Source organism: Canis lupus, chromosome 33 (assembly GCF_048164855.1).
Source record: "Canis lupus baileyi chromosome 33, mCanLup2.hap1, whole genome shotgun sequence".
In the NCBI taxonomy this organism is placed as follows: Eukaryota; Metazoa; Chordata; class Mammalia; order Carnivora; family Canidae; genus Canis; species Canis lupus.
In genome coordinates this window covers 36,776,527-36,848,615 of record NC_132870.1, presented here as the reverse complement: position 1 = coordinate 36,848,615, position 72,089 = coordinate 36,776,527, and the positions used below count along the sequence as shown (strand labels likewise).

The window sequence follows — 72,089 nt, the reverse complement described above, 5'->3', positions numbered from 1 at the left end:
TCCTCATTTCCTTCTGTAGTAGCTCTTGTTCCCTTTATCAATGTAACATTAAAAGGTTTTCTCTGGTCTGCAGTGGAAGGAAAATAGACTTCCACCTTAAGACTGAGTCCACACTGGCAGCTTGAAGTTTTTACCATTTCCAACTAGGTCCTTTGTTTTGCAATTTCAGCAAGATATTTTTTTTCTCCTTTTGATATGGACAGACAGCCTTTAACCTACCCTTGGTATTACTTACATTTCCATTATGCAAATACAACATAATATGGTAGGACAATATAAAGCCACAGTAGTTGACTGTAATAATTCATTGTACAGAGGTATTGTTATATATCACAAGTTTAACTCTATGATACTTCCAAAGAGGCTATGTGGACTAACTTAGTAATTCCTGTAAGATAAGTGCACTACTAATTCAAATATTCAAGATATGTTCAATAGTCCTGAGAGATTCAACACTTATATTTTAAGGTAAATGACAAAAAGGACATGGTATGTGTTTGAAATGGTGGAAAGAAAGGCTACTTGTTTAGACCTTTGTTTAAACCAGTAAAAAGTTTAAGCTACTTTCCCCAGGAATTTAGCTAATTAACATTGGCACAGTTGGTAGGTTTGAATATTGACTATAGATTACTGTTTTGTATCAATATTAAATTTATTACTTTGATAATTTAATACAGTTCAGTAGGGGAACATCCTTTTGTGGGGGGAACATTGACATATTTGCAGGTAAAAGGGCATCATGTTTTCAATTACTGTAAAATGGTTCAACAAATACACTAAATTTCTAGATAATGATAAAGTTTGCATATTTCACTTCTATTTTATTTTTTATATAGAAATTATAGATCTCCAAGTTTATGACAAATAAGATACAGAAACCAAGGAGTACTTTACTGAATGCTTATAATTTTATGTCATAATCTTTGTCGTTGATAATATGTATTAAGTATCTGAAAATGCTGATATGGGAAAGAAACACATGTCTGACTTATAACCCTCTAATTATTCTCTTTCTTCTAGATTGTATCCAGTTATTATCTTTAATGAACATACCTACATATACATATATATGTGTAAAATATTAATTTAAAATGATTGCATATACACATACTCATAACAAAATTTAAAAAAAATGTAGAGATCTTTAAAAATATGGAATATTTTATAATAAACATCTAATAACATTTTATTTTATTATTTTGGACTTTTAGATAGCTAGAAATATGGAAAGTTCTAATAATATGCTTACAGATTACTTCTGAAATCCTCAAATGACATTGGTATTTTTGATTAATTTAAAAATGTAATATTACTTCATATTTCTTAATATATTTTATCTTTAGGGGCTCAGAATATTATTTGATGTTTTCAAAATTGGAAAGTCAATCTTAAATATTTTGTAATAGTATTTAATGAATTACATTAGAATGAGATCAGTTTTATTTTTTATTTTTTTATTTTTTTTTAATTTTTATTTATTTATGATAGTCACACAGAGAGAAAGAGAGAGAGGCAGAGACACAGGCAGAGGGAGAAGCAGGCTCCATGCACCGGGTGCCCGACGTGGGATTCGATCCCGGGTCTCCAGGATCGCGCCCTGGGCCAAAGGCAGGCGCCAAACCGCTGCGCCACCCAGGGATCCCTGAGATCAGTTTTAAACTGTAAAATATTCCGTATTATAATTTGTAAAATATTAGGCAAATGAAAAAAAATGAGATCCATATTGAATGTATATTTTGAACTTTAAATTTCATCATCTGGAAATTTGGGATGGTTTTGAAAATTAGTTTTAATATTATATAATTAAAAAATGTGTTTTATAATGTTTAAACAAGGGAAAAAACTCAAAAAAATTTTTTACAAAAGGACAACATAATAAGAGACTCTTAATTATGGGAAACAAACTTGAGTTTGCTGAAGGGAAGATGGATGGGGGGATGGGGTAACTGGGTTATAGGTATTATAAAGGAGGGCATATGATATAATGAACATTGGGTGTTATATATAATTGATGAATAACTAAACACTACATCTTAAACTAATGATATGCTAATGTTAATTAACTGAATTTAAAATAAGAAAACATTTAAAAGTTACTGTATTTGGAAATAATTTTAAACTTAAAAAACCACACATAGTAATTATATGTTTAAGTTTTGAGGAATTATCATACTGTTTTCCACATTGGCTGTACCTGTTTATATTCCCATACCAGTGTACAAAAGTTTCAATTTCCCTACATCCTAATACTTATTATTTTCAGTGTTTTGTATTATTTTCAATAATTTTACTATTTTATATATCTGTATGCCAATGCCACTATATTTATTATGATGGCTTTGCAGTAGGAAATTTCCTTTAGGGATCCCTGGGTGGCGCAGCGGTTTGGCGCCTGCCTTTGGCCCAGGGCGCGATCCTGGAGACCCGGGATCGAATCCCACGTCAGGCTCCCGGTGCATGGAGCCTGCTTCTCCCTCTGCCTGTGTCTCTGCCTCTCTCTCTCTCTCTCTCTCTGTGACTATCATGCATAAATAAATAAAATCTTTAAAAAAAAAAAAAAAAAAAAAAAAAAGGAAATTTCCTTTATAATCAAAAAATTGAGGCTTTGAATTTTTAATATTCTTTTTCTAGATTGATATGGCGATTCAGGTTCTTTTGAGAGTTCATATGAATTTTAGAATGGAATTTTCTACTTCTGTAAAAATGTTGAGTGTTTTTTTATAGGATTGCATTGAACCTATAGGTCATTTTGAGTAATGTTGACATTTTAAGTCTCCCAATCCATGAATGACCTATGTCTTTCCATTATGTTTTTTAATTTCCTTCAATAAGATTGTGTAGATTTTAATATACAAATCTTTTGCCTCCTTGGTAAAGTTTGTTCTTAAGTATTTTATTCTTTTTAATGATATTGTAAACTTCCCAGACATTCTTATATATTCCTTTTATTCTTAATCTAATGAGATATATTTCCAGAAGTAATTTTTTTTATTATGAGGTCCATGCTTTTCAAATTTAAAAGAAAAGTGAATTTCTAAAACTTTCATAAGAGTTTGCATCTATCCTAAGAATATATGATGATGTATCTCTGTCATTATTCTCACCAAGTTGGAATATTATAGTTTTAGGTATCCAAATTTAATATATTTAAAATTATTATTAGTATTTTAACTTATTGTACCTGGTTTTTGGACTTTAGATATATGTTTGCATATTTAAAGGGAATTCAAACATAATATTCAGTAAACCCCACATATATTGGGAGATTGTTGGTTATTTTATCATTTATCTTTGTATACTATTTATATTTATTTATATATATTATTTTGTATATAAGAGAGCTCTTTGTATTTTATATATGAACTTTAAAAAATCCTCAGTATATCTTGCTTTATTATGGTAACTGTCTATATTCAAATATTTCATTTTTATATAACAAAATATTTTCTTTATATAGTCAGTAAATTTTATAATCAGTCTTTATCTCCTTCTGAATTAAAATATAACTTTTGTTGAATATATACTTTTAGCCATTGCAGGGTAACTAGAGTCGGTAACTTGTCTTTTCACCATAACCAACCATAAAAGTGGATCATATATACAGCAGCAGTTTTAAGCTACTAGCCAGCAGCCATGAGAGAAGAAATACACAAGAGGGGGTTCTCACTTATATTCTGTCTTTCTGCCTTGAGAACTCTAGAGCAAGAGGCCCAGTAAAATAGAAGGCAATAAAAAGAAGAACAAAAAAAAAAATCAACTTTTAAATAGTTAGCTGTAGATAATCTATTTCAAAGAAAAAAAAATAAAAGAAGTGTTCAAATATAGAACTGAAGAAAGCTTCTGAACTGAATAAGTCCTGCAACAGAAGGGGGAAAAAACAATCAGACAAGGTAAACAGAAATCTAATGCACTAAAATAGTTGTTTTTCACTTCCCAAAAAAGTAATGGACTAAGATTGACTAGTTGCTTTTCATCATTCAAGCAACAGAAAGATCTGATTATATATATAACATTCAGAAATAACATCAACCATGCATTATTCCTCAAGAAATTTGGAAAGCTATTTTGCAACCATTCAAGAAATAATTTCAGTCATTCAAAATCTTATATTAATTTTCTCTTTTTGCCTGGCACTGGACTTGGACCAAGTACATACTAAAAAGAACGGGAGATACTATCACAAATACCTCTCATCATAAGATAGTTATACAATGAATGGGTAGACGGTAAATGTTGAAAACATTTAAATACACACTAAAATACTTTATTAGAAAATACTCAGAATAGGAACGCCTGGGTGGCTCAGCAGTTGAGCGTTTGCCTTTTGCTGACTGCGTGATCCCAGAGTCCCAGATCAAGTCCCACTTCAGGCTCCCAGCATGGAGCCTGCTTTTCCCTCTGCCTGTGTGTCTGCCTCTCTCTCTCTCTCTCTCTCTCTCTCTCTCTCTGTCTCTCACGAATAAACAAATCAAATCTTTTTAAAAAAGAAAATACTCAGAATAGAATGACATAATCAAAGTATGCTTTCTCATCATCAGTTATTTCAATAAAAAGTAATCTAACTATAATTTTTTACACATAAGTTTAAACTCATAAAATGAAATCATGTTGAAATATGGTTGCAGCCTACGGCCATACCACCCTGAACGCGCCCGATCTCGTCTGAAATATGGTTGCTGGGTGGGTAGTCATTTAGGTATCTTTAATAAAAACTTTATTTTATCATGTGTACCTTTTGGTTTGCAAAATTCAAATTCACACTTAGAAAACTTAGTATTTACCACATGTCATGCAACTGTGGAAATATGTTAAATATGGAACTACCAAAGCAATATTGTATTTATTAATTTTTTTTTTTTATGATAGTCACAGAGAGAGGGAGAGAAAGAGAGACAGGCAGAGGGAGAAGCAGGCTCCATGCACCGGGAGCCCGATGTGGGATTCGATCCCGGGTCTCCAGGATCACGCCCTGGGCCAAAGGCAGGCGCCAAACCGCTGCGCCACCCAGGGATCCCAATATTGTATTTATTAATGAATATAAAATCTGTTGTGAATATAAAATCATTTTGATATTATTTGAAATAATATATATGTTTAAAAATGTTTAACCTATATATTTACCAATGCCACTATTATTTCTATGTCCGAATACTGAAATGCTAAAGTCATACATACTATTTGTACTAGTCTTAATGTTGGTAGTAGGGGTTAGTGTAGGATTTTTTTAAGTGGTTACACAAACCTCTTTTTTCTAATTATTAAAATGTTCAAATAAACTAAGCCAAAATACAAATTAAAGAACTAAATCAAAACACAATTAAAGCCCATGTATATAGACTTAAAATAAATCCTTAAAGGAAATAATAGCATAAATTGTTCTGAACTGGTATCAGTACTGCAGTGTTATTGCCCCCATGTTACTTATCAAGTGAAAAAGAGTGCACAAGTTTTAGCAATATATAAAGGAAAAAAAAAATGAGAAGAGGAACAGAGAAAGAAATGCAAGAAAATCATGCATAAAAAAATAGGCGTTCTTGAAACAAAGTTAAAACAATTTGCCTTAAGAAAATATAAAATTTATTCTAAAATTTTATATATCTTTGTATATAAAACAGAGGGAAGTTCTTTAAAAAGCTTACAGGAGAAACAATTAAAAAATCTTATAATTAAATGTACTTTTATTTAATGAAAATACAATTGTCATGATTAAATTCCCATTTTTCTGCTTTATTGATTCTTTTTTTCTTGGTAACTGCTATCGATTCATTTTTAGTTTGCAGTTACAACTATTAAATTACTAAATAGTACTAGAAATTATTTTAAAAGTATCTACTAAAATTTAATATAATTGCATTTTTAAAACATAAAGTATACTATTCCCTTTGAATATACTTCACTAAATATAGAATGTTTAAAAAAGTGGTCATTGTATATGCAAATACCTAATTTTCTGGCATGTGAGTTATTCAACAATAAATCATTACTATTAAAAATGTATTGTTTTAAAATTTAGTGTACAGTCAAAATAACATAAGAACTATATTTTTTTGTTAAATAAGAAAAGTGATACTCTAATTTTCTTAGTTGAAATTAAATAATGTTTCATGTTAAGATACAGTTTATATTTTATGGAGAGGCAACTGGTCATAAGGAAACAATATAGTTCTTCATTAGAATATTGATTATATAATTTGGTAGCTGGTTAACTTTAGTATTTGCTTAATAATTCTGTGTATCACTGCTTGTTTCTGATTGTCTTAATTTGTATCCCTAAACTACCTTACAGGTTTTTGGTGAATATTAATGGTATAATTAATGTCTATAAAGCACCAAGTAGTATCTGACACACAATATTAAAATTAAAATTCACATTTTGGTGTCATTAAAAGATCCTCTTACCTTTTACTTATCTTACTGATTTCACTGATTGATGTTCTCAGTTCCTTGTTTAAAAAAAAAAACTGAAAATAAGTCAAATATTTTGGAAATAATTATAGCGTTATGTATAGACATAAGAATGTTAAAAAACTGTAAAATATTTTCAAATTTATTATATACTTGTATTGATTAGTAGCTTGATTTAATTTCTTGAACAAATTGAAATCAACTGTAATGGAAAATTATAGATGATGTGTTATTGTAAAGGTGAAGCTAGAATTTCTATTAATAAACCCATATTTAAGCAAAAAGCCATGACCCTCCTATGAAACAATGGTAAAAACAAAAAATAGAAGAATGACATTAGCAAGATAGCCTGGTACACAGCCTCAGACCTTCTTTTCTCCACAAACATACAAATTTAGCATCAATTTATGGACAAATTCCATTTTTGAAAAATCAGAAGCTAATTCAAAGTATGCTAATTCTTGCATACATCAGGAGAATGCAAAACCAGACTCATAAAAGCAAATAGGGAAATTCAGGGCACCTTCTGGTTGGAAACTCTGTCCCTGGTATGGTGCTTTAATTGGGAAGAGATTCCTTATCTCTCTATTTCATTCAGAAAGAGAAAGGTTTGGTTCACGCATGTAGGACCTCAGCTTTTCAAGGGAGCACCTCAAAGATCTGGTATCTGTCTTGCTGGTCTCGGAACTTGATGGTTCTCATAGAATATAGCTTCCCAGGGATGAAGGGAGGTGATAGCTTTGGCTGATAGACACTGTTTGGCTCAGCACAGAGTAAGTAGGAAATGTTAGTTTTTATCTTCTCCCTGGAGAAGAAAAAGTGGATATTTGTATCAGCATCCAAACTTTCTTAGGGTTGCTCAAAAAACTGGAGTCTCTCTCCTCAGTTTTGAAACTTTGAAGTCCAGCACATCTATTGGTCAGAGGAGAAACAAAGGCAGTAGAGTTTGGGATGGAAGATGTCATAGTTCCTCACACCCCACTTAAGTCAGCAAACAAACATCACAGTTGCCCACTTTTCCCTGACCGGGAAAGATTTGGTAGAGATTCCTAGAATCTCTGTCCAGACTGATTGGCAGAGATGGTCTCCTGTATAAAACCAGTCAGTAGGGATGCCTGGGCGGCTCAGCAGCTGAGCATCTGCCTTTGGCTCAGGGCGTGATCCCGGAGTTCTGGGATTGACTCCCACATCGGGCTCTCTGCATGGAGGCTGCTTCTCTTCCCTCTTCCTATGTCTCTGCCTCTCTCTTTGTGTCTCTCATGAATAAATAAATAAAATCTTAAAAAAACCCAAACCTCAGTCTGTGGAAACTGAGAATGGTATCTTTTTGTCTAATGCACACACAGTAACAGAGAGTCAAACAAAATAAAAAATCAAGCAAAGATGTTCCATAGAAAGAAACAAGATACATATTTAAAAATGGACTCTAATGTAACAGTTATATGATTTGACAGATAATTAAAAATAACTTTCATGAAAAAAAATAACTTTCATGAAGATGCTCACCAAAGACAAGAAAACAATGCATGAAAAAAGTGAGAGTTTCAACAAAGGGATGGAAAATATTAAAAAGTACCAAACAGTAATCATGGAGCTAAAGAACACAATAATTTAACTAAAAATAATTCACTGAAGATTGTAACACCAGACTAAATCAGCAGAAGAAAGAATCAGTAAATTGCAAGATGAGTCAGTAGAAATAATTCAGTTAGACAAGCAAAAAGAAAAAAAATGAAAAAGAATGAAGAAATTTTAGGGGATTTAAGGACATCTTCGAGGAAGTAATCATAAGAATCATAGGAATCCCAGAAGAATAGAAAAATGACCAGAAAGCTATTTCGAAAACATAATAACTGAAAATTTTCCAATCTGAAAATGGACATCCAGATTCAAGCAGGTGACAGACACCCAAATGATACGAACCCAAAGAAATCCACAAAGTTGAATTTTTAATGAAATAAGCCAAAGACATACTGAATTTTTTTTTAAAGATTATATTTATTTACTCATGAGAGACACACAGAAAGAGAGAGCCAGAGACACAGGCAGAGGGAGAAGCAGGCTCTATGCAGGGGGCCTGATGTGAGACTTGATCCCAGGTCTCCAGGATCACACCCTGGGCTGAAGGTGGCACTAAACCATTGAACCACCCGGGCTGCCCAACAGACTGAATTTTGAAGACAAGAAATGGAAAGCAATTTGTCACAAAGAAACCTCCATATCATCATGAGGAAACTTTTCAGCAGAAACCTATAGGCTGAAAGGGAATTATATATTCAAAGGCTGAAACAACAACAACAACAAAAACAAACAAACAAAAAGAAATAAAAAAAAAAGAAAAGAAACAACTGCCAACTAAGATTATGATATCTAGCAAACTCTCAAAAGAAAAAAAAAAAAAAAAGATATGACAGACTTTCCCAGACAAACAAAAGCTGAAGGAATTCGGCACCACTGGAGAAGCTGGTTAAGGAATATTGCAGAACACTATATACTGAAATGGTTATGGATAAATAACTTTAAATAATTTTAGTATAAATGTAAAAAGACAAAAGTGTTAAAATAACTATAACTAAAAATATATTAAAGATTTATAATTTAAATAGATGCAAATTGTGATAATACCTAAAATATGAGTGGAGAAATGAACATATAGAGTTTTTGTCTGCAATGGAACTTATGTTATCAGCTTAAAATAGATTGTTATAACTATGTGATACTTTATATAAGCCCCAAGGTAACTACACATGTACAAAATATCTAAAGAAGTTACACATACAGAAAAGAGAAGTCAAAGCTTATCAATATAAAAAATACAAAGGAAGATAGCAAGAGAGGAAAAGGTCAAAGGACTCTGAGACCAACAGAAAACAACAAAATGACAATAGAAGTTCCTTCACTATTAATGACTTTACAAGTAAGCAGACTAAACTCCCCAATCAAATTACATAGAGAGGCTAAATGAATAAAAAAGAAAACTAACTATATGCTGTGTATGGAAAATTCAATTTAGATTCAAGGACACAAAAAGGCTGAAAGTGAAATGATGGAAAAAGATATTCTATGCAAATGGTAACCAAAAGAGAGTAGGGATGGCTACACTGAAATAAAATTGACTTTAAGTTGAAAAAAAAAAATCTAGCACAAGAGACAAAGAATATTACATAATTTTAAAAGGTTCATATCATAAGGAAAATATAACAGTTATAAATATATGTGGACTCAACATGTTTACATGTTAGGTACATCTATATTTATATATAGATTTATTTATATATGTATTCCAAAACATATATAATAGTCATATATACTCATATAACTATATTATATATTTATAAATATGCCATTTTTATATAAATATATATTATATGCATATGTATGCATTTATTATATATTGCAAACATTGACAGAACTGAATGAGAAATAGCAGTACAATAATAGTAGATCTTTTTTTAAGATTTTATTTATTTATTCATGAGAGACGCAGAAGGAAGGCATAGATACAGGCAGAGGGAGAAGCAGTTTCCTTGCAGGGAACCCAATGTGGGACTCCATCTCAGAACTCCAGGATCATGCTCTGAGTTGAAGGAAGACACTCAACCACTGAGCCACCCAGGCAACCCAATAGTAGTCTTTAATATGCCATTATCAGTAATGGATAGAGCATTCAGAGAGAAACTCAATGAGAAAATATATGACCTGAATAGTACTATAGATCAAATGAATCTAACAGACATATACAAACATTCCACCTTACAGCAGCAGAATACACATTTTTTTTCTCAAGTGCACATGTATATCAGATATTTCTGCAGGGTGGGTTACAAGTCAGGTCACAAAATAAGTCAACAAACTTAAGAAGACTTGAAGTCATACCAGGTATCTCTTCTGACTATAGTGGAATGAAACTAAATAGCGGAAAGAAAACTGGAAAATTCACAAATATGTGAAAATTAAGAACATTCTTCAACACCATTGTGTCAAAGAAGATATCAAAAGTGAAATTTAATAATTCTTTAGATAAATAAAAATGAAAATACAATATACCAAAATTTATAGACTGTAGCAAAAAGTACTTTAAGAGGGAATTTCATAGCAATAAATGCCTACATTTAAAAAGAAGGCTTCCGGCCTGAGATAGTGATGTAGGAAGACCTTGAACTCCCCTCCTCCACAGACACACTAATTCTATACCTATCCATAGAGAAATGCCTCCTGAACCGTACAGAGGGCTGACTTAACAGCTTCTGCACAACACAGGTAACCAAAAGACACCCCCCCCCCCCCGCCGCCCCCAACCCTGACACTGCAAACTGCAGGAGGTCAGATAATACTTAAGGACTGTGAGCAGATTTGTCTGCTCTGGGGCACAGAAGAAAAACTGTTTTAAAAGAGCAACTACAGGGCAGCCCGGGTGGCTCAGCGGTTTGGCGCCACCTTCCGCCCAGGGAGTGATCCTGGAGACCTGGGATCGAGTCCTGCTGGGCTCCCTGCATGAAGCCTGCTTCTCCCTCTGCCTGTGTCTCTGCCTCTCTCTCTCTGCGTATCTCTCATGAATATATAAATAAAATCTTAAATAAATAAAAGAGCAACTACAATATGAAGAATTAAGTCCTAAAACTCGTTTTTTTTTTGAAAGATTTTATTTATTTATTCATGAGAGACAGAAAGATGCAGAGAGGTAGGCAGAGGGGAGGAACAGGATCCATGCAGGGAGTCTGATGTGGGACTTGATCCTGAGACTGCAGGATCATGCCCTGAGCCAAAGGCAGACTCTCAAGTGCTGAGCTACCCCGGCGTCCCCTAAAACTCTTCCAAATGGCAGTAGAGTTAGTGGAATTCTCTCCAGCTGGATTGCCTTGAGAGCATCATGGCTTACATTCATCATCCCCTTGACAGAAAAATGGGAGCAGGGTTTGGGCGCTGTATTTGGTTTACCTCCTGAGTCCCAGGCTCCCATCCCACATCAGTGTGTCCATGCTGTATCCAGCATGGTACATACCGAGAACACCACTGGCTGTGCTCACTACAGCTCCAGCCATCTTGCCCAGGAACAAAGCACCCATGAATACTTCAGGTCCACACTATTTCATTGTTAGACAACTTTATAGTGCACCCTGGGCCAAGAATAGTCTGGGACTCCTGGCTTATGCCCACATTGGTTCAAGCCATACTCAGAGTTTGCCCTGTGTGAACTGTTCCAGGAACACTAACCCTAAGAATACCTTGACTCCAGCTGCCCTGTTAGGGCATCTCCTGCATGGAGTACCCTGGGACAGCCTGACCCATGCTGACTTTGGTCTATCAAGGTGCCCTCTGTGCTAAACAACCCAGATACCTTAGCTTGAACCAGCTTAATCTGTGGCTGTCCTGTAAGAACATCTTCTATGCAGACAGCATCAGGTCCTCCTGGCTTATGCTCACATTGGCTTCTATTGTTCTGCTATGTGCCCTTTGCACTGAAAAGTCCAAGATCACCCCAGGCCACAGTGACTTTAACTTTAGCTCTCCTTCCAGGGCACCCTCTATAGAGTACCTTGGGATCTCCAGCCCACACCAACCATAGCTCCAAAAGCCAGCCAAAGTCACCAGGTACTCAGTCTACACAGGTGGTGACTATACATGATACAATTCTGTCAAATGAAGAGAAGTAGCTGTTCTGTCTAATTCATAAAAGCAAATCACAGAATCTCAATCAAAATGAGTACCTTAGAAGAAATGAATAAATTTTGGGGGACATATAATCTTCTAAAACTAAATCAAGAAGAAATAGAAAAACTGAGCTGACTGATTACTAGAAATCAATTTGAAATAAAAAACTTGTCAACAAAGTTTGGGACCAAATGTCTTCACAGTTTGAATTCTACTACATATTTAAGGAATAGCTAATAACTATTATGAAACTAGACCAAAATATAAAACAGGAGGTTAACAAAATGAAGGGTAAAAATCATATGATCATCTGGACAGATGCAGAAAAAGATTTGACAAAATTCCACATCAATTCATGATTAAAAAGCCTTCACAAAGTGGATTTAGAGGGAACATACTTTAACATAATAAAGGTCATATATGAAAAACTCACCACTAACATCATACTAAATGGTGAAAAGTGAAGAGCTTTTCTTCTAGGAAAAACAAAAGGAACAAAAGAAGGATGGCCACTCTCACCATTTTTATTCAACATAGTACTGGAAATCTTCCCCATAAATATCATAAAAGAAAAAGAATTAAAATGCATTCATCCAAATTGGTAAAGAAAAAGTAAAACTATCACTATTTGCAGATAAAATGTTACACGTATAAAGTATTCACCAAAAAATATTAGAATAAATTCAGTAAATTTGAAGATACAAAATTAATATACAGCAATCTGTTGCATTTCTATACACATATTGGATTGGAAAAACAAATATTGTTAAAATGACCATATAACTCAAAGCAATCCACAAATTTAGTGTAATTCTATCCGAATACCAATAGCATTTTCACAGAACTAGAACAAATAATCCTAAAATTTGTATGGAACTACAAAACAGCTAAAGGAATCTTGAGAAAGAAGAATAAACCTGAAAGCATCACAATCCCAGATTTCAAACTATATTATAAAGCTCTAAGAATGAAAACAATGTAGTACTGTCACAAAAATAGGCATGCTGATCAATAGAACATTAAAAGAGAACCCAGAAATAAATCCACACTTTTATGGTCAATTAGTCTACAACACAGGAAGCAAGAATATGCAATGAAGAAGACAGGCTCTTCAATAAATGGTGCTGGGAGAGCTGGAGTGCAACACACACAAGAATAAAACTGGACCGCTCTCTTACACCATACACAGGGAAATAAATTAAGTATGAATTAAAGACCTAAATATTAGACATGAAACTATAAAATTCCCAGAAGAGTGGTGTTTGCCTTTAGCTCAGATCTTGACCCCAGGATCCTGGGATTAAGTCCTCCATCAAGTTCCCTAGTGGGAGCCTGCTTCTCCCTCTGCCTATCTTTCTGCCTCTCTCTCTCTCAATCTGTCTCTCATGAATAAATAAATAAATTCTTTAAAAAAGACATTATGAATAATTATATAAAACAAATTAAATAACCTAGTAGAAATAAATTTTCAGAAACGTATAATCTACCAAGACTGTATTATGAAGAAATAGAGTCTAAACTGATTTGTAATGGGTATAGTGATTGAATCAGTAATCAGAAACCTTCTACCAAAGAAAAGCCCAGAACCAAAGAAAAGATTCACTGGTGAATTTTACCAAACACTTAGAGATTATTAATACCAATTCTTCTCAAGCTCTTCTAAAAAATAAAATATAATGGATCTTTTTAAACTCATTTTACATAGTCGATGTTATCCTGAAGCCAAATCCACAAAAAATGAAAGAAAATTACATCCTAATATTTCTGATGAAAATAAAAGAATAAAATATTAACAAACCTAATCTACAGCATGGAATCACATTCCATGACTAAGTGGAATTTATCTCTAGATGCAGATGTTCAACATGTAAAAAACCAATTAATGTGAGATACATTAACAGAATGAAGAATAAAAAGCACATGATTATCTCAGTGTAGAAAAATTTCACAAAATTCAATAATTTTTCATGATAAAAAGTCTCATCAATTTAGGCTGAGCACAGAAGAACAGAAGGAATAAGTACTGTATATGAAAAGCCCACAGCTAACACCATACTCAACAGTGAAAAACCAAAAACTTTTCACTAAGATCAAGAACAAGGCAAGTATGCCAAAACTTGTCATTTCTATTTAACATGATACTGTAAGTCCTAGGAAGAGCAATTAAGCAAGATAAAGAAAGAACATCCAAAGTGGAAAGGATAAAGTAAAATTGTCCCTATTTGCAGATGATATAGCTTATATGTAGAAAATTCTGAAGACTTCATAAGAAAACTATTATAAGTAATAGACAAATCTAGTAAAGTTGCAGAATTCAAAATCAACATGAAATAGGCCAGAAGGGAAAGAGTAATACAATATGGTATCACTTATATGTGGAATCTAGACATAAGTATGTAAGTAAATAAATAAACGGTTTTATAAAAACAGGAAATTGAATGATGGTCAAGGTGTTGGGAGAAAGAAATAAATGTAAGTGAAAGGGTAGAAACTGCAGTTAGAAGAGTTAGTTCTGAAGATCTAACTATAGATATCACACTGTAGCATAATGTCTATGGTTAATAATTTGGTATTTTATACTTGAAAGTTGTTGAGAGTAGACCTTAAGCTTTCTCACCAGACACACAAAAAAAGGGTCAACTATGTGAGGTAATGGATGTGTTAATTGCCTTGGTCTTGGTAATCACTCCTCATTGTACACCTCTATCAAATAATGCTGTACACTTTAAGTGTACATATAATTATATTTCTCAACTCTTCCTTGATAAATTTGGAGGAAAAATCAGTTGTATTTCTATGTACTTAAAACAGACTATCTGAAAAAAATAGAAAAAATAATACCATTTATAATAATGCCAAAAAGAATAAAATACTTAGGAATAAACTTACCTAAGGAGCTAAAAGACTTACAGACTAAAAGCTATAAAACATTGATGAAAGAAATTAGAGACAAATGGAATGTGTTCATTAATTGGAAGACTAATATTGTTAAAATGTCTATATAAATTCCCAAATCAATCTACAGATTTGATGCAATTCCTACAAAAATTCCAGTATCATGTACAGAAAAAAAATCCTTAAAATCATACAAAACCACAAAACAGCATGAATAGCTAAATATATATTGAGAAGAATAAAAATGGACGTATCTCACTTCCTGATTTCAAAATATTTTACAAGTCCTCAGTAATCAAAGGTATGGTCATGGCACAAAAACAGACGTATCTAACAACAGAAGAGAATAGAGATTCTAGGAATGAGTCCACATATATACAGTGCATTGATCTTCAACAAGGATGTTGAGAATATACAATAGGAAAAGAATAGTCACTTTGACAAATGGTTTTGGAAAAACTATCATCTCCATGAGCAGAATAATGTAATTGGAGCCTCTTCTTAAACCATTTTCAAACATTAATTCAAAATGAATTAAAGACTTAAAAGTAAGAACTGAAACTCTAAAACTATCAGGCTAATAAAAGGAAAAAAAAAACTTTCTGACATTGGTCATGGCGGTGATTTTATTGATATGACACAAAAAGCATAGGCAACAAAACAAAAAATAAAGAAGTAGAACTAAAAACTATACAATAAAAGAATCAATCAATAGAGTGAAAAGACAACATAAAAATTTGGAGAAAATGTTTGCAAACAATACATTTGCTAAGTGGTTAGTCTCTAAAATATATAGGGAATTCTTATAACTCAATAATTAAAAAAACTATTAAAAAATAGGCAGAAGACTTAAATAGACATTTCTCTAAAGAAGACATACAAATGGCCAAAAGGTATATAAAAAAGTGCTCAACTAATTATCAGAGATAAGAAAATCAACATCACAATGAGATCACCTCACACATGTCAGTGTGGCTGTTATCACAAAAGCAAAACACAAGTATTAATGAGATATCCAAAAACATCAAATTCATAGTTAAAGAGTGGAATGGTGGTTGCTAGGGTTAGGGGGTAGGCAAAAATGGGGAGTTATTAACCAATAGGCATAAAGTTTTAGTCAAGCCGGATGAATAAACTCTAGAGATCTTTTCTACAATATTGTACCTATAGTCAACAATAGAATATATATTTAAATACTTGTTAAGGACATAGATCTTTGTTGTAATTTTGCCTATAAAACAAGTTTTTATAAAGAAGACAATTTTTACTATCACTTTTGAATAATTTTTTATATTTGACCTCTTGAGTATATGTGCTGCCAAAGAGAGCACTGTATTTGTCCTCTTGAATGTGACACTCTTGCCCTAACCTTTTTAAAAACTTCTTTCATTTCTTTGTCTCTATCTTCATAGTATATTTCTATGGCTTTTCCACACTGTCTTTTAACCATGTTCTGGGGACTATCTGTAGTCCTGACCCTATGTGACTCACATTCATATACCATCTTCCTACTTGGCATCTTTGCTTGAATATATTTAAATGTCTCTATTGAAAAAAAATAAAATGTACTGAAGACAATAGATGATATTTGAGAGATGATGTGAAATTAGGCTATTCTTACTTTTAAATTTTAATTATTTTTATTTTAAATTTTATCATTTCACATCAGATCCAGAAAAATACTCTTAAAACATTTATAGTGTTATTTCATGAAAAATAATACTATAAAGTTATACAGTTTTTGTCAAATACAATGAGAATGAAATCTAAGAAAGACTATTTTTTCGTTTTTTTAAGACTTTATTTATTTATTTTAAAGAGAGAGAGATAGAGAAAAGAGAGAGTGAGCTGGATTTACAAAGAGCTGGACCCTGAAAGCTAGCCCCAGCTCTTGTATGAGCTCATTTTCCCTTGAGTTTATCCAATGGGTAGCCATGGTGAGAGAGTTGAAGAAAAGGGAAAGGAAAAAGCATATTTTCTGTTTCCAGTGGTGCATGCCATGGGATCTGATTGTCTTCAGGGGCTTTAGATGTCATCCACAGACCTGCCATAACTGCAGCTTCTACAAATGAGGCTAGCTTCAGATACCCTTCCTCCTCTCATTTGTCCTTATGGGTGGAACAATTTCCTGCTCTTGATCAGTTCCAGGTAGCCTCATCTGGCAAATTCTATGACTATAAATCTCACAGTTGTTATAGTGAGCCATCATTTATAATTCTTTGTTCCCAAATAATTAATTGTATTAAATATTTTTAAAATAGTATTTTTCATGTATTAAGTACCATTTGACCTTTTTATTTCTCATTTGCATGACTTTTTTTTTTTTAAACGTAATCCTTAGGATTTTAGAGTTTATAACTCCTTTCCATTCTTCTTTGGTTAAATGACGGGGCAGTTTCTCAAATAAACAAATTTCCCCATTCTTTATACTTCTATCTTTAATCATAATTTATCATTACCTGCTATTTCAATGCATTTACTTTTTTTTCATTAGCAAATCCAAAAATACAATATTAACTAAGTTATAATACTGTTTACGTAATCAACCTAATTGGTTGATATTGCAAATTTGGAATTTGAAATTTCAAAACCAGTGGTTTCTGGGAATTTCAGGCTAAAATACTTATTTTATTGTATGGAGAATTGCTTCTACTTCACAATATACTTGAATTAGATTGGCCAAAATGAGCTAAACTAAATGCCATACCTAATTCCTGAATAATTAAATGCCCCATCTATATTTATAAGATATGATTTAATTAGTACTTGCCTTCTTTGTTTGCTAGGCTAAAGATAATATGTACATCAGTGCAGAAATGTGATATGAGAAAGATAAAAATAATTTTTAAAATGGATAGGAGCTACAGAGAAAATGACAGAATAGGAGGACCCTAAGTTCACCTAGTTCCACAGATACAACTAGATAACACTCACATTGCTTAAATTATCCAGACAGCCTGAAGACCCTCAGAATGAGCTCCATAACTAAAGGTAGAGAAGATGCCAAGTCAGAGGAAGGTAGGAAAGGCAGAAACATGATTTGAGACCTAAAGGGACAATGGCCATCAGTGGGCAGGGAAAGCTGGGAGCATAGAGAAGGTGAGAGATAATCATGCCAGGGACCCTACAGCAGGAAGATGAACCCTCATGACATTTAGTTTTGAAAGCTAGAGGTGCCAAATTTCAGAAGTTCTTATGAACAGTTAAACCTAAAGCCTCCCTACTGGGAGAGCCCTAAGGGTATTTAGAAGCTGAGTTTCTGACCTTTTTTTTTTTTTTTTTGTAATAATAAATTTATTTTTTAATGGTGTTCAATTTGCCAACATACAGAATAACACCCAGTGCTCATCCCGTCAAGTGCCCCCCTCAAGCCCACCACCCAGTCACCCCGAACCCCTGCCCTCCACCCCTTCCACCACCCCTAGTTCGTTTCCCAGAGTTATGAGTCTTTCATATTCTGTCTCCCTTTCTGATATTTCCCACTCATTTTTTCTCCTTTCCCCTTTATTCCCTTTCACTATATTTTATATTCCCCCAATGAATGAGACCATATAATGTTTGTTCTTCTCTGATTGACTTACTTCACTCAGCATAATACCCTCCAGTTCCATCCACGTTGAAGCAAATGGTGGGTATTTGTCATTTCTAATGGCTGAGGAATATTCCATTGTATACATAAACCACATCTTCGTTATCCATTCATCTTTTGATGGACACCGAAGCTCCTTCCACAATTTGGCTATTGTGGACATTGCTGCTAGAAACATTGGGGTGCAGGTGTCCTGGCATTTCATTGCCTTTGGGGTAAATCTCCAACAGTGCAATTGCTGGGTCTTAGGGCAGATCTATTTTTAACTCTTTGAGGAACCTCCACACAGTTTTCCAGAGTGGCTGCACCATTTCACATTCCCACCAACAGTCCAAGATTCCCTTTTCTCCGCATCCTCTCCAATATTTGTGGTTTCCTGCCTTGTTAATTTTCCCCATTCTCACTGGTGTGAGGTGGGATCTCATTGTGGTTTTGATTTGTATTTCCCTGATGGCAAGTGATGCAGAGCATTTTCTCATGTGCTTGTTGGCCATGTCTATGTCTTCCTCTGTGAGATTTCTGTTCATGTCTTTTGCCTACTTCATGATTGGATTGTTTGTTTCCTTGCTCTTGAGTTTAATAAGTTCTTTATAGATCTTGGAAACTAGCCATTTATCTGATACGTCATTTGCAAATATCTTCTCCCATTCTGTAGGTTGTCTTTGAGTTTTGTTGACTGTATCCTTTGCTGTGCAAAAGCTTCTTATCTTGATGAAGTCCCAATAGTTCATTTTTGCTTTTGTTTCTTTTGCCTTCGTGGATGTATCTTGCAAGAAGTTTCTGTGGCCGAGTTCAAAAAGGGTGTTGCCTGTGTTCTCCTCTAGGATTTTGATGGAATCTTGTCTCACATTTAGATCTTTCATCCATTTTGAGTTTATCTTTGTGTATGGTGAAAGAGAGTGGTCTAGTTTTATTCTTCTGCATGTGGATGTCCAATTTTCCCAGCACCATTTATTGAAGAGACTGTCTTTCTTCCAATGGATAGTCTTTCGTCCTTTATCGAATATTAGTTGACCATAAAGTTCAAGGTCCACTTCTGGGTTCTCTATTCTGTTCCATTGATCTATGTGTCTGTTTTTGTGCCAGTACCACACTGTCTTGATGACCACAGCTTTGTAGTACAACCTGAAATCTGGCATTGTGATGCCCCCAGATATGGTTTTCTTTTTTAAAATTCCCCTGGCTATTCGGGGTCTTTTCTGATTCCACACAAATCTTAAAATAATTTGTTCCAACTCTCTGAAGAAAGTCCATGGTATTTTGATAGGGATTGCATTAAATGTGTAAATTGCCCTGGGTAACATTGACATTTTCACAATATTAATTCTGCCAATCCATGAGCATGGAATATTTTTCCATCTCTTTGTGTCTTCCTCAATTTCTTTCAGAAGAGTTCTATAGTTTTTAGGGTATAGATCCTTTACCTCTTTGGTTAAGTTTATTCCTAAGTATCTTAGCCTTTTGGGTGCAATTGTAAATGGGATTGACTCCTTAATTTCTCTTTCTTCAGTCTCATTGTTAGTGTATAGAAATGCCACTGACTTCTGGGCATTGATTTTGTATCCTGCCACACTGCCAAACTGCTGTATGAGTTCTAGCAATCTTGGGGTGGAGACTTTTGGGTTTTCTACGTAGAGTATCATGTCATCGGCGAAGAGGGAGAGTTTGACTTCTTCTTTGCCAATTTGAATGGCTTTAATGTCTTCTTGTTGTCTGATTGCTGAGGCTAGGACTTCCAGTACTATGTTGAATAGCAGTGGTGAGAGTAGACATCCCTGTCTTGTTCCTGATCTTAGGGGAAAGGCTCCCAGTGCTTCCCTATTGAGAATTATATTTGCTGTGGGTTTTTCGTAGATGGCTTTTAAGATGTTGCCCTGCCTGTAAGCAGCCTGAGAGGATACAGCATAGAACCAGCAATTTGAAAAATGCCAGGCACATACAGGAGGGATTAACTCATCCTATAATGTGGCCCCATGAGATAGGAATCTCAGAAAGGCCCATCCAGGAATAAAGGAGCCAGCAGATGCCATTTGCTTCCCCCATCCCCCAGCATAAACACATGGCCACCTGTGGGAACCTATACTAGCTACCCAAAGGCTTGCACTAAGCCTCACCCTCTTTGCTTCCAAGGATAGACTACCCTTTCCTATTACACATGCCTCAATCCCAGTGCTGCAGGGCCCTTCCGTCCCCCCATAAGATCAATATAAACCTTGTCAACATTGCATCTCTCACCCACACCTTTTGTGCTTTGGCAGTTTTTGAAACAGCCAGTCTTGTGAAAGTCTGATGTACTCCTTGTTAGAACAAACAATCCTAAAATTTGTATGGAACCATCGAAGACCTAAATAGCCAAACCCATCTTGAAAAAGAAACATGAAGCTAGAGTTATCACAGTTCCAGACTTAAAGTTACCTTACAAATCTGTAGTAATCAAAACAGTATAGTACTGGCACAAAAATAAACACATAAATCAATAGAATAGAAAGCCCAGAAATAAACTCACCATAATATGATCAGTTAATCTTTTTATGAAGCAGTAAAGAATATCCAATGGGACAAAAACAGTCTCCAGCAAATGGTGCTGGGAAAAATAAAAAGTTTATATGCAAAAGAATGAAACTGGATCACTTTCTCTCACCATACACAAAAATAAACTTGAAGTAGGTAAAAGACCTAAATGTGAGAACTGAAACCATAAAGTCCTAGAAAAGAACACAGTAACTTCTTTGATATCAACCATATAATTTCTTTCTAGATATGTCTCCTGACATTTTTCCAAACAAGTTTCCTGAGGCAAGGGAAATAAACGCAAAAATGACTATTGGGAATATATCAAAATAGAAAGCTTTTTGCACAGCAACATGTAGAAGAATGAAACTGGACTACTTTCTTACACCATACACAAAAATAAATTCAAAATGGATGAAAAACCTAAATGACAGGAAAGCATCAGAATCCTAGAGGAGAATACAGGCAGCAACCTCTTTGACCTCAGCCATAGCAACTGCTTATTAGACAGGTCTCCAGAGGCAAGGGAAACAAAAGCAAAAATGAACTATTGGGACCCCATAAGATAAAATATTCTTTACAGCAAAGGAAATAATCAACAAAACTAAAATACAACTGACAGAATGGGAGAAGATATTTGCAAATGGAAATTGCAAATCCAGAATCTAAAAAGAACTCTTCAAAACCAATACCCCAAAAATAAATAATCCAGTTAAGAAATGGGCAGAAGATATGAACAGATATTTCTCCAAAGAAGACATACAAATGAAAAGATGCTCACACTTATTTGAGGGAAATACAAATCAAAACTGCAATGAGATACCACCTCATATCTGTCAGAATGGCTAAAACTAACAACTCAGGAAATAACATGCTGGCAGGGATTCAGAGAAAGGGGCACCCTTTTGCAGTGCTAGTGAGAATGCAAACTGGTGCAGCCACTCTAGAAAACAGTATGGAGGTTCCTCAAAAAAGTTTAAAATAGAACTACCTTATTACCCACCAACTGCTCTACTGGGTATTTGCCCAAATACTGATTCACAGGAATCAGTTTATAGCAGCATTACCTACAATAGCCAAAATATGGAAAGAGCATATTTTGTTTATAGCAGCATTACCTACAATAGCCAAAATATGGAAAGAGCACAAATGTCCATCAACTGATGAATGGATAAAGAGGCTGATGAATGGATACATGTATCTATTACTATATCTATATATAATAAATGGAATATTACTCAGCCATCAAAAAGTATGAAATCTCACCATTTGCAATATGAGTGGAACTAGAGTGTATTATGCTAACTGAATTAAGTCAGTCAGAGAAAGACAAATACCATATGATTTAACTCATGGAATTTAAGAAACAAAACATGAACATAGGGGAAGGGAAGCAAAAATATTTTATTTTAGATAAAAACACAGAGGAAGGCAGATCATAGGAGACTCTCAACTATAGAGGAAAAACAGGGTTACTGAAGGGAGGTGGGTGGGGACATGGGCTAAATGAGTTATGAGTATTAAGGAAGGCACTTGTTGGGATGAGCATGGGGTGTTATTTGAAAGTGAGGAATCATTAAATTCTACTCCTGAAACCAGGACCACTATATGTTAACTAACTTGAGTTTCAATTTAAATTAAAATAAAAAGTATATTGGGACACCTGGATAGCTCAACAGTTGGGTGCTGGCCTTTGGCTTAGGTTGCGATCCCTAGATCTGGGATTGAGTTCTGCATGGGGCTCCCTGTGAGGAGCCTGCTTCTCCCTCTGCCTGCATCTCTCCCTCTCTCTCTCAGTCTATGTCTCTCATGAATAAATAAATAAATCTTTAAAAAATAAAAATTAAAAATATATTAAAAATAAAAGCAGACCATGGGACACCTGGGGAGCTCAGTGGTTGAGTATCTGCCTTCAGCTCAGGGCATGATTCTGGGGTCTGGGATCAAGTCCCGGGTTGGGCTTCTTGCAGGGAGTCTGCTTCTCCCTCTGCCTATATCTTTGCCCATCTTTCTCTGTGTCGAATGAATGAATGAATGAATGAGTGAATGAATGAATGAATGAATGAATGAATAAATAAATAATAAAATATCTTTTAAAAAAATAAAAGCAAGCAAAACATGAAAAAGGAAGGTTTTCTCAAGAAAAGTAAAAGAAGGGACACCTGGGTGGCTCAGTGGTTGAGCATCTGCTTCAGCTCAGGGAGTGATTCCAGGGTCCTGGGATTGAGTTCCACATCAGGCTTCCTTCATGGAGACTGTTTTTCCCTCTGCCTATGTCTGTGTGTGTCTCTCTCTGTGTCTCTCATTAATAAATAAATAAAATCTTCTTAAAAATACTGCTGTATTTCTAAAAACAAAAAAAAAAGAAAAAGAAAGAAAGAAAGAAAGAAAGAAAGAAAGAAAAAGAAAGAGGAAGAAAAAAGAAAGAAAGGAAGAAGAAAAGAATAAAGGAAGGAAGGAAGGAAGGAAGGAAGGAAGGAAGGAAAGAGTAGGAAAGTCTATAAAATATCCTCGAGACTGAAAAGGCAATTTCAGACTGAAAAACAATGCAAGCCACTCCATATCATTTACAGATAATTTTATCCAGGGTAACTTACTGACAGGAGGATCCATCAGACAAATCATTGAAGCACTAGTCAGCTTTTCTCCACAACTTGTATTGAGTGAGGGGCATCGTGTTCAAGTCAAACAGTAGTTATCTAAATTGGTGCCATCTGTGCACCAGTCATTTCTACTAGTCCTCTAATTGGTGCCTTCTGTGTGCCATTTTAAGGAAGATTAGAACAAGCCTTTCTGTGTTTAGGACATACATTAACCTTCAGGGATCTGGAACTTGCAGCCCCAAGGGACTGCACAGGTATGAACAAGATGGAGGATCAAAGATGGAGTTAGTGTTGTTAGCACTCCTACACCAGTGCATATAAGGAACTCAATAAATATTTGGTTACCTCAAAAAATAAATAAATAAAAATTACCCTGAGTAGTAACTAAGCTAGCTGAATTTAAAAATATATCTTTCAGGAGGAAGTGTTTATAGTTACATATTAACCACTTAATATTAGGAAAATAATGACAAACAAAATTACTTATATAAAAATAAACCAAGCCAATCGAATATGCATTCTCATTTCTATTGGATATTTCCATATATGACGCCTTTTCTGTTTTGAATTTCAGAGGGACATTTAAATACATTATTTTCGACACTTTGAGATACAAAGTGAATATTATTAGGATAACAAAATTGTATGCCTGGTAGCTATGAAAAACTGATTTTAATTCATTTTATTGTTCTGCAATGATTTAGAGTCTCTTCACATATCAAAAGTTATTCATAAAAGATCATTGTTGTCCTTTTTGGTAAGAAATCATATCTTAAATTTTAATTAGAAAACAATAATCTAACATAATTATAAAATAACCTTGTTTTATAGTTTCTATCATTCTTAAAGTACCTACTGGTGTCCAAACATTGTTTCAACGGTCTACGATGCCAATGACAAATTATGTTTTGTCTTTTTTCTGGTTCATGTCAATGACTTCGAGCAGATGGCTTTATAAATTTCTTTTTAAAATATGACTTTCTTAATTAAGAGCAGAGCTTTTTAAAATTTTATTATTAGTAGTAGTAGTAGTAGTAGTAGTAGTAGTAGTATTCTATTCAGTACATTATGTTAGCATGTAAAAATCATGGAGCATTCCTCCTAATGATATTGAGCATCATCAAGATAAACCATTAAAATGTGTGGCTTCAGACAATCAATGAATATAATTTGAAAAGATAAAACAATAGAGCATTATATGTGGAAAATATTTTTAATGAAGACTAAATAGTAGATTTCAATGGCATGAGAAAAAGAATATGACTAGAGTATACATCTGATGAAAAGGTTTAAGGGTAGGTTTACGTGGTTCTTAAGATTTAACCTTTTTTCCAAAGGTTACATTTTCTGACTTATTTAAGAGTTGAGGGAATAGATTAAGGCAGGTTATTAGGCATAATCTTCACTTGCAACAGTCTTAAGTGGAAATATTTTTTTGTAGTGATAATGACCAGGTTAGGTTTATTTCTGTAGCAGCAACATGTGAAGATGGATCTGATTTAATACAAACATGAAGTTTTGTTCACTGGTTAATGTCAAGTCTTTTGTTATTGTCGTTTAAATATTTTATTTATTTATTTGAGAGAGAGAGAGAGACAGAGAGAGAGATTTTGAGCACAAGTGAGGAGGAGGGGCAGAGGGAAAAGGAGGAGATTCCATGTTAAGCAGCAGGAGGCAGGACCAACATGGGGCTCCAGCCAAGGACGTGGAGATCATGACCTGAGCCAAGGCAGAGGCAACCGACTGAGCCACCCAAGCTCCTCAGAGAACTCATTTATTTTAAAACATAAATATTTTATGATCTTGAGTTAGAAAAATATTTTACTTCCTTTAAGTGAGAAATAAGGCTTTTATCAACGGTAAACTCAAAAACAAACATTTTGCTATGCTTACCAGTTCTGTTTCAGAGATTTGAAGAGAATTAATGATGGGGATGGCTTTTTCCTCTGTGAAATTTGGAGCTTTCATAGCAAAATCAAAAGCTGGAGCTGTTGTGAAAGCTGGGGGCTATAATTACCTGAAGACTTTTTCACTCACCTCGGGTAACAAGTCTAGGATGACTTAATGTAGAGTCTGCTGACATGAGCACCTGCCCTTTTCTTGTGGTTTGGCTGGTGTTTGGCTTTCAAAACAGCAAGAATTAATTACAAAAAAGAAAAACTTAAAAACCCTGTAATAATACCAATAAGATGAATTTGCTTAAAAATTAACTTAACTCATTAAGGAGGGTACCAGCAGGATGATAAACCTATTTCCCCAGTAAGAGTCATTTTCTTTCTTTTTTTTTTTTTTTTTTTTTAGTAATTTTCTGAGGTCTTCCTAGCCCAAGAAATTATAGTGTCTGATTAAAGTTGAGATTCTTTATTTTGATTAAGCTGAATCATAAACACTATGTAACAAATGATGATTTTAAAGAATATGTGTTCATATCCAAAGATTTCTGTGTAAAATTATACATGGTAATGTAAACAACTTAATTATAAATGGAAATTTGGAATGCAACCATTTTCCCACTTAAAGCTATAATGAGCTAAATGGTTGTCTGTCAAGAACAGCATTATACAGCCACACAAGTTTATACATATATGATGATGCTTAGGTTTGAGGTCTAACCAACACCAGATGTGGTTTTTACATTCATGATAGGTAAAGATTATTTTGTATTTTCATTGGCTTTGTCATATGAAAAAATAATTTTTCTGATGCATTATTTTTCGTATTATCCTAAATGTCTAATGTCTGTATCAGTTACATTTTCTGACTTATTTAAGCATTTATTTTTTGTTTCAGGTGCGCAATTATAGAATATAAATGTATAACTTTTTTGGAGTCAGTTGGAACCAACTTTAAAATAGATTTCTGTCCATAGAATTTAATACTAATGATACCATTATATAAAAAGAGCTTTCCAAGTAGCACATAGTTTTCCTTAAAGTAAGTACTCTCCTTGCTTTCCCAAAACAGTCAATACATTTGTTTCGCTTCTCTTTCACTTTTCAAAATCAACTAAGATGAAAAGGGATAAACTGATTTAAACATACTAAATTACAATGCAAAAGAGTAAAAAAAAGTATTTAGTGCTAGGATGTAATACAATATGAAGAATCCTGTAGTTCAAATCCAATTGGATTTATAATGCAATTTCTACATTGGAATGATTCAGTTGTTATTCTAAACAGAAAGTCATGAGATTCCTCACTGAAAAAAAATACTAGGGGAAAATTTATTTAGTGATGGGAGAGTAATATATCATCAGTATTACATATCTTTTGATCAGAATTCTATTTTTGAGATACATGCAGCACATTTCATGAGCTTCTTTACAATGATTTACGAGGAAATAGATCATATTGAACATAACTTCACTTTTAAAACTGTTAGACTGACAGTTTACATTTTCAAGATCTCCTTTCTGTTAGGGCAACATTTAACCCAGAAAGTTGAATTTCTTCACCAAATAACCTTGAAAATGACAACCTTATTCACATAAAATACCATATTTCACACTCTAAAGGACATTTCAATCAGGGAATAAATTCTGTTATTAAGAACATCAGATGTAGTTATCGGTGGTTTCGGTTTTACAGACAAGAATACCCATTAGAGGTTAAAAACTGTATATACAAGATGTATATATCTTTGTACTTTTGGCAACCAAAATGAAAACAAAATAATTTTGAGGCCAGAGATTCTCCTACTTTTTTTTGCTGAATTAACGATGAGAAAGATTACTCATGATTTCTCTTCTAAATGACAGTAGCATGAAAAACTTTCCCAAAATATTTTTGTACTTCATTGGTATTTAGGCATATCAATAGAATTGCTTTGAGGAAAGAAATAGCAATTGAAGAATTACATGTTATAAAATATAGAAAGCTTAGTAGGGGTAAATATTGTCATCTCAGTATTTACAATCATTAAAGAACAATTTATCAGAGAGTATTTTTTAAAAAGATATTTATTTATTTATTTGAGAGAGAGAGTGTGTGCACACAAGTGGGGGGAGGGGCAGAGGGAGAAGGAGAGGAAGAAGCAGACTCTCTGCTGAACAGGAAGCCCAATGCCTGGCTCAGTCATAGGACCCCCAGATCATGATGTAAGCTGAAGTAGATGTTTAACCTATTGAGCCACCTAGGCACCCCTATCAGAGTGTATTTTATATCATATATGAAAATTAATGTTAAAGGTAAACATTTAAAAGATTTATCCACAATTTTGAAACCTCATTAGTAGCTTCAGTCATCATCATCATATTTGTTACACTGAAAACTTTCTGTACTCTCAAATCTACTCTTGAATGACTTTGTAGAAAATAATTCATTATATAAAATGCTCTCAAATACTAGATTTACCTCATTTGCTTCAGTTAGAAAAATAAACGACAGACAACTAGAATTTTTAAAACCTATTTCCAGAACACAAAGGCAGAAAATAAAAGATATCTATAATTTCTAAAGTTTTTTGTTCATCTATGAAGGTTTCTGGAACATAAGACTGATACAATGGTTCATAAAGGCCTTTTTTTTTTTACTTTTTATTTGACAGATGCTGAGAACATAGCCTTGATATATTTCTAGCACTATGCAGCTAAAGGAATTCTTGTTTTTCCAGGGCAATGCTCTTACTACCATACTATGTTATTCCCTCTCCCCCCCCAGAGTTGGAGCTAGCAATTCCAATAAGTGCTTAGATGTACATTCCACCTACAGTTTCATTTTTTGTAATACATGATGTGGTGTATCACTTAATATATGATATGGATAATTATCTATAGATATAGGCCTAAATTTTATATATATATATATATGTTTAATAAGCTGATAATATCACCTTACAATTTAATGCATCAAAGAATGCTTATATAATATAAAGAACATTTTACTATATTGAAACCCATCACTGTATTGAGCCCTAATACTGTCAAAAATTTACTAGTTCAGAGATTTACAGAGAGTAAATAGCACACAATCAGAGAAGATGAATATTTGATAAATACATTTCCTAAACTTTATAGTTTATAACAATTCTCATCATCTTAGTTTATCCACTCAAAATAATACCCATTAATTCTTTCAATGGCAAATACACAATTGCATTTTATACAATAAAATATATATTTTAAAATGGAAAGAATACATTAGGGTACAAGGTAATGAACTTTCAATTACATCTGATGATTATGACTTTTGTTTTGATATAATCTAATGTTTTAATTAAATCTGTAATTCTCTTCATTTCTAAAAGATACTCTCCATTCTTTAGTACTACATTTAAATAAGTGGTTTTCCACTACAATTTACACTAACCAACTACAAATTTTGATATTATTTCTCAATGACTTAAATCTGTATTATTCAACTTAAAACAAACTTGGAGTATATAAAAATTATGATATGGTTCATCAGTTGACACATCACTGACTACATTTTAAGTGCCATATATATTACTACTCAAATTCAAATGTTTTTAAAAACACTAATGAAGGGGTGCCTGGGTGGCTCAGTAAGTTAAGCATCTGCCTTTGGCTCAGAGCATGATCCCTGGGGTCCTGTGATCAAGCCCCTTGTTGGGTTCCCGGTTCAACAGGGAGTCTGCTTCTCCCTCTGCTCCTCCCCTGCTCATGCTCTTTCTCTATCTCTTTCCCTCTCTCTCTCTCAAATAAATAAAATCTTGAAAAAAATTAAATAAATAAAATACTCATGACACAAAGTATACATAAGATCTGTATCAGTTTCGTAGTTTTAAGTATTTCGAAGATATGGCAATTCTCAGAAACCAAACAAAATCAAGTGATCTCAGTTACTAGACAATTGCTTCCATTGAGGATATGCAGTAATCTCTTTGGTCTATTTTGAAAACTTTCATAGTTTTTCTTTTATCGTATTTGAATTATTACTTCCTTTATCACTTTCATGTAGTTTAGCTCAATAATTGATCAGAAATCTACTTGGTATTACAGTTTAGAAAATTGTGTTTATATTAAATCATGTCCCTTTTGGGAATATGGAGACCTGATTTTTAATTTAATTTATTTTATTTTTTAAATTTTATTTATTTATTCATGAGAGACACAGAGACAGAGAAAGATGCAGAGACACAGACAGAAGGAGAAGCAGGCTCCATGCAGGGAGCCCGACATGGGACTCAATCCCCGGTCTCCAGGATCACGCCCTGGGCTGAAGACTGAGCTAACCGCTGAGCCACCCGGGCTGCCCGAGACCTGACTTTTTAAAGGCATATGAATGATCTCATTATTTGTTCAACTCTATTTAAAATATTGCATCTCTATTAATTATAATGCAGCAGTATACCATCTATGAAAAATAGACCTTGGGAAGTCAAATTAAAAAAAATAGCCCTTTAACTGTTTATGAGAAAATAATCCTTCAACTTGATTTTCTTACAGTTTCCAAATATTGAACACAGTCATTTAGCCATATGTGTACACACAGGTAGATACACATGTCTTATATTGAAGATAATGTGATGCTTTTTTTAACTTCAAGGAGATTCCTTAACAGTTAATATTCTTTGGTGAGCACTCTCTAAGATGGCCTCCAGTGATCTCCACCTCCTGGTATTCCTAGTGACTCCTTTCTGAACAGTGGAGTATGATAAAGGTGCCACTTCTGTGATTAGGTTAAAAGATATCTATAACCTCTTTCTAGCATACTACATACTATTTACTCTTTCCCTTGATGGTTTGATAAAGCATATGGCAATGTCAGTGAGACTTCTGTGGCCAGAAATAAAGCTGACGACTAGCCAATTGCTGGCTAGAAAATGAGACACAATCCAATAGCCCCAAAACAAGTGAATCATGGTAACTACTACATAAATGAATTTAGAATTGAATCCTTCCCAAATCAGGCTTTGAAATGAGAACTAAGGCCTAGCTGATACCTTAGTTGTAGCTTGATGAGAGACCCTGACATCAGATTGTTGACTCTCAAGAATTGTGAAATAATAAGTGTATTTGTCATGTTAGCCTTTAAGTTTGCCATAATTTGTGACATAGCTTATAAAACAATACATATGTTTCTTAGTAGTTTTAGAAAGAAATCTATCAGTTTTACTCATTGTTTTCTATGCCCACACTAACTTTTTTTGGTATTCAAGTAATTTTTTAGATGAATCAGATCTCTTCTCAACTTACAAAGCATGGAAATAATCTCTACTGTTATATTGAAGAAATCAGGTGTATAGTTAATCATTTATTAATGTAGTTGAGTCTTTATCAAACTAAGGAATTTTATAGTTTTATTCCAATATTGCAAACTTTTCTAAATCTGATTACCAAGAAAATATAGTTTAGAGATAACAAAAGAAAAAAATATTTTCCCCATATCTGAAGAGACCTGGACTTGAGTATTTATATTTAATGGAGAGGGAAAAATCAAGTAGTATCTCGAGTTCCTCAGCATCTCATAGTACTTTGCATAGTTGTTGTACACATTTAAGATACTGAATCTTGCTAGGAATACGAGGCACTACATGTATGATGACTTATAGAGAACCTTATTATATCATTAATATTAATAAATGTAGATGCTCTTATCAAAGTCTAGCAGTTTTGTAGAATTTGAATACACTATTAATCAAAAGTGTTGAATAACTGATTTCTTTCACATTTTTGCTAATTCATTATGTTCATCCTTGATTCTATCTTAATTTAGCCTGCATAGGATAAATTTAGTGCTTCACTTGAAAATATATGAAATTTTAATAGACAGTATTTCACAATTGGTTGATTCATTAAGTGGTTTAAAACTGCATGTACACCAGAGCACTAACATCAGAAAATATGTAAAAATATTCTCAGTTTTAGCATTGAGACATTTTACTTTTAAGATTGGAAAATGTAAAAAAAATAAAAAATAAAAAAAAAAGATTGGAAAATGTATCTCCGGGAAAAGAAAAGGAATTCCCCTTTATAAAAACTATTTATAAAAAAATAAAAATTTTTAAAAACTATTTATATTATATAAGGAAACTATATTCCAGAAGGACAAAAAAATCTCAATGGTCAAAATGTACAAGCCTATTACAAAGTGTCCTGATAAAAATGAACAAGGAGAGTTTATGACAGATATCGGAATGACCTTTAATGGTAATCAGTAAAACTAAGTGAGTCAGGTCAAAGGATTGGCATGTATTATTAACATTGAATAGAGAAATATTTAGGCATTGTATCTGGTAGTTACTCATTCCTTAACTATACACAGGGTACTTATACAGGCCCTAGTTATATGTGCTGGCTCATATTCTGCTCTCAAAAAGCTCTAGATCTAGGGGAAGAAATGGTAAAGATTTGCATAAATTGCTAGAGGTTTTTGAGCTTATGAACACATAATTTATGGTAAGGATTCCTCAATGATGCTTGCCAAATAGCTGCTAAAACGGATAATATTAAATGTATGTGTATCTTAGTGGGCTAAGGTGTGAATAAAATTTTAAATACTTTTGATATTTACCATTAAAGAGCAAAATGAAGATTAACTAAACTACAAAAAAGGGGAAAAATTAAAATGAAGTACAAGAAATTTAAATATAATAAAAGTAAATTCAGAAAAGTTGGTCATCATATTGGCAAGAATTAACTTTTAATCAGGACAGAAATATTAGTAACACTTCATTCCTTAAACTTACTACTTATGGAGAGATTTGCTCATAATGGTGCCAGTCTCCTAATTAGATTTCTAAACTTCTGATCCTGTGGGATAAAACAAAGTTCCTATTGTGACTTTCGTAGAGGAAAGAAAGTGGACGATAAAGGTGCAAAGTGCATGTCTATCTTGGGATCTTAATCACTTTCACCATATTTCCTACCATCTCCTTTACATTCTCATTCTAGCCCTATTCCAAGGCTCCATTGTCTCTGCTTTTTCCTAAAGTTTGCATCTGTCTGGAAAAAGTTAACACAGAGAGTCCTTCTTCATTCTTTTGTCTTCCAACACCTATTTATTACTATAATACCTTTTGTTTTGCTCCTAAAAATTGTTCCACACATTGCTTCAAACTGAGGTTTGCTATTTCCTTCAAGTGGCATTTCCTCAACTGGGTAAAGAAATCCATACAAACTCCTAAATTTAGAAGTACCCCTATCTCTAAGTCATTCCTTGCTTCCTGTTTAAAAAGTAGCCTTTTGATGTGGGTGTGAACTACATTTGTAGTTTGGTATTAAGAACTAACCATAAGTGATAGACCTTGTAGGAGGATAAAAGTGCATAGATCAATAGGTGACCATATAATGGTACAGGAAAAATGGCATGGCATCTTTTGAATACACATTGGTTTATTTGACCACAGCTAGATTGGGCTCAGTGATTAACAAACAAACAAACTAACTAAATTGCATATAAGCTTGAAAAGATTATCTGGTCTCTGCATCAATTTGCTTTCATTATGGAAGAAAATAATTACAATTATCAAATTCACAAAGTAATTATGTCAATACTGACACTGGACAATATCAAGTTGTTATCTACAAAAGTAAAATTTCAAATTATCCATTTATTTATATAGTTAAAAAATTAAATTTGTAAGCTTTACTTCAAATATCTTAAGCATAAGGTAAGGCCAACATTTAATATATTTTCAGAGCAGTTGTGTCATAATTATGTAGAAACCTGGAAAGTACAAAAAAACAATGAGTAAAAGTTTATTAGATGATTTTGAAGCCTTCTTGTCATCTTTAATGTGTCATATTGCAAATTCTCATTCAATTTACATCCATACCAGAGGTAGGTATTTAGTGCTCTTACATTTTCACTAATATTTAGTATACTTTTTTTGAACGTCTGATGCCAACTAATTAGTTTAACTTAATTTTGTACCTGAGTCACTGTTGTTTTAATATTAGTAAACATTTGCTTTTAATTCTACTGCTATGAAAAGTTGAGTAGAAGAGAATTCAAAGAAATTATTCATATATGTTATACTTTCAAAGCAACTATGAAAATAGATGTTTATAGGGGTATGGGGTGACTCAATTGGTTAAGCGCTCAACACTCCATTTTGACTCAGATCGATCATGTTCTCAGGGTCATGAGGTCGAGCCCCACGTGGGGCTTTGCACTGGGCATCGAGCCAGCTTAAGATCTCTCTCTTTCTCTCCCTCTACCCTTCTCTTGTCCCCCTCCTTCCCTCCTTCCATTTAAAAAAATAGATTTTTAAAATATCCTCAGTAGCTTTCTTAGAATTTTAATAACAGCTCTTTCTTTACTCATTTTTGGTATTTTTGTGAATTTTTTCTACCCCTCTTTGTCTTTCTGAATCCCTGATGGGAAGTGAATGTTTGCTAATACAAAAGGCTATTCAGAACAGGTGGATAGCTGGTTTTATAAAAAGGCTTCCTCAGATGTGCTGGGTAAGTAATAAAATCAATATTCTTTCATAAGAGACTAAAAGCTTTTTTAAGTCCTCAGGAATACTTGAGTTTCAAAAAAAAGCTTACATTTTTTGGGGGGTTCATATAAATACTTTCACAGTGGTATTTCTTATTGATAGCACTCATTTATTGCCTATGGACATAGCTGAGAATGCTGCTCATGGATGCAAAATCCTATTTCTTCTACAAAAAAACATACCCAACAAGATAGCTAAGTTTAGAGCTTTTGTAGAATTATTTTTTTTCCCCCTGCACCAGTCAATGAGACTGGAGGTAAGGAGGAACAACTAGAATGTTCAGGGAAAGCATCTCTATTTTGTTTCTGAGAGATAACAAACCAGCAAACAAACAAACAAGAAAACCTTTCTATGAGGACTCAAGGAAACCAAAATAGAGTTGCTTCAGAACTTTATTCATCAAAAACACATTTTTCCATTGACATCTTAATCTGTACACCACCTCCCCCAAATTCATATGTAAGAATGAGATTATCTTTCTGTTTATAATTATTTAATTTACAACAGTGATAGTTATATGATCCTGAACATAAGAGGACAGTGCTTGTATTTTCATCAACTTCTCTAGTACAAAGATGAAATTAGTCCATGGTCACAACTCTATAGAACACAGACACACATGTAGACACATATACACATACACACATACCCTCCTCTCTCTCCCCTAAGGATTGAGAACACCATGGAGAAATTAGCCAGGTCTTATTTAATTTTCTAATTTTTATAGTATATTCAATAGTGATACATCTTGAATTTACAATATACTAAGTGTATGCTAAATATTAAAGTTTATCATAACAGACTTCAATATTAATTTTGTTTGAGATATTAGACATAATGCCTAAACATTCTTGAACAAATTGAAAGAGATTCTTATTCTTGAAATTTCACTGAACACATTTAATGTGATTTTTGTCTCTTTCCTTCTGAGACTATTAACAACCTTGTATATAGATAGAAAGCCCAGAAAAATGCAAAAGAGGATAGATTTTGGGAACATTTTCCTCCACTTTTTATTGTGGATAAGTTTAAGCCCCCAGTAGACACCATAGTAAGTTTATACCATAATACTGGTACCCAATTAATATTTGATAAATGAGCTGATTATTTATAATGGGAGATAAAAATGCATTTTTTAAATGGTAGGGTGCTCAAAATTTTGTTAGTTACCTGAAACTTTGGCTGGCAATGACATATTCAGAAATATCTAAGTGTGACTAGTCATTAAAAAAAAATCAGGGATCCCTGGGTGGCGCAGCGGTTTGGCGCCTGCCTTTGGCCCGGGGCGTGATCCTGGAGACCTGGGATCGAATCCCACATCGGGCTCCCGGTGCATGGAGCCTGCTTCTCCCTCTGCCTGTGTCTCTGCCTCTCTGTCTCTCTCTGTGTGACTATCATGAATAAATAAATAAAATCTTTAAAAAAAAAAAATCACCAGGCTAGTTATTAAAGAAAAGAAAAAAGGTTACCTTATGAAAGGCAAAAATAAAATATCCTAAGACTGGGTGACGGGCACTGAGATGGGCACCGCGGGATGAGCACTGGGTGTTATTCTATATGTTGGCAAATTGAACACCAATAAAAAATAAATTTATAAAAAATATCCTGAGATAACTTTTAAAATCATAAATTTTATTAATATTTAATATTATCTCTATAAAATGTTTATTTCAGTTACAGAGGCAAAATGAAGACTCAAAGAAGATTTAGAAGACTGAACAATGTGAACAACTAGGGGATTTGCAAAATGTCTGGTCTTACATTTTTTTCCTGATACTTTTCAATTTTGATTTTGACGTCTCCAGCAGATAAACTTTAAAATTTTTTTTCAATATTTAGAAAGTAATGTTTGCTAATTTGAACTTTTTAGACAGAGATACCCTTACTTTACTAGAAAATATATTACATTCTATGGAGAAGGTGACATGATAGACATCAATTATCTTCTCATTTACATTCATTTCAATATTTCTTTTTGTATACCAGGGTTCAACGAACTCCAGTTTTTGCAAGAAACTTTTACTGGAGTGCAGCCATGCCCACATACTTAAATATAGCCTATGATTGATATCTTGCTAAAAGCAGCAGACTTGAGTTGCTTCCAAGACTATAGGCCTGCAAAGCTGAAAATATTTATTACTTGTTCTTTATGTAAAATATTTGTCTGCCCTTGTTTTATACCATCAGTTTGAAAAATACTAAAATCAGATTAAGTATTTGAATAAAAGTAATAAATATATTGTAGAAATGAGGGGTAAGTTATTATACGGTCTATTTTTAAATATCAGAAAGGGAGACAGAACGTAAAGACTGCTAACTCTGGGAAACGAACTAGGGGTGGTAGAAGGGGAGGAGGGTGGGGGGTGGGAGTGAATGGGTGACGGGCACTGGGGGTTATTCTGTATGTTAGTAAATTGAACACCAATAAAAAATAAATTAAAAAAAATAAAGATCTGATAGGGTCAATTTCTAAATAAAACTAATTCAAAACTATACTTTAGTACTATGTTTTTTAGTTAACTACAGAGAAAATATCAATAAATTCTGTTAGAGCCATCAAATGGCTTTTAAATAACTAACAACTTTGTCCATACAAATTAAATACTTATTTAAACAATCTAATTAGAAGTGTGATTGTGTCTCTTTATTGATTTGACCAACAACTTTAATTATGTGTTTTATCAATTATTGCTGCCTAAAAAGATTGCAATGATCTTTAAAGAAACTTAGTACATCATAAATGCCTAGAATAGCATTTAAATGAATAGATTCTGGTCTTATACAAATATATAAATCATCCCAAGTTGAACTTGCATACATTTCATCACAGAATACTTATGTTAACAAAATTAATTTTCTCACTCAGCAACTCAAGTCAATTAGACATTAAACTAACAGGTGAGGTCATTATAGTAATTTTATACCCTTAGTCTACTAAAAAGCCAGTATTTCCTGCTCATTTGAGTTGGTTAAGGAAATAATCATGACCCCCAAAAGAAAGACTATAATAAGACACTGCTATTTTAGCACTTAAATAGCTACTAAAAGAAAAAAAAAATAGCACCTGTCTTTATTGTTTCATATAGAACAAAGTCTAGATCACTTAACATCAATACAATGCTATATATAAATTAGATGCCATGTGTAACAATAAAGACAGTAAAGATGGTAGTGAAGAGATATACAAATAAGTGATTTGATGATTACACCTGAAATTAAAACAATTCTATAAAATGAATGTTAGATGTGTGTTGATTTTTCATAGACCTATTTTACCAAAACTCCCATTTAAAAAGGTTTTATGTGATGTTAATGTTTCCTCATTATAATTATTGTTAAGTTAGAAGATAACCTTAAAAGAATTGATATCGTTCAATTTTTTCCAGCATGCTCCATTACTTTTATAACAAGAGACCATCACTCTTCCATTACATACAGTTGCTTTCCAATCTGTAAAGTCATTTAAACAACCTACTAACTGATTTGATACATTAATACTTTGATAACAGTGTTTTGGATGTATGCAATATTATTTTTGGTAGCCAAGTTTCAGTAAATGAAGTATATAAATCAGGAGAAAAATATGTCTTTTTGAAAGGAAAATTAAGTAGATTGACAGAGAAAAGTATCCAATCTATTTTGTAATAACTTTCATATATATAGTTTTTATATTTCCTTTTTTCCAGATAATGAAAAGATGTTTTTGGTCAAAAGTGGTTTTTGAATTACCAGATCATGAACTCTGGTTTAAATTGTTCTCTGTGTAGCTGGGAAAATGACAATCTCACAATCTCTATTAAAGAAATCTATAAATTATAAAATTTGTTAAATAAATCCAGGAATTCCAACTCTGATGACATTGTTAATGTCTCATTCACAATTCCTTTGAAATCTTAAGATACCTATAGCTATTTAACACAAAACAAACAAACAAACAAAAAAACAGTTCATGAATCTTTACATACAAAATAAGATAAAAGCAACATATTTCAACTCTGGCAGGAAGTTAATAATTATGTTTTCCAAGGACAAGGATCATAAATTAGTAAGATTACTATTTCTTTGCTCTTCTGATAATTTATGCCTGCTAATTGGATAAAATTGATAGACATGTCTATCAATAAGTAGCTCAATGCTAAGCATGGTCATAGCCATTCCATTAGGTTGCTGGAGGTGGAAATGAATTAAAAAGTTAATAAGTGGTAAAGAGGAAAAAGTAGGTAGATCTCTGAATAAGTTTGGTTATGATAGAAAAGTGTGAACTATGGTGGTGAGGGTCGACATAAGGATGATAATATTATAAATATATATATATTGTTTAGGAGGAAGAAGAAGTCATAGGTAGTAATTTAATACATAAGATACAATGAGATATTAAAAAATATAACTTTTATTGAAGAATGAGAAGAATGGTGGTATACAGGAACATAACCTCCAGGACCCAGGTCATCAGCTATTGAAAAGAAAATCAGGAGGAAACAGAAAAGAGTGAATGGCAATGCAAATATATTTGTTAGTTTATTGGCTGGAGGCTGGATATTACAATTGACCCTTGAACAACATGGACCTTATGGGTGCTGACCCCCAACACTGAAAAAATCTGCATGTAACTTTTGAGTCTCCAGTGTAACTTTTGACTCTCCAAAAACTTAACCACTAATAATGGTTCGCTCTTGACCAGAAACCTTTCCAATAACATAAAATCAATTAATACATATTTTATGTGTTAAATATTGTATTGTTATAATAAAGTAAGCTAAAGGGGCACCTGTGTGGCTCAGTCAGTTAAGCGTCCCATTCTTGGTTTCTGCTCAGGTCATGATGTTTATGTCCTGGGATTGAGCTCTGCACTCAGCAGAGAGTCTGCTTTCCCCCCTCTCTCTCCCTCTGCACATCCCCACCCCCCGCCCCAAATCATGCAATCTCTCTAAAATAAATAAACCACAAACAAATAAATAAATCTTAAAAAAATAAAGCTAGAGAAAAGAAAACGTTAAGAAAATCATAAGAAAGACTAAGATACACTTAGAGTACTGTACTACTGTATTTATTGAAAAAATCCAGGCAGAAGCAGACCATGTAATTCAAGCTTACATTGTGTAAGGGTCAACTGCATTTTCTCTGCAAAAAGGCTGAGTTTTTCTGCTGCTAGAGGAGAATTTGTATGCTTTACTGAAATTGGAAAACCATTTAAATAGCTATTGTGATGAACAGATCAGTAAGTGAAACAGATCATTGTCCTATAGGATTGAGGGTACAACCCGGAAAAATCTTTAAAGATTGATAACTTACCCAGGAGTATAGAGCAACCTCAAAGTAGGAAGAGAGAATGCAGAACAACATGTATTTGGAGTTTCCCAGGACTGGAGTTTTACCAGGTGACTTCAAAGGGAGGACAACGGAATGGAGGATAAGGTTCTTGGTAAGAATGTGCCTGAGGAGATCTGCCGTCGTACCAAAGCAGGAAAGCCAAGAGATCCTGTTAAACAGTTGATTGGACAACAGTGACAAAACAACAAACAAGAGAAAAAAAAAAACAGAAAACTTAACAGACACAAGATTGGAGTTCTCCAAGTTAAGGAAGAGTTACAGTTACAGCAGCGGTAACTGAGGGAAACAAAGGAGCTGGGTATGATGTGTATGAACTTGCAGCACCTCCATATTATTAAAAGAAACTGAAAGTACCATTGAGAATGGACCTTCAAAAAAAAAAAAAAAGAGAGAATGGACATTCAAGGAGACTCCATGGATAAACTGAGTCAAATAACTAAGAGGCAGAGTATTGTTTGGTATGACAGATGGATTTAAATCAGTGAGCCTTGGGACTTCTGGGTGGCTCAGGTGAATCAGCAGGACTCTGTTTCCACCTTTCAAGGCGGGCAGCAGTGAAAGCAGCATAACTAGTCTCAGTTACATCAAAAAATGAAAGGACTCGGGAGTCTTTATGTTCTGTCTCCCTTTCTGATATTTCCTACCCATTTCTCCTAACTCTGGGAAATGAACTAGGGGTGGTGGAAGGGGAGGAGGGTGGGGGGGTGAATGGTTGACGGGCACTGAGGGGGGCACTTGGGGGATGAGCACTGGGTGTTATTCTGTATGTTGGCAAATTGAATACCAATAAAAAATAAATTTATTATTAAAAAAAAAAGGACTTGGGAACAGGAATGTATTATCTAAGGACCTGAGGGTCTAGAGTGTACAGTGAAACTATCTGGGTGTATATGAGAAGGAGTTTGGGCAACACAAAAGGAATTACTGACGAGAATGAGAGAATGAGGATGAGGTCCAGTGGGAGGGAATAAACAATTAAAGACTTCATTATGGAGTAATCAGCACAGATACCAGGGCTTAGTTGGCCATAGCATTTTCTAGAATAATAGTCAAGATGGTACCTGGGTAGCTTAGTGCACCAGAGACTGTTTAGAAGACTCTCCAGCAGTGACCTAAATGAGCAGCACCTCAAATAGTCACAGAGATTCTGGTCCACTTGGAAGGACAGAGGTTTGGAATCACAGCTTGTTCTGGGAGTGTAATGTGTAATGGGGCGCTTGTGAGAGGCTCAGCATTCACTGCCACTTATATTCAGGCTTGTAGGGTTAGGGTCCTTGTTCTTTCACATGGCATTTCTTTTCCTATCTTCACATTTATTGACTTCTCCCCTTGCTATAAATTGACTAATTTCAGTGTGTTCAAAGTTTCTGTCCAGTCACGATTTTTATGTAAATGTTGTTAGTGTGTCTTTTCAGCCTCTTTCCCTGGAACATCATCTATATACTTATATTCTCACTGCTAACTGCCACATTCTGCCCATTTTTCTTTGTTTGGATGCCTAAAAGAGACTGATAAGCTTAACTCTATCACTCCCCATCCCCCTTGGCCACAAAGTAACAGTAACCCTCAGGTTAAATCCATTCAGGTGAACTGTATTTAAAGCGTTGCTTTATTTCACAGCAAAGCCTGGCATCAGTACACATTTAATGATAGACACAGTCAGATCGAACACAAAAGCATTCATATTTTAAAAATATATTGATCTCATGCCATACAAATCGAAAGGTTACTTTTTCTTCATTGAGCAAAAGCAAAAAATAATTCTAGGCCTAACAATGCTCCAAGGCCTGCAAAAGCTTTAATTATATAGCCCGTTTTCTGAAAACAATGCAATGAATTGAGGAACATAATGCATGTAATTAAGCTCCCTGCAGAGTGGGTAAGATATTTTTTGTGTCCAAAGGTTGTTTGTCCATTTGACTATTCTGATGGAGCATCAACACTACACAAGGCTGACTAAAATTTGCAGCTCTATTATTTGCCAACAGAGAAAGGCCAGATCTTTTTTAAAGCATACATTTAAAAAAATATTAGTGTTTTCTTTCATTTTTCTTTTATTTTTAAAATTTTTAAAAACATTTTATTTATTTATTCATGAGAGACACAGAGAGAAAGAGGCAGAGACATAGGCAGAGGGAGAAGCAGACTTCCTGTAAGAAGCCCAATGCAGGACTGGATCCCAGGACCCCAGGATCATGCCCTGAGCCAAAGGCAGATATTCAACCACCGAGCCACCAAGGCATTCCTTCTGCTTTAATTTTACTTATTTGTTTTAAAATTTGTATTTAAACTTTAGTTAGTTAAGATACAATGTAATATTGGTTATGGGAGTAGAATTTAGTGATTCATCACTTATATGTAACACCAAGTGCTCATAACAAGTGCCCTCCTTAATGCTGATCATCCATTTAGTGCACTGCCCCCTAACTTCCCTCCATTAACTCTCAGTTTGTTCTCTATCATTAAGAGTCTCTTGTGGGGGATGTTTGGGTGGCTCAGCGGTTGTGTCTGCCTTCAGCTCAGGGTATGATATCAGGGTCTGAGATCGAGTCCTGCATTGGGATCCTTACAGGGAGCCTGCTTCTCCCTCTGCCTATGTCTCTGCCTCTCTCTGTGTGTCTCTCATGAATAAATAAATAAAATCTTAAAAAAAAAGAGTCTCTTATGGTTCATTTCCTCTCTCTCTCTCTCTCTTCTTCCCCTTCCCATATGTCCATCTGTTTTGCTTCTTAAATTCTACATGAGTGAAATCATATGGTATTTGTCTTTGACTGACTTATTTAGCTTAGCATAATACACTCTAGCTCCATCCATGTTGCTGCAAAAAGCAAAATTTCATTCTTGTTGAAGTCTGAGTAGTTTTTCATTGTATATATACACCACATTTTCTTTATCCATTCATCAGTCGATGGACACTTGGTAGAGCACACATTCTTAACATTACTTTCCCTTGCATTTATTAGAAACTTATTTTTGAGAAGTATTGTCTGAAAAATTTGCCACTCATTTTTAAAAATAATCCATATATCTTTTAAGGAATACCATAAAAGAGCTATATACCTGGACTGCATCTGGTTGTCTGCACATAAATACATTTTGTGAAATGCACCTTACTATGTTAATAACTTTCTATGAAGTATTATGAGAAAAACCCTGTGATTAAAAAATCTGTTTCTATAATATGGATATTATTGAAAAAATTATCCAGTTCATTGCACAGACTGTACTTGATGAGAGTACAAGACACACTTTCCCCCATGGTAATTTTTAAACTTTATGTACACTGAAAATCATGCAACAGATGTTGTGGAAAATAAAGCTGCCTACCAGAATTTAAAATAAGACTGTTTTCTAAGAACCATATACTATAGAGAGCAAACATAAGAGTGTGAGTATATAGCCTAAAGGACTGCATCTTCAACTCCCTCAGCTACTAGTCCTTTCTATACAATGCTTCATAGGAGATTTCCAAGGCAGAGACTCCTAACTGACTAGCAGCAACCTCTTCCCCACACAGAGCTCATCTCCATTACTTGGCTGCCTTCTCTCACTGTTCATTGTGCCCATGTGACTAGATCTCAGCAAGGAGATATGTGTGAAAGTGATGTGTAGCTCTTGCAGGTCAAGGATTTTAGGGAGATGGTAGTTCTCTCCACACTTCTTTTCCTTTGGCCTACGGACTACAGATGAAGATGAGACCTTAAAGAAAGCAGAAGTGTAAGTAGGAAGGACCTGTGGACTTATATCATCTCCCCACATTTACCTTCCCATTAACGTACCAGGCCTTGGACTGTCATATGAATGCAAGATAAGCTATGTTGATATGCTCTGAAATGTTAGAGTTGCTTTACCCAACTAATACCTTTTGATATTATTTTTTGATATGTAAGGAGAGGACAGCTGGTGACCCCATGTGAAAAGGAGAGGTTATAACATATGGTGTTTTGTTTATTTGTTTGTTTGTTTGTTTTGTTTTGTTTTGTTTTGTTTGTTTTTAATACAAGGCATAATTCCTCATTGGCCTAGAAAAGACTTAAGTAAACAGATGATGTATAGGAAGTGCTTGGTGAAGTTCACTGCCACACATATGTAAGTTATTAAAGGTAGCTGCCAGTAATACTAGTGGCCTTACTTTTGTTTTACTAATCATGACAGCCCAATTAAAAGGCCACAACTATGCCCAGGGAAGGCATTTTGTTTACTGTACTAAATCTTCACTTTCTGTTACCTTTTAGACTATTTTTTTCCTTTTTTCCACAAATGTCACTATTTTTGTCTCTGTTTTTGAGCAGCTGCTTTTATAAAAAACAATGAGAAATAAAGCATTTGGTTTCTTTTGGTAGTTGCAACATTTCAGAACTCTATTCCTATATAATGAGGAATGAGTTAGTAAAGCAGAGGATCATACAAGATATGGAAGAGTGCGTATTTCACAGAGGATGACATGGTATCAAACCATCCTGCACAGGGATGACCTCTGTGAGCTGGCTTGAATGCAATAGGCTAGTTAGTAAGATCCACAAGGAACATCTCAAAGAAATAAGGAGAATGTATATAGAGAGATTGAAATCTGGGAGAATCAGACAATCAACTGAGAACTCAAAATTAATCTTGGGAACATTTTCCAGTTAATGAGATTGATCAGAGATCATGACACTGACCAAAGCAATCCTAACAGAATAATTGTCTCTGGAGTAAAGCATATTTAAATATCATAGTAATATAAGTGATACTCACTGATTTTCAATTTTTGCAATCAAATTTGAGAACAATCTTGAAATATTTTGCAACTGTTATAAATGACAAAATAAAATTATAATTACAGCTATGAGGGTCTAGGAAAGTGAAAGGGATGAAAAGAAGGAGAAAGGGTGGGGGTCACTGCACAAATGAGAGAAATGCAGTCTGTGGTACATGTAACAATAGGGTGTTTTATTTTAAATAGTTTATTTGTTTGATAAAGAGAGAGCACAAGCAGAGGAGTGGGAGAGGGAAAAGCAGACTCCCTACTAAGTGGAGAGCCCAACATGGGGCTAAATCCCAGGACCCTGGGGTCATGACCCGAGGCAAAGCCAGACACTTACCCAACTGAGCCACCCAGGTACCCCAAAATAGGGTTTTATTTATGCTATTTGAAGATGAAGTGAGAGACCAAAACTGTTGGTATAATTGTCTGAGTTGAGGAGGATGTTAAAGAAAGGTGGAAAGTAGGGTAAAATTTAGCCAAGTTCTGTATACTGCATTTGGATTTTAAATAAGTAAATATTATAGAACCAAGGAATGGCCAATAGTGCTCATTCTTGAGGAGTAGGTCAGTGGGTGGTGAGGATGCTCAATGTTTCTCTATTTTAATATTTGCTTTATATGATTGGAAATGAATGTGTTGCTCTGATAATTCTTTGGGGGGATAAAAAAAAAGATTGGAAAGAGAGTTCTATGGATCTGAGTTTTCTTTTTTAGTATATGAATAACCTTTGAGAGATATCTAGTGAGGCCTAGGGAAGGTTTTAATACCTGCATAACTTCAGTATATAAATATAAGTAATATTTTGTGTAAGTATCATAAAACCAAAATTATTTTCAAAACATAAAAAAATTATAATCACATTGACATAAGTCAGCTTTCATTTAAAACTCATTAGAAATGCACATTGTAGACAAAATGTAGGATCACAATAGTTTACTTTTGTATTTTTTTCCATTTCTAAGTCCTATGTCTATTTCTCAGACCTATATCCTCAAAAGCCATGCTAAATTAATCTGATGAAAAGTGAGCCAACAATTCTAATGGAGATGAAACAAAAGGGAAAAAAATAACTGGGATTATAGAAAGACAGACTTTTTAGCCTAGCTGAAGAAGACCAAGAGATTTCTGAGGCTTTATGCTTCTTAGTCATTGAATAGATTTATATGTGCCATTGTTAATTAAAATAAGACCCTATTTTAAAACCTCATTTTTGTAGTTAGCCATTGTGAGGCTCAAGGGTAAATGCTTTCCTTAATAGTTATTTTAAGAATTACACACACATTTCAGTTTTGATTACTGGTTCATTAAATAATTAATGGATTTTTTTCTTTTTCAAAAGCTAGTATATTGTGGAGTGCATGAGTAAGCTGCCTTTGCCAGCTTACTTGAGTTTTACCATAACTCTCTCCATTTTAGAGAATTTGCTGTTAAACACTAAAAAGAGAGTGTGCCCAACTAAAATATTTGGAACTGAGCCAACTAAAATGGCTCTGTAATACCTGAATAGATTGTATTCATAACTATGTGTGTTGATAAGGTAGTTATGCTTTCTTTAGTAGGGCACTAGAAAAACCCCTGCTCACATAGCTCAATACTACATTACAATACTCTAGGTTTACTATGGTCAGACTGGTGTAGCTCACAAGATAAAAAGTAACTATCTTACATTTATAAGGGATTCTGTGGTTGATTTTGCTCTAAATTGGGCATGAAATAAATGCATTACTGAAAAAGTAGAGAAACAAAATCTATTATGAACTTGAAATGAATCTTGAAAAAGCCAATCATTTTCTATGGTGCACTATTTTCAATGCTATTGTTTTGTTTTATTCATTTTTAAAGTTTTGCTGAAAAGCAGTTATGCTATTCCTTCTCTTTTATTTCATTATTAAGAATTCAATATTAATGTTGATCTCTTCACCATTTGGTTTTATTTTAAAAGAACCATAAGAATTTTAAGGAATTTAAAGATTCTATTGACATAGTGACAGCTTTATGCAATACTTTTCACTGTATTCTCACAGGTTTCTCTAGCAGGATTTGAGATTTTCTTAACATCATAAAATTGACCAACAATTCATAATAGAATCTCTTAATTATTACAGGATGATGGGTCAACTATTCACCACAATTACACAAGGAAGCAATCAAATTTATAGAGCTTTTAACTCTACAGTTTCTAAATTCAGTTTTGTCTTAGTGGTATGATTAACTTCTTAAAAAGCTACAAGTCAGTGCTTTAATTGCTATTAGGTGAGTTTGTGTTAATTCGGTGTACTTGTAGTTTTATTTTTAGTTGTTGATGAATAAATCAGTTTAGAGATCAATGTATATCTCCTAAAGAGAAGTTAAATATTTTAAAAGTTAAGGACATTTTTGTGATTATGTCAGAAGTTCTGTTGGTCTGAAATTTTAAAATCAGGCTCATTATAATTACATGAGCATTGGAGTTTCTGCTCTAATATTACAAAAATACTTTGGGGAAAATTTTTTTCTGAGGAAATAGTTAACTTAGGAAGGCATTACAACCTAAGAAACTTTGTAACCAGGGCCCTAATAAAATCATAATCAAAGTAATAATATGGTAAAATTCCTAATAAATGAGGAATATCCTACTCTTCATCTTAAAAAGGAGAATATGCCTATAGTTTGATAGGGAAATGAGGAAGGAATACAGCTGCCAACTGAGGAAAACAAGAGCAGAGAAGCATCTCCAGGAGGAGAGGGTGGAGTATTTTGTTTCCTTTGCAACAAGTAGAATATCAAGGTAAACCAACCCAGGGAGATCTGCGGGTATGTGATCATACTATGCAACACGATTTCAGCCAGACTTTCTGCCTCCAGCTATGTGAGGGGAGCTAGCTTTCAGCTGATGATTCTTCGTAATAAAAAGCTGTAATATGGGGGATCCCTGGGTGGCTCAGCGGTTTGGCGCCTGCCTTCGGCCCAGGCCTGATCCTGGAGTCCCAGGATGGAGTCCCAAGTCGGGCTCCCTGCATGGAGCCTGCTTCTCCCTTTGGCTGTGTCTGCCTCTCTCTCTCTCTCTCTCTCTCTCTGTGTCTCTTATGAATGAATAAATAAAATCTTAAAAAAATAAATAAAGCCATAATATGTTGAGAAAGAAATATGTATAATAAATCAATGTGATTTCTGAATTATTTGGATAATAATTATAATTAATATAATTAATATTATATAATAATTAATTATTATAATAATTAATTATTATGGTATCATTTATGTGTTTGTCAGTTGTAATTATTAGTTATCTATTGCTTATGAAGCTATGCACTGTTGGAAAACAGACTGCATTTATTCATAGGAATTAATTTGCTTTTTCCCCTTTATGTAATATAAAAAGAAATATATGAATTCCAAACTATTCTCAAATTGATGATAGAGTCACATTTATGCTACCACAGTAGTACTCAAGAGTAATAATGCTCTTACATTTATTTTGTTTAGGAAGAGTTGCCTGATCAGTATTTTATTTTATTTTAAGATTTATTTATCTATTTTAGGGAGGGGATGTGAGGCAGAGGGAGAGGAGAGAGTGTTAAGTACACTTCACACTGAGCATGGAGGCCTAGATCTCAGGGCTTTGAGATCACGACCCTGAGATTCTGACCTGAGCTGAAACCAAGAGTCAGATGCTTAACCAACTGTGCCACCCAGGCACTCTTTGATCAGTATTTAAAAATTTGTAGGGATCCCTGGGTGGCTCAGCGGTTTAGGGACTGCCTTTGGCTCAGGGCGCGATCCTGGAGACCCGGGATCGAATCCCACGTCGGGCTCCTGGTGCATGGAGCCTGCTTCTCCCTCTGCCTGTGTCTCTGCCTCTCTCTCTCTCTGTGTGTGTGACTATCATAAATAAATAAATAAAATTTAAAAAAATAAAAAAAATAAAAAAATAAAAATTTGTAGTGAAATCTCAGTGCAGGTAAGAGAAACAAAATGGGGCTGATGTAATTGGTAAAGAGGCATTGTTCACTAAAGATAATCAAGCAAAGAAAATGTTTGGTCATTTCTGTGGTTTGCATGGTTTTCTTGTTTTTGTCTGGGTTTAGATATGATTAAGGAATGATCCTGTTTTTGCTCCACTCCAACACATTCATAGTGACATTGTCTAATGACAGTCTATGGAATTATCAATGTTAGGAAGGGAACGTCATGGCACAGCTGTCTGTGCCAGACCAAGGACAAGCTGACAGCTGTCAGGGCTGCATTTTTTTTTTTCCCTTAGAGAACTAAAGTGGCTAGAAGTAATGAGGGAATTTCTGTCAAAACTTGAGAAATATTCTCATGCCCTAGAGAAAAGAGAAATCCTGAAGACTTTAGAGTATGTTGAATGCTTAATGGGATGGCTTGCACATTCACCATCTAGGAAGGGGAGATCACAAACACCAGTCCTTTAACTTTCTGAAAGAAAGATCCTCATGTTTCAACCTAGAGATAGAAGTGTTAAATATTATATACAAGGGGTCATGAAGTCAGTAGTAGGGGGCATCATAGCAGTCAAATGTGTGAACAAATGACAAATTACTGATGACTTTGAGCTGCCTTTTTTACTTCATTAACATATGGGCACTTCTAAGTCCCAGAAGTTTTGATGGAATCCTTGAGTGGCTGGAGTAATCCTTATGAATTACTAATGTTAGAATCACTTTTATCTTGAGGAGTTTGGAAGACTTGCAATCAGAAATTAACTGGTTTCCAAACATATATTACTTTGTATAATAAAATCAAATAATGTGATTTTTTTAAAAAATTCAGGTTTGAAGTCTAACCAGATACATTCACACATTTACATTGGATTATCTACTAAAATAAAATTCTATAGAATTCTGGCTATTTTATAGAATTGTGAATATGATTCTACATGCCAATTTTATACCCATTTATAGTTTGTGTAACAGATCCTCACATGTCATGAAGTTATTTTTGGAAAGTTATGACATCTCTATGGGCCTTAATTATCACATTTCTAAAATAAGAATGCATGGAACTAATATGTTCTCCAAAGTTCTATTCTTTTGTTTAAATATATGGAAATTAGCATTTGTGTTTAATTTTATATCCATACCTATTTGGAAGAAACATAGGAGACAAAATCTCAGTTCCTCAAAATGTCAAACTATATTTTGAGGATGTCTATAGAAAGCAAGATAATTTTTCCACCCAAGGATAGTGCTAAAATATTTTGGCCAATAAATATATTTCCATAAATTTATTTCTTTAAATATCCCATAAATATATTTCCATAAATAACCCATTATCTTTTTTTTCCCCCAGCTGCAGCTTTCTATTTCTCTACACATTAGAATTATCCTTATTATTTAATTTCAGGACTGTTGAAAGATGGGTCAGCAAAGTAATTGGGCAAATGCTTCACAAGTATTAGCAGCAAACTTGAGTGTATGCTTGTGGCTATCATAAGGCTCGTCTTTCATACATAGCATCTGTATGAATTTATAGTGTCTTTGTGCCATCATATTCTATTTATTTTCTCAATCTACTTATGCTATCAAGGTAAAGCACAACTAATGCTTAATGGGATGGCTAAATATGAAAGTGCTAAACATTTTATTAATTATTAAATTGGAAATAATTTACCAACAACTGTCTTTAAATAAAAAATACTTTGTATATTTTTTTTGTAAATCAATTTTATTTTAGATTTAGGTCTTACTTCTTGTGGTGGTGGTGTTGTGGTTGTATGAAAAGATAATTTATTTTGAACCCTAAAGTACTGGATTCAATCTTGGGATTCAATATTTCATGTATTCGATGTATGAACTTATGTGAATTATTTAACTTCTTTGAGCATCAAATGTTTCCACTATAATATGAGGATAATAATATTTGTCATACAGAGTTATGAAATCAAATAAGTCAACACATTGAAAATTTTTATTTAATATGAAGTGAAAATGTTATTCCATGAATAAAGGAAATTCTCAGTTCGTGAAATTATAGAAAGAGACACGAGAATATTGACAGCCTATGCATTAACTAGATCCATGGTTGATGATTCTAAGCTGTAAGGGAGGTGGCAGATGGATAAATTGCTCATTGTTCACACCTGCAGCAGCTTATTGCTGGTCTCAACCAGACATCAGGCTTATAACTAGGTAAGTTATTTTACCAGTTTCCTCATTTGTAAAATGTACAGTATATACACAATATCATTGTGAGTTTTTTATTTAAAAATGCAAGGTAATTCGAATTATCTGGCACATAAGTGCTCAGTATATGTCAACAGTTAGATTGCTCCGACCCCACTTCCAGCCTTTATGGAAATTCATTCTTTAGATTTCTCCTTCCAGTGTTTGTTTACATTTTCTTTTTTGCCTAACCACTGTAGCTCTTTGACATTGTTTTCACTTATAAATAATTTGCAATATAATATTGACACTTAAAGAATTAATATTTTAGAGTCAAAGAAGGGAAAAGAGACCAGTGAGATGATCCTTCATTCTCTACATAGAGCTATTTTTAATTCAGTATCAGCAGAACTGTCCATATCTTCACATACCTCTATCCATATCATAAAATATTATCCCTTTTGCTATACTTTTCTTCTAATGATCTAAACAAAGTCATTTTTATGTGTGCCCATATTATAAATGTCATGTGTGGTGGACATTAGTACAAATTTACCAATATTTATAGTTCTCTTTCTTCCAGGCCTACAAACTATTTCCATGTCCTACCTTCTTGATGTTATCTCTGATATGGTTAAGGAAATGTGTGCCCTCCCAGGTGGACACATTTAAGATCTGGTCGCTCTATTCTTCAGCCCATGCATTCTCTGCTGTGGTAATTGTGGAAAACAACGTGTGATAAAAAGGTACCATTTATCAGGCAAAGCTGCCTAGACCACTAAGTCTACACATAGACAACTCTCCTGAAGTGTTTCTGGGATGCACAGCAGATTTTGAGTGAGTGAGGTATATATTTCCTGCGGTAAGCTACTTTAATTTGAAGTTGTTACTACAGTAAAGGCTAATCTATTATTAATTTATATTATGTAAATTAAATATTTTTATATTAACATTAAATTTTCCACTAAATTACAGGATTTTTAAAAGTAAATTATCTGTGTACTAATGACTTTTAGGGAATTGATTATATATTATAATATTTAGAAATCAGAGAGATGCTTAGGAATATATTATCATTGACTTCAGAATGTATCTTTCCTGCAATGTTGTTGCAAATAGGCTTTGATCTGTTCACAGTGATGCAGGTTAGTAGGATGATTTTAATAAAATGGAATAAAAGGCTTTAAAATAGCACTTTACCACTTTTACCTAGGCTTGTCTAAAATGTTAAATACAGATCAGTCTAATTTCATAATATCTAGCATATATTTCCCTGAGCTTTTGAAAATAAATATTTTCTTGCCAAAAAAATGACCAGACAAGTGTGACAGAAAATCCAAACCACCTTGATTTGAATTATATATATATATATAATAAATTTTTATATATTTTTATATAATATATATATATAATATATGTATATCAGGAACTCCAGGGCTGGAATGGTGCCCAATTGTTTGAAGACACTAGTATTTTTTACCTGGATGTAGTGCTGAGTAACTCCATTTCTGAGCATACTCTTGGTTTTAGATTGCTCTTTTAGCCCTGCTATCAGATCCACATTTCAACCAGTAAGAAGGAAGAAATAGAAGTAATGAGAATACTTCCTTTTAATATTTTTTTCTGAAAGTTGCACAAATATTTAATTTGTCTTCCGTTGGCCATAACTTAGTCATATGATCTTCACTACTTGCTAGGGCACTAGAAAATAAAACTACATTCTTTTTTTTAAAGATTTTTATTTATTTATTTATTCATGAGAGACACACAGAGAGAGGCAGAGACACAGGCAGAGGGAGAAGCAGGCTCCATGCAGGGAGCCCGATGTGGGACTCGATCCCAGAACCCCAGGGTCACGCCCTGAGCTGAAGGCAGACACTCAACCGCTGAGCCACCCAGGCATCCCTAAAACTACATTCTTAAAGGCTGTGAGTATAGCTACATTTTGAAGGAGATGAAGATTTTTAGGGGACTACCATCATGATCTCAAAATAAGAATTTCATCATTTAAATCTTTTATAAGTTACAGTTACATTTCCTAATATCTACAATGGAGATGACTTAGTCAATTAGATTGGAATACACTGAATCTTTGGTCAAGATTGCCTGCATTTTAGATATTACTTGGATGGGCACTGTCAACATGCATCCCCATTCAGAGCTTTTATGGATAGCTAAGCTCCCTTTGAACTCATATATTCTTACTGTGCACCAGGGTTGTTTGGTTGGTTGGTTGATTTCTTTCTTCCTTTCCTTCTTTCTTCCTTCCTTCACTTTATTTGTTCTCCACCTTTATTGAGATATAATTGACATATAACATTGTGTAAGTTCAAAGTGTACCAATATGATAATTTGATATATGGATATATTGTGGAATGCCAACAGTTAACACATTCTTATTCCATATAATTGCTACTTTGTTGTCGCTATAATGATAATATTAAAACTCTACTCTCATAGCAATTTTTGGCTATATATTCACAGAAGATGAAATCTTTATCTCAAACAAATATATTTACTCTCATATTCATTGCAACATTATCCACAATAGCCAAACCATGGAAACAACTTAAGTACTTATTGATGACTGAATGGATAAAGAAGGATAGACTTTTTCCCAAAGAAGACATCCAATGGCTAAGACACATGAAAATGTGATCAACATCTCTCATCTTCAGGGAAATACAAGTCAAAACCATGAAGAGATGCCACTTCATACCTATCAGAATGGCTAAAATTAACAGCACAGGGCAATAGATGTTGGTCAGGATTCAGATAAATGGCATCTTCTTACACTGTTGGTGGGAATGCAAACTGGTGCAGCCACTCTGGAAAATAGTTAAAGTTAAAGTCAAAAGTTAAAAATAGGATGATCCTATGACTCAGTAATTGCACTACTAGTATTTATCCAAAGGATACAAAAATAGGGATTTGAAGGAACACATTCACCCTAATACTTATAGCAGCATTATCACAATAGCCCAATTATGGGAAAAACTCAAATGTCTATCAGCTGATGAATAGATGAAGAAGATGTTGTGTATATATACAATGGAATACTACTCAGCCATAAAAAGAATTAAATCTTGCTGTTCACAATGAAGTGGATGAAGCTGGAGTGTATTATGCTAAGTGAAATAAGTCAGTCAGAGAAAGACAAATACCATATGATTTCACTTATATGTAGAATTTAAGAAACAAAACAGATGAACATAGGAGGCTATACAACCATAAAACAGACTCTAAACTATAGAGAAAAAAAAACCTGAGCATTGCTGGAAGCGAAGAGGGTGAGGGGATGGGCTAAATAGGTAATAGGTATTAAGGAGGACACTTGTTTTGTTGAACACTAGGTGTTGTATGTAAGTGACGAATTACTAAATTCTGCTCCAAAACCAATATTATAGTGTATGTTAACTAACTAGAATTTTCTTTAAGATTTTATTTATTTATTCATAGAGATGCAGGGAGAGAAAGAGAGGCAGAGACACAGGCAGAGGGAGAAGCAGGCTCCACACAGAGAGCCTGACGTGGGACTTGATCCTGGGTCTCCAGGATCACGCCCTGGGCTGCAGACGGCGCAAAACCACTGCGCCACCGGGGCTGCCCAACTAACTGGAATTTAAGTGAAAACTTAAGGCAAACAAAAATAACTTAAATCCTTTCAGATACTCTTGAGTGAGGTACTGGATAGGAATCCTCATGGAATCAGAGAGGGTGACGGAACATGAGAGACTCCTAACTCTGGGAAACAAACAAGGGGTAGTGGAAGGGAGGCGGGCAGGGGGTTGGGGTGACGGGGTGACGGGCACTGAGGGGGGCCCTTGACGGGATGAGCACTGGGTGTTATGCTATATGTTGGCAAATTGAACTCCAAACAAAAATATATGAAAAAAGGAATCCTCATGGAGTAAATAAAAAGATCAAAAAAATAAGTATTTAGTTTTAAAATAAGTGTTAAATGTTATCATGACTTGTGTGATTTGTGTATATACATTGGCCCAACTGCTCCAGAAGTCAACATCCCTGAAAAGAGAAGACCACAGGTGGGCAATGCAGAGGTGCTGTTATTAGTTATCTATTTCTCTGCATTTAGCTACAGATTTACTGGCTTTGAATGCAAATTCATTATCTGAGTTTCTTCAGGCCAGAAGTCTGGACATAACTTAGTTGGATACTCTGCATAGTGTTTCACTAGCTGCAATCAAGATGTCGATCAAGGATAGTCTGTATCTAATTTGGACTAGGACAGAATATTCTTCCCTGGCTTCCATGGTTTTGGCAGCATTCAGTTCCTTGTGGTTTTAAGATTAATGGCAGCTTGCTTCCTCAAAGCCAGAGAGAAAAAGAGAGAGAGAGAGGGAGAGAGAGGGAGATTCTAGCAAGACAGTGCTAAGCTTGTGCAATCATGTACATGTAAGCACATACATCACATCAACTTTGCTGCTTTCCACTGGGTAGAAGTAAAACACTGGTCCTGAAGGTTGTGAACACTAGGAAGTGAATCGTGGAGTCACTTTATAGTCTATTGGCCAGAGGCTCCTCCCCTATCTGTGTAAGTTGAATCATGAATGACCTGAGGTAGGTGTTCTGTTGGGCAAGTAACTCTTCAAAAAGAAGTGGATTCAGCAAAATAGGATAATATAACAGTGACTCAGTAATTTAGAATAGTAGCTAATAATAGTGTCAAACGAGTAGGATTGTTAAGAAATTTAAAAGTGAGCATCCAGAATATGAAAAAAAAAAGAGAGAAACAGGCACAATTTCTCTTTCAATTTCAATCTCTGCCATACTAAATTGAACATCTTAGAAAATTTCACTAAATATAGTGATAAATATTGTGAATTTTTTTTTTTGCTTTCTTACTCACTAGGGATGAAAAATAAACATCTACTACTATGAAAATACTTGCTTTTCTCAATATATTGAATTGGTTGTGTACAAAAAAACAATATAATGACAACATGAAGTGCACTTCTTTGTCAGCGAACGCTGCTGGAGGATGCATAGAAACATTGCAGAGAATATGAAGAGTCAAGTGTTAGGGTAAAATACAGTGTGAAAAATTTGCTACCTGGTTGCAGTATGTTCAGATATTGCTAGAATATCTTGGTTTGTGGTATTTTCTGGATTCACTTACAGTAATAAAATATTCTAAGATGGCTTTTTAACGACCTATTAGAGAAATAAGTCATGGAGAAGAATACAGGTGAAGGCTTGGGTAAAAACTATGTGTGGATAACCATTGATGAAGTGGTTTCTTTAACTTGAAAAAAGAAGATTATGGAATATCTTCACAGAGTGAGCAATAGAGCACTAGCGAAATTTTTCAATGAATTATTCATAACCTAGTTAATGCAGCAAAGTGTGCAAAGTGCTTAAGGACATCATCACAGGGCATTCAAAAGATTGGACAAGCCTAAGTATAAGTAAGTGTCATATTTTACAAAAAAGCACATGCTCCAAATCAATTGACTTTTCTGGGATGAAAAGAAAAAGTAAAAAATGTATCACAAATGGATAATTTTGAAAGAATAAATGGACATTTTTCACCTTTAAGGTAAAAGTGGCTGCCTTTCAGGAGGATTTTGTAAAGCATTTTGAAAACAGATGGTTAATAGAGTTTCTACCAGCTTAAGAAACCCCAGTAAGGTGTAAAGCCCTTGCTTAAAGACTGCCAGGAAATTAGCCTTAATTCACCCTGTTTTTTTTTTTTTTTTAGATTTTATTTATTTATTCATGATAGACATAGAGAGAAAGAGAGAGACAGAGACAGAGAGAGAGGCAGAGACATAGGCAGAAGGAGAAGCAGGCTCCATGCTGGGAGCCCGACGTGGGACTCGATCCCGGGACTCCAGGATCACACCCTGGGCCAAAGGCAGTTGCCAAACCGCTGAGCCACCCAGGGATCCCCTTCACCCTGTTTTAAGTAAGCATGAAAGGAACATGTAGGGATGTCAAATATTGTTTCAGTTATTTTCACTTGACCAGTATGTAAAGGATGATTCACAATCTCTGGGACAGAGGGGGAAGGAGAGGGAAGAAGGAAAATGAAGCATTGCAGTTAAACCTGTTCTCTGTAGGAGCTTATATGTCATTGGAATCACTTTGTGGGACCACCAATAATTGTCCCTCACATCATGGGTGCTCTGATCTGATGGCCATCATCAAATTCCTAAGTTTCTGTATTTTTTATCTAAAGAAACTTGTATTATTTTCTTCTATTTGCATTTTTCTATCAATCACACACTGATTTTGATACCAAATATAACATGTATATGTCATCCACAAAAAAATTTCATAATGGGAGACTATAGAAAAAATTGGTAAAGAAATGTTCTAATTTAATTGTTTGGTATAAAAATCTCAGTGAAGCTTAAATCCATCTGCTAAAATTATTAAAATTCAATTAAATAAATTTCAATTAATTTGTAAATATAAATTTCAATTAATTTATATTTAGCTTTGCAATATAGCAATATACCCATAGTGGTACACAAATATAATCAGATGTATGTGCATATATTAATGCACATAAGTGTATTGTGTATGTATTTCATATACAGAAGAGTAATAATATAGTTGCATGATTCCAAGCATTTGGAGACAACTACTAGAAAATTAGACTACATGTTGAAGTCAAATGATATGTAAATCAGAACAATAAAGAAGTCTTTCTATCAGAAAAACATAAATATAGCACTCATGGAGAGAAACTAATAATGATCAAGGTATGGGCACAAAGTTTATAATAATTAATGATAATTAATATAATAATCTAATGACACCAATGTGCAATAATGTACATCCTAATTACATCTAAGATTTTTGGCTTTCTCATGCTATTAACTATAAGAAGAAATACAGGAAGTGAGTGAGATGAGAAGTATTGAATATAGATAATGTATTTAGAAACACAGTCCAGGCGTTGGGTGGCTCAGTCAGTTGCGCGGCCAATTCTTGGTTTTGGCTCAAGTTCTGATCAAAGAGACCTGGGATTGAGTCAGGAGCCAGGCTCCATGCTCAGCAGGGAGTCTGCTTAAGGATTCTTCCTCTCCTCCCTCTGCCCCTCCCTATCTCTCTCTCTCTCTCTCTTTGAGATAAATAAAATAAAATCTGAAAAAAGAAAGAAAGAAAGAAATATGGTCAGTTCTGCTTTAATGGGACGTATGCATTCCTTAAAATAACCACACTGCAAAAGCACACACACAATAATCACAGGCCTAGTGGGGAAAAAGCCTTCAGGGGCACAACACTTAAAAACTTTGTGAGAGACCAATTTATAAAAAAGATAGAAAATTAATAAAAAACAGTAACAGTTACACATAATGTCAAATAGTGAAGAACTACATAAATGCCACAATAAATACGGCACTTTATCTTGAAAAACATCTGAAGTTTGCTTGTGGAAGAGGACATTGGTAGAAATGTCAGTGTCTGTGCGTGAATTACTGTGGAGTGTTTAAGGAATGTTTATCTGAATTGAAGGGGAGATTGTAATACCAGATGTAGATAGTTAGAGCTCACATGTAGTTAATTGAGCATCAAGTGTTAGGGGTGTGTGTGTGTGTGTGTGTGTGTATGTGTGCATGCCTTCATGTGCATGTGTGTGTTTTGTATATTCCTACTTGGCTTTGTCATCTGAATGTGGTTCTATGTGTTCATCAAATATTTATGTCAGAGGGAGTTGCACATAAATAGATGCAAAGCTGAGTTATATTCAGATTATTTCGTATACATATAATCATATTAAAACAAAATTTGTAAAGTGAATCTCATTGAAAATTTGGACTTATGTAGTAGAGGTTTAGAAGTGAGATCATCTAATGAAGAAATTTAAAATTTAACAATATCCCTAATTTAAATTGGAGTTATTGCCATGCACATCCAAACAATTATTCTTTTAAATTAAATGATATTCATCTAACAAATACAAAAGTAGGAACTACCGACCATTGGTACAGACATGGGTGTAATGAAAAGTGTTTGTAGGGATATCTGGGTGGTTCAGTTGTTGAGTGTCTGCCTTTGGCTCAAGCTGTGCTTCCCAGGGTGCTGGGATTGAGTCCTGCATCAGGCTCCCCACAGGGAGCCTGCTTCTCCCTCTACCTATGTCTCTGACTCTTTCTCTCTGTGTCTCTCATGGATAAATAAATAAAATCTTAAAAAGTGTTTGGAATCGAAGGGACTTATATTTCAAATAATTAGCTTTGGCACTTGTTGCTTTGACAACCAAATTATTTAAACTCACTATTGGCTCTGGTTTTCTTGTATGCAAAATGGAAATGTAGATATTACCTTGTGAGTAACATAAGGCATGTTACCCTTAGTATAATGCTTGGCTTATAGGAGACACTGTCCACCTTGTGCCCATCTCTCATGCTTTCTTTTCAATATATCTGCATCTTTTGTCCACCCACATAGCAGGCCAGAGGTGCTGAGGAATTATGACCCTGGTGAGAAGCCATAGCCTCATAACTAGTGACATACTAGAGTAGATGTATAAAAACCTCAATGTTCTCACCCCTGAGTTGGGACAATTCTGAGGATTGCATCCCACACTGGCTCCCAGAGATTTCCTAGCAGATTAAACTCCTGTCACCCACAATAGATATTGGCTTGATAAGCTGCCTTCTTTCCCCTATTTCTTTATCCCACTGTCCTACCTACCAGTATTTCTTTTCTAGATAAACATCTGAACACTTGTCTCAGGTACTATTTCTGTGAAGCCTAAAATAAGAGATTAATGAATAAGTGATTCTAAGCATTTTTGCTTTTAGGTTGTTATCATTACCAAGAGTTATTTTATTAATTGGTTTATTAGTTATATTTACAACTCCAGTCAGGTTGGCTTTTAAGACCTATTAACGTTTTATATTCATGCTAATCCTGTTGTATCTTCTTACCTGTTTTACACACAAATGAAATTGCCACTCTTTCTTTAGGTCATACCTCAAGTCCTATGCCCCTAAATAAAATATTTGATGATTTCAGCCCTCTACTAGACTTCATAACGTACTGTATTGCATCTTAATTCCTCCAGCTCAACTATACTTCTGTGTCACTTTTCAGATTAGAAACTGTATTTTTTTTCATATTTCTTCCAGTGTAAAATTCAGACTATAGTGTAATAAGAACTTTCTTGATAGAATAAGACAAAGGTTGAGAGATAATTTCAGGATGTTCAACAGATGCATGAGTATGTGGCTCAGTGCTCAATGAACGTGGTTCTGGGTAGAGGAGTTGAGTGTTTGAATAGGTCTTCCACCCAATGCAGATATAGCCTCATTTGAGTCAATGCCTCACCCACTACCTCAGGTGCCTCATGTTGTAGAAGTCTTGCACCAAACATGTTATAGGGTGTGTCACTTCATCAAGAACAGAAGAAAACCGAGGACACCTGGATGTTTGAGTTACACAGACTTTCTGCCCTAAAACAGACACAGAGAGCTTTGAATAAAATTCCCTGAGAGATTACTGGAGTCCCCAGAATAAATTTAAGTAAAATTCAAACTACTAAAAATTTTATTCTGTTGAGAATTATTAGGCATCCTTTAATAGCATAATGAAACAGTCTATGGTATTTGTGTATTTGCTTTATTGTGCCTGCCAAGGATACACACAGGATTGTTTACATAGTCACACCATAATTTTATTAGATGTTTATTGTTTTTGCTCCTTTTTTCTTTACACATAATTTAAATTTTCCTTTTTTTAAAAGATTTTATTTATGTATTTATTTCAGAGAGAGAGAGAGAGAGAGAGAATGAAGAGGGATAGGGGCAGAGGGAGATAGAGAACCAGGCTTACTGCTGAGCAAGGAGCCTAATATGGGGCTCATCCCAGGACCCCTGGATCATGACCTGAGCCGAAGGCAGATGCTTAACCTCCTGAGCCACCCAGGTGCCCCTTAATTTTTTTTATTTTAACAAACTTTTTTCACGTATGTATTATAATCACATTCACTGAAGTATTTTTTAAAGCATATTATATAAAAGTTGGGAAGAGAGGAAGAAAGTAGATAGAAAGAAGAAAAGAGATGCGAACAGCTTACTGTTTTTAGGTTTTCTCTTAGTTCTTGGGAATCTTGGTATGTAAAATATGGTCTTTCTCTTAAAAAAAAAGAAAAATTTCTCTTAAATTGACAAAGGTCAATAGGAAGTATTTTTAAATTCAAACTTTATGTGCATCGTACATTGTGTCTGTGTATATATACGCATATGTATATGTATATATATACATAGCATGCATGCATAAATATAAAACGTGTATATACATATATACAAACATACAGGGCAGCCCCGGTGGCTCAGCGGTTTAGTGCCGCCTGCAGCTCAGGGCGTGATCCTGGGTACCCGGGATCGAGTCCCGCGTCGGGCTCCCTGTATGGCGCCTGCTTCTCCCTCTGCTTGTGTCTCTGCCTCTCTCTCTCCTCTCTGTGTATTCTCATGAATAAATAAATAAAATCTTAAAAAAAATTAAAAAAAATGTTTATACAAGCATACACACACACAAACAGGGAGGAAAAGGTTACTATACCACCTTACCCACTACTAAATACCTCATGTCAAGAATTTGGGTGAGCTAGCTTAGGTAATGTTTCCACCCTTTGGACCAGTCATTGTGCACATAGACTCTTTTGGAAATTAGAAAGGGGCATTATTCTAAAAGAAGATGAGAATTATTTCCAGAAAAAAATAGAGAAAAAGTACCATGCAGATAAAAACAATGAATCATTGGCTGGAAATTTATTATTTTATTGAGGGGCAGACAATATTTTAGGTTTTATAGGCTATAAGGACTCTGTCTTAATTATTCATGTCTGCCTCTAGTGTAAAATATCTAAACAAATAGCTTTTATGTTCCAATAAAATTGTATTTATGGAAACAGGTGAGTACATGAATTTCGCCCACTGGCTATAGTTTTCTGACCCCAGAGATAGGTCTTCATAATCTGTACATAAACACAATATGGTATGATAAGTTATATAATTGATTCTAAACAGCTCTGAAGGCAAAGGGAAAAAAAAATCTCAGTGAATGAGTAGGATGCTACAGAGATAGTAAGCTTTGAGTTCAATGAAAAAGTAGATGGAGTATTCCAGCAATAAATGGAAAGAGCTGTTCTAAGCAGAAAAAAAGAATATGAAAATATATAAAGCCATGAAAGAGTACCAACATATTTATGAAATAAGAAATGCTTTATGATAGAAAAAAAATTGGAGGATTATAGTTTGGATATTTGTGATTGTAAGGAAGTTGTGGCCAGATTGCTGTGGCATTTTATGCTATCAGGGTAACATGCATCTTTTTTTGCCAAAAGAGAACAGGGGAAGTCAATAACTAGTATTTTTCAATTTTCCTACCATCCCATCTTTCACATTCAATTCTAGAATTTGAGGCCTTTCTCTTGTATCATGAGCTCTATTATCAATCTTAAATTATAACATAAGCTCCTTATAGAAAATTGTGAATATACAAAAAAGACATAAAAGTAAAACTGAAATAAACTACTGTCAAAGAAGATAAAGCCAATATCATTGTATATCATGAAATGTGTATCAGATTTCAATCATAAAAAACCCTTTCTTTAATGATTTTTAAAACTATAAAAATATTTTGAATAAAAGTTATTTTTAGTAATTGGAATTTTAATGTGCAAGATCTACTTAACAAGAAGTATAGTTATTTACAGAACGATATCCTGGAAACAATAGAGATGAGCTCTGTAGACTTCAGAAGCCAAGAATAAGGACAGTAAGGATATAAGCCTATCAGACAGAAAATGATGTTGGAATAACAAATAGCAGTAGATAGTCCAATATTGAGTGGTATGTTATAGATTAAAAGTCTTAGGGAAATTATTGTTGCCAGCTAAAAAAATGAAATGTTTTGAAAATGTGTCACTTCTGTCAAGTATGTCAGATAGATATTTATTCATTAAACAAATGAATACTTACAATGTGACTGGAGCTTTTGGAGGTACCACACCTAGGAATTCAGTGGTGAATGAGAAAGAGGAGTCCCTTTCCATCTTGGTGCTTACATCCTATTGTGGAAGCAGTTGCTAAACAAGCAAACATACAATACAATTTCAGAAAGTTATATGAGCTTTAAGGAAAATAGAGAAATGTAAACAAGATGAAAGTCTGTACTGAAGGCAGCCTTTTGCAGACTATTCCAGGAAGAAGTCTCCTCAGAGGTTATATTCAAAGGAGACAGATAATAAGGGGAGCAAATATTTCAGGTAGTGAGAAGCAAAATTACAGCATCCCAGGTGGAGGGACTTCACTGTGTATTCAAAAATTTGGCTCATGTTTGTCATTCATTCCTCCAAGGAAATCCTTGAAATTTCTCACGATGGGAGTGTGTTATTCACAGTGAGTCCCTTAGTTTATAATAATGAAATAACTCAGGTGGAGTCTAACCACTCCAGAAAAGCCAACTATGTGATTAGAGGAGTGGGACTTTGGCCCAGATGCTAGCAGGTTTCCTGGGAGAGGAGAACTGGGAGTTGAACTTCATCACTGGCCAATGAGTTCATCAGCCATACCTATGTAATGAAACTCCAGTAAAAATTCAATAAAAACAGCAAGGCTTGAGTGAGGCTTCCTGATTGGTGATATGCATCGATGTACTAGAAGAATGATGATACTGAGGACAGGGAAGCTCCATGTTATATACTCTCCCATCCTCACTCTATGTGTCTCTTCACTTGGCTGGTCTTGATCTGCGTCCTTCATAATAAAATTGCACTTATAATTAAAGTGCTCTCCTGAGTTCTGTGAGTCATCCTAGCAAATTATGAAATCTGAGAAGGCATTGAGAGCCACTGGGTTTGTAGCCAATTAGTCAGTTATGCAGGAGGCTGGTGAACTCATTGGCCATGATGAAGTTGTAGTTGGTGTAGGGTTTTTTTGGAGATTGAGCCCTCAACCTGAGAAGTCCACATTAACTCCAGGTAGTTAGCATTTGAATTACACTGCAGAATTTAAGATAAAGGAAGAATAGAAAGAAGACAAATTTGTATTTGGAAAAAAGCAAGAGAGAAAGATAAACATAGGCCAAATTCTGAGGTGAAGGTACAAAATATGAAGTTCAGATGTTTTCCTAAGTGCTATGGAAGCTTGTAAAGTACTTTTAGCAGATGAGTAATGGAAATAGAATTATGGCTAAACATTATCCTAGATGCTATGTGGAAACATGGAGACTGATCTGAGGCTAAAACGATTCTCCTAGTGAAGATAATCCAGGCATTGTGACAGTGTAAATGGAGATGTTGTGATTTATTTTGCCGTTAGAGATGACAGGGCTTGCTGTTGCATTACATATGGAGGAGAAGGACTGGGATAAATGAATTTTTCTTAGGTATTGGCCTTAAAGTAGTAATTATTCACATGAAGAATGATGGGAGAGGAACTGATCTATTAAGAGGGATAGAGTGAATTGTGTGTATCTTACTTGCTTTGTATAGTAGCAGAATAATGACTCCTCTAAAGATGCCTACATCCTGATCACTGACACCTATGTATATGTTACCTGACACAGCAGAGAGGAATTAAGGTTGTGGTTTCCAGATGCTGGAAAAGTCAAGCAAATGGGTTCTTTCATAGCACCTCCAGAATGGAATCCCATCCTTCTGACACCTTGATTTTAACCCCAAGGATGCCTGTGACATAGTTCTAATCTACAGAAATGTATTATAATAAATTTGTATGGTTTTCAACCAGTAAATTTGTGGCAGTTTGTTAACAGTAGCAATGAGAAAATAATAAACCTATTAATCATCCAGGTTCAGGTTTTCAGAAAGAAGGTAATTTATAAATCTATAGTTCAGAGAAGAGGTTGGATATAGAGATGTAGGTCTGAGGGTCAAGGACACATTAACAAAGGGCAGATATGCAAGAAGAAGTCAGATATCATCAATGTGCTGGGATAGATACAGTCTTGCCTTGCGGATGTCTAATATCACATAATTACTTTGCAGGATCATAGGTGAATTACCTGGCTGGGTGTCAAGAGATGCGTGTAAAACTTTTTTTTAATGCCTGGCATATCTTTTATATTGTGAATAATTTTGTTTAAAATTGTTCAAAGCAATACTTATACAGATTTTATATTTTTCATTTAGTACATTTTTAACACTTCAAACCTGGTATAAAAAATTAATATGTATGCAGGACACAACGGAAATTTTTAAAAGATGTAGTCAGTCTATAGTGGGAAGGTTGGAAGGTTTTCTTTGTTTTCTTTCTCCTTTACATATAATTTCATGCTTCTTGACAACTGCTGAGGAAATTCCAAGACAGCTCTGATGAAGTACAAGGAGAAGCAATTTTCTCTTTGCCAAGCAATGACTACTATCTCTCAAAGGATCACAAAATGAATATTAATTAATATTTTTAACAGTTCTAGACTCTGCCGGGCCAATTGCTTTGAGAGATGATCAAAGTTATTCCACATAAATTGTCAGCAATTAGAGTCTGTTCCCCTTTGTGTAACACATGTATATCATACGTTATCCTAGAGCAACATTATATTAACTAGTCAAATTGTCATTGTCGAACCACTTGTAGCATGAGAGTTACTGCCCCTGCCATCAGCAGTATTTCCTTGAGACAATAATGAATTCTGTGGAACCAATCTTATTCTGTCCAGTTGAAAAAACTTTGCTATTTATCATGAGTAGAAAAGGGCCATTTTTTCCTTGAAAAAGTAAATGAAAGTGAAGTGAAAAAGAAGCATTGCTGGGGCATACATCTTGAGAAAGCTGCTTCGTGAGAAAAAATAAAGCAAGCGGTAAGAAGAAGCTGGCCCTTTACAGTCAGGTGATGGCTTTCACTGGCAGCAGTTAAGTTTAAAGACACCATGAAATTGTGTGACATTGCATTGAAAAGCTTTTAGACCTCTCTTTGGATACAAAATACAGGTTTCATGTAACTTTTATCTCTCCAAGCTAGTGGAGAGGAAGGCAATGATATTTGTACTTTAGAGCACACTGAATTACTGTTACAGAATCTAAATGCAGCCATATATATAAGAATTGGTTACAACTTATTTTATATTATATTTTTTTAAACTGTAGTACTTCAAAGACTGGTGTTTCTTTATACTAAGAATTGGCTGCTATATAAATATTTTACCTGAACCCAGTTGCATTATTTATGTTCTATAAAAATAAAAAAAAATTACTGCTCCAATTACAGTCCTTCCAGCATTTGCAAAAAAAAAAAAAATTGCAACTTTATATTAGGGAGATTTGACCAAACTATGAGTATAACTCTGGCAACACTTGTTTGTAATAAGAAGTCTGCTTTGATGAAAAATGAACACTCATTGTGTATTATTCAGGGTTCTAGATGTCTTCAAGCACTGTGAAAGTAAACCACATTTCTCTCCTTCCTGAAGAGTTGAGGAGTTTGCCTTCATTTGTCTTCTGGACAGAGGTCATTATCTGTTGATTTTTATTTGATGATAATATGAAATTTGAAGTATATTCTTAAAGTGTACAATTTGAAAGGCTTAGATATGTGTATACATTTCTTGATCCATCACCACAATCAAAATGATGAGCATATCCATTATTACCTAAAGTTTCCTCCTGCTTTTTTGCAATGCCTCCTTCTGGCCCCCACACCTCAGCCCCAGACAACTGATCTGCTTTATCAAAATGGGTCACTTCACATGATTTTGAATTTTATATAAAAGAAATCTCAGAGCATAGATGCTTTATTTTAGTCTCATTTTTTTTTCACTCAAAATAATTATTTTGAGATCCATTATATTGCAGAGTGTATCAATGGTTAATTTGTTTTTACTGCTGTGTAGTATTCTATTGTATGGAAACCCTACAATTCGTATGTTTATTTACATATTGAAGGATATTAAAAATAAAGTCATTCTGTGATTATAACTTGCATTTGCCCAATGTTAATGATGTCAAACATGCTTTCAAGGGTTTGTTGGTTATCTATCTTCTTCCAAATCTTATGCCCTTAAAAAATTGTATTGTATGATTCATAATAAACCTTATTAAGAGTTTGAGTTTTTAGGGCTTTATCTAAAGAACTTATTCACTGTGCCTAGGTGGCTCCTTCAGTTGAGCCTCTGACTTTTGATTTTGACTCAGATCATAGTCTTGGGGTCCTGAGATCGAGCCCAATCTCAGGCTGTGGGCTCAGCATGGAGTCTGCTTATCCTTTCCCTCTTCTCCTCTCTCTCTCAAATAAGTAAATAAATAACATCTCAAAAAATAACATATTTTGGACACAAGCTCTTTATGAAACACATGATGTGCAAATATTTTCTCCCAGTTAGTAGTTGCCTTTTCATTCAGACATGAAGGAAGAAAAAATGTGCCAAATATCTTTTTCTTGTCTGACCAAGAAATTTTACAAGTATGCATGCTTCACAGAAATACTCAGGAGTCAATAATAATATTATATCAAGCAAACACTATAATTGTAGAATTTGGATAGTTAGAAGCCATAAATTGTTTAACAACAGAGCACGCTTCAATCTCTGAAATTTAGGTATCTTAAAAGATTTATTTCCAAGGAGAATTTCGCAGTAACAGAAAGTAGAATAGGATTGTACTTTTTTATATATAAACCTCTATATTTGACAAGAAATAAACCAGTATTTTGGGAATATTCTCAATACTTTATCAACTCTAACTTTATGAATTTCAACTATTTTTGCACCTGTGTAGTTGTGAGAAACAATATATTTTTTTCTTTGATATTATTTTTCATCATCATCATTCTCAAGGCTGAGCACTGTAATTCCACAGTTAACACCAAGGCCTAAAACACTTAAACTTACATTATAGGAAAACAAAATGGCAAAAAAGATTGTGTTACCAAATAGAATATAAGACATTTAATATTTGGCTAATATATTGGGAATCATTTGTTTGAAACAAACAGAAATATATCCAAATGAGCCTAAGTAAGCTGAAACATATTTTGGGACTTATGAGCAAAAACCACAGCAAGGCCTTATAAAAAAACAGAAAGTATACACCTCCAGAAGAATTGATGCATCATTTCTTCTTTTCTCCTACTCTTTAGGGTCAAATGATCTATTTCCTATTCGAATTGATCATTTGTTTATTCATTTCTTGTTTCTGCTGGTAAACTCCTTCTTCATGGTTTGATCAGTACGTACCCAATGTTGCAACTCCAGTGTAGCAATCTTAACACTGGGTCAGCCTATATTTTAGGACTGGGCCTCATGTATAACCGAAAGAGGTCTCTCCATATCCCAATTCCAATTTCCTGAGACTGAGTGGTTGGTAGAACCTTATAGGGCAAATATCCATCTTGATGGTATTAATGATAAACAAAGTAGGTGGTGCTGGAGGGAATTTGGACATATTGTTTTGTCTGTACACCATATTGTGAGAGCTGACTCTCGATGGATGAGAAATGAGTATTCTTCAGATCCGTGAATCAGTGATAAGTTCAGTGCGAGACTCCAAGAACTACTGACTACACAAGTAGGGTCAGAAATGTTCAAATGTACTAAAGTATTCTCCCAGATTGAATTTACAAAAATTATTTACATTTTTTGTTATTTTCCAATCATTCTTTTAATCCTTTTCTACTTCTCAGTAGCCAGTTCAACTTGAAGGGAAAAGAATATATTCTATAAAAGAGTTGTCTTTTGCAAAAAATCAAAGAAACCTAATTTGGGAAGAAAAGCATAACAGTCAGTAGAAGAAAAAAATAAGAAAATCATGAGTGACCTGTGCGCATCAGCATGCTATATTGAGCTAATTGGCTAAAATTATACCCTAAAAATAATAAAATCCCATTCTTTGCATTTCTGTTTTTCTTTTAAATTCATCTCCAGAGATCCCTGGGTGGCGCAGCGGTTTAGCGCCTGCCTTTGGCCCAGGGAGCGATCCTGAAGACCCAGGATTGAATCCCATGTTAGGCTCCCTGTGCACGGAGCCTGCTTCTCCCTCTGCCTGTGTCTTTGCCTCTCTCTCTCTCTCTGTGTGTGTGTGGCTATCATAAATAAAAAAATATATAAATTCATCTCCAAATACTTTTCATTATCTAATGCACATTAATTTCTTCATATCATCTGTCAAGAAATGAAAAAAAAAAGGCTACACATAAATAAATTGAATGGTAATGAAAACTTTTTTCCTATTTAGTTATATTTATTTAAAGGTGAAAATACTTTATGAGGCAGAAAACAGTGCCTTGTTAAGTAAAAAAGTGACCTCTTCAGATTTTGTACTGTTCGCTGAAATGTAAAGCCTTCAGAAAAGTAGCTAAAGTAGAATAAGGAAAATGCATACTGATCAATGTCAGGAAACAAAGATATTCTTTTTTTGAAAGATTTATTTATTTGAGAGAAAGAGAGTGCACGTGTGTGCATGAGTGGGGCGGGGGGCAGAGGGAAGAGGGAGGTAATCTCAAGCAGACTCTTGCTGAGCACAGAGCCTGACATAGCACTCAGTTTGGAGTCCATCTCATAACCTTGAGATCATGACCTGAGCTGAAATCAGGAGTCTGACGCTCAACCAACTGAGCCACTCAGGTGTCCCAGAAAACAAAGATATTATTGATACATATATTGTTGTCAGTCTATACTAGTTCAAGTGAATATATAAATTGTCAAATCTGTAAAAACCATTTACAGATAGGAGAGTAAACGCACATTAATTCATGAAGAGTAGCTATAGTCTACTCCTATTATTGTTATATTTTTGATTCTTTTACTTCCTTGAAAGTATCTTTCTAATCTCAGTTTCCTATGATCCTATTTTTTTATATTGTAAATATAACCTTATCTCTAATGTTCAAAGACCTTTAGAATAGATTTCAGGTAAGCATGGATTAAATAACTGATTCAAAAAAATAACTGATTCATATTTTATAAAGCATTGCTTCTTTCTGCTGTAAAATAAAGGGAAATATGCTATGTATAGCAACAAATATATCAGAAAAATTCTTATTACTATTATTATACTTCTATATATGGCATAAAGAATCTCAAGTTACTGAATCAAAACAAATTGTATTAATCCAAATTATGTATCTTAATAACTTTATTCCAAATAAATTGATCAAATCTCATGATTTTTCAAATGTCACAAAGATTACAAATTAGTTATGAATTTAATAAGATTAAAATATTTTCATTTAAAAGTTTTAACAAATTCTAAAAACTGCTAGTATAGTATAGTGGTATAGTGCATGATCTCTGGATCAAAAGCTTGGTCTGTGTTCAAAACTTTTCTTCATCAATTTCTTGCTCCTGTGACTGAAAAAAAACACTTTAGGTCTTGAAATTTCAGTTTCCTCATCTATAATTTAGGATTAACCATCCTTCCTCACTTCAACTATATCTTTCTGATATTGGGATCAAGAATACATGACTCACAAAATCAGCTTGTAAGTTTACAGAGTATTAAGTGTTGCAAGGTTATTTTCTTTTTGCAGTGAACTGAATTATGAATTATTGTTATTGCTTTAATTGTTAATTGAGTTAATTTACTTACATTAGTTGAGCAGAAATTGTCAAGTCTTATGGAACAGATCTAGACTTGAGGAAGTATGTCAGAATGACTTTAGAAAAATATTACTTAGGTCTCGAATATGTGTGTTTTTGGTTACAAAAGAAATTGATATTAAATTAAAGGAAAATGAAACCCCAAATTGAAACCTAAAAAAGTTTCCAGATATGAAGTGTAAATAAACTTCAGGTGTTCCCAAATCACCTACTCATGTAGATACTGTGAATGAAGTGACACTTTGTGCACGAATGTGTAAAATTATTTTTAGTATTAAGGAAAGCTGTAGCTTTCCAGTATTAAGTAGCAATATAAGAAAAAAACTATTCTGTCTTTGAGTTGTCGATCCCATAAAAATTAAAATAACTGAGATAATGTAAGGGAGAGACAAATATTTTAAATATAAAACCATGCTAGGATCTTCTACTTTTGGTTAAGATGGAATAATAATATACTGCTGCCTAAAGACAAAACCAACCAAATATTAGACAGAATGTTTGAAACAACAGCACACAAGACATTAGGTATCAAGAAATGACAAAGGATAGGAAACAAGGAGGTGACTCACTTTCTAGGCTATAGCACAGGGAGGAGAAATCCACAGTCCAGCCATTTCCCTGAATTAAGGTGGTAAAGCTAGCAGCATTGGGATGCCAAGGTAGGTACAGTCTGTAGAACAGAGTAATATAGAAAAGAGAGCTATCCTGAAAAAGAATTTCAAATATATTCAGAAGGACCCGCTTGAATGCTCAGTTGATTACTAATTGCAGCATCAAGTAAAGACACTGCCTGATATCAGAGAAAGAACCACTCTAAATTTAGAGATAACAATATCTGGCATTTAAAGAAGTGTACTAATGCCTGTTCTCAACTATCAAAGTGGAAAACTTTACTAATAGGGAGGCAGTGTTTACTGCAAAAGTGGGAGAAAATTTAACTCTTAACACAGCTCTAGAATCACTTAACAAAGCTTAAGAGCAAGATTCAAAAGCATTATACTATTTCCAAAAAGCTTAACGACGTCCCAGAACAAAGGTGAAGTATATAGTAACAAAAAATAACATCCTATAACCATGAGGGAAAAATACACAATATCTGGTATCCAGGCAAAAATTTTTGGGTATGTAAAGAGGAAGGAAAATAGAAACTAATGAGGAGAAAATCAAAACTGACACAGAAAATACACAAATGATAGAAATTAAAGGTTAAATAGTAAAAAAGAACATTAAAACAGCAATTATGATAATATATTTTATGTGCGCCCTGGTTAATTTACTATTTGATAGGTCCCCCCCCTCCCGCAAGTTATTAAGTTTCTCTTGATGCGTATTGTTGATGTATATTTATGACATGTTTCTAATTATGGATAAATTGTCATATTTTTAATAATCAAAATGAAAAATAAACCATATTTTCTAAAGCCTTGATATTTATTTGACTTCTAAAAACACTTAGTTGCATGCTTTCAAGCCCAGCTTGGTTTGGAAAATAAGTGAAAAAAATCTTTCCTGTTGTCCCTTTGATTTCCGCACTCTGACCTAGAGGACAAAAGTTTCTCCCTCTTGATTATCTGCACCGTATGTTACTTGATTCTGCCCACTGCTATGTTCTATCAGCTGAGCAATTGTGTGTTTGAAGTAGACTAAGTAATATGAGGGAATCAGAAGCAGTTTGGTATAGTGTAAGAACATTACCTTAAGGCTTAGGCTTCCTTTGAATTTCAGCTCTTCTCTTTACTCTTTCTTTGAGTTAAGAAGAATAACATAATCTCTCTGAGATAATTTACCAAAAAGTGAGAATCATAATACTTACTTGCTAAAGAGAAGAGATATATAGAAATGCCTCGCACATAGTAGATACTTATTAAACGCCAGCTTTTAGGGATAGTGATGATGAGGAACAGAATTGAAGTGAATACTTGAAGAAATGGAACTTGAAAATTTTAATAGGGCACTGTGTCCAAACAGAAGACATGTTATTTTTCTGATTGGCTACCATGTGGTGTGTGTGTGTGTGTGTGTGTGTGTAAATATATTTTTCTGTCCTTTCAGTTCTAATTTTAAAATGAGGGCTGTTTGTTGAATGTCTTAACATGGAGATATTAGTATTTGACCCTGTGTTTGGAAAGAGTACAGTAAATCTTAAAAACTTTTTAATTTTGTTATTTGGTCCATTGTTAGGAAATTCAATGAAATGTGAGTTAAAACACACTATACTATCTACAAAGCATTATATAAATATAAGCAGTTTTAACAATACTTATTATTTTCCACCAGTTTTAATTTCAATTAAAATAATTTAATAAATAATAAAA

At 34.1% G+C, this 72,089-nt stretch overlaps 1 long non-coding RNA gene across 1 annotated transcript; it reads right to left on the bottom strand.

Annotated features, from left to right (window-relative positions):
- Positions 1-52,010: 52,010 nt before the first annotated feature.
- LOC140623896 (uncharacterized) lies at positions 52,011-70,459 on the bottom strand. The gene is made up of 4 exons (XR_012023428.1): positions 70,344-70,459; positions 62,205-62,311; positions 52,964-53,072; positions 52,011-52,534 (listed from the first exon to the last, which is right to left on the bottom strand). It is a non-coding gene; the product is annotated as an uncharacterized lncRNA (long non-coding RNA).
- Positions 70,460-72,089: the final 1,630 nt, after the last annotated feature.